This window comes from Gopherus evgoodei, chromosome 4 (genome assembly GCF_007399415.2).
Source record: "Gopherus evgoodei ecotype Sinaloan lineage chromosome 4, rGopEvg1_v1.p, whole genome shotgun sequence".
NCBI lineage: Eukaryota > Metazoa > Chordata > Testudines > Testudinidae > Gopherus > Gopherus evgoodei.
Window position 1 is genome coordinate 130,388,369 of NC_044325.1, and position 72,089 is coordinate 130,460,457.

The 72,089-nt window shown below is 46.6% G+C and overlaps 1 protein-coding gene across 2 annotated transcripts; it reads right to left on the reverse strand.

Annotated features, from left to right (window-relative positions):
• Positions 1 to 8,640: 8,640 nt before the first annotated feature.
• Positions 8,641 to 30,065, reverse strand: LOC115650728 (tubulin alpha-8 chain). 2 transcript variants are annotated; one of them, XM_030561067.1, is made up of 5 exons: positions 29,959 to 30,065; positions 18,736 to 18,958; positions 12,623 to 12,771; positions 10,270 to 10,950; positions 8,641 to 9,087 (listed from the first exon to the last, which is right to left on the reverse strand). In XM_030561067.1, the coding sequence occupies exons 1-5, from the start codon at positions 29,959 to 29,961 to the stop codon at positions 8,794 to 8,796; spliced, it is 1,350 nt and encodes a 449-aa protein (XP_030416927.1). In that variant the 5' UTR covers positions 29,962 to 30,065; the 3' UTR covers positions 8,641 to 8,793. The 2 variants fall into 2 exon arrangements, with proteins under 2 accessions (XP_030416927.1, XP_030416928.1); XM_030561068.1 differs by lacking the exon at positions 29,959 to 30,065 and adding an exon at positions 29,841 to 29,937.
• Positions 30,066 to 72,089: the final 42,024 nt, after the last annotated feature.

The window sequence follows — 72,089 nt, forward strand, 5'->3', positions numbered from 1 at the left end:
CTTGGAGAGCTTCCCTGTAGCTTCCTCTCCTCAGTGGTGGATTACTGCACAAGCCAATGGGGGCCCGTGCTCAGATGCAGCCCCAGCAGAATCGCCAGAACTCCATCCCCTGTCCCCCCCACCCCCCATACTCCTTCTCTCCCCACAACCTTCCAGGGCCCCGCTGCCATGCTTCTCCTCTTCCCACTGAGGCCCTGACTCCTGGCCACACCAGAAGCCAGAGCCTGGATGCAGTAGGGTGAGTATGTTCCTCTCACGTGGAGCTGGCTCAGCTGCTCACCCAACCCCCTTGCCAGCAACCCTGCCCCTCCCCATGCATGGACCTGGGCCGAGTCTCTCTCACTGACCTGCACCACACAGATGTGGCCCAAGCCCCTCTCCCCAGCCCAGGACTGGCCTTAGGGAAAACAGTCCCCCCCATCCCCTCCGCACCCTGCCCGCTCCTACACCCCTAACCCCTGCAGTTCCCCCTTTGCCCCTAATCTCTGCCCCCTTACACCCTAACCCCTGCACCACCCTCATGCACCCACGTGGGGAAACTGACTTGGATACATGGAGCAGCTGGCATTGCTGCTTGCTCCCCCTTCAAATGCTGCTCCTCCTCATGGATCCCTAGGGCAGGGGTTCTCAAATCAGGGGGTCAGAAGGTTAATACATGGGGGGTAGTGAGCTGTCACCCTCCATGCAAAACCGTGCTTTGCCTCCAGCATTTATAATGGTGTTAAATATATACAAAAGTGTTTTTAATGCATAAGGGGGATTGCAATCAGAAGCTTGCTGTGTGAAATGGGTCACCACTACAAAAGTCTGAGAACCCCTGCCCTAGGCAGATGTGAGAGGGGGAGTGAGGAGCAACATCAGGGCTCCCTTCATCCAGGTCACTTTCCCCACCTGGGCTGCATAAGGAGAGAGAAGAAAGCAGCAGCTCCTAATACTCACCTCACAGCACAGGTGGGGGCAGTGATCTGAGTGCACAGAGTGCTTGCTGTTGCTCCTCACTCCCCTTCACCCCCCTAAGGGGGCATAGGGGAACCTTGGGGGCGAACATCTCTGTGTCACCACTTGCTCACCTCATGTTCCTCTGCAGGGAGGAATTATAGAAGATTAGAAGAGATCTCAGGAGGTCACGTAGTCCAATCCCCTGCCCCATGTTGGACCAACCCCAACTAAATCATCCTAGCCAGGGCTTTGTCAAAAAAGCCAGGGCTTAAAAACCTCAAAGGACAGCGATTCCACCACCTCCCTAGGTGACCCATTCCAGTGCTTCACCACCCTACAGATTGATATGTAGAAGTCTGCATCTTTTAAGTCGAGGGCAGTATACCAGTCCCTTGGATCCAGTGATGGGATGATTGATCCCAAGGAAATCATGTGGAACTTCAACCTCTTGAGATATCAGTTGAGTCGATGTAGGTATAAGACCTCCCTTGCCTTTAGGAATCAAAAAAATAACTGGAGTAAAGCCCCTTTCCCCTTAGATGAATTGGCACCTCCACCACTCACATGCTGAGGAGGGACTGAATTTCTTGCTCTAGCAGAAGCTTGTGAGAAGGGTCCCTGAAGAGGTATGAGGAAAGTGTTTTGGGTGGGGGGGGGAAAGGTTTTTGAAATAAACTGGAGGGCATAACAAGGCTCCACTGTGTTTAGAACCCAGTGGTCGGAAGTGACCCCTTTCCAGGCCTTGAGAAAATGGGGGAGAGAGTTGGAAAAAATAGGGATAAACGAATCCAAATTGTGAGGAATAGGTATTTCGAGGCACCAGCGTGGTGCAGGGCCGATTAAGCATGTCCTGCAGAGGAGGAGGAAGGTAGAAGTGGCCTGCACCCAGAGCCCTTGTTCCTGTCTCCCCTGTGGTCAAATCAGTTCTGGTGGGAGTAGAAACAGCCATATTGCTGTGGCCTATATTGCCTCCTAGGCTGAGACTGTGACTGTAAGCCCGGGGACTTCAATGTTGCCCTGACGTCTTTAAAGCCATGGAGCCTGGCACCTGTTTGCTCTGAAAACAGCAAAGGACCCTCAAATGAGGGAACTCAGCTGCCTGCAACCATGAGCTCTTACGCATCGTCACAGAAGCGGCCATAGATCTGGCCACCAAATCCACAGCGTCAAGGACCGCCGGCAAGGAGGCTCTGCCCACTGTCGTGCCTTCATCCATGAGGATGGAGTACTCCTGCCGGCTGTCCTGGGGAAGTGTCTGTCTTTGAATCTGTTCATTACTTCCCACAAGTTATAATCATAGGCTGCTGGTTCACTATGCTCAACTGGAGACCCCCCTCCATCGAATAGGCCTTCCTCCCAAGAAGGTTCATTTTCCTTGGCTCCTTTGGTCTGGGGTTAGACCCCATTTGGCCTTGGCAGTCACCACAACAAGGGATCCCGGAGGACCTGGGAGAATAGGAACTCTCAGCCTTTTGCAGGAACAAAGTACTTTCTTTGCTGTGGGTGAAATGGAGGCAGGAGTCTGACAAATGGCCTTGATAGGTCCCAAAATGGCATTGTGTAAGAGCAGGGCCACCTTCGCAAGAGCTGCGGACAACAGAATCTCCAGGAACCCAGGTGCCTGTTCCCTGACTACCTATGCCTGCAACCCAAGGTTAGAGGCCACCCACTTTAACTTTTGGTGGGCCCTTAAGTTGTTCTGTGGTGGGGAGGACCCCATAAGCACGAGCTTGTCCTCTAGGGACGAGGAGGAAGAGGTGTGTGCTGCCATAGCGTCCAGTCCAGCGTCTTTCCGAGGCACATGAACTTGGGTACTGGTACCGGCCACAGTAACAGGGCCACTGCTTGGGCACTGGCATCAGTGCTGGGATCTGCACTGGCCTCAGCACCGGGACTGGGGATCGGCTCCGGAGTTTCCTTGTGGCACAGAGGGTGAACAACAGTCTCTGAGCGCATCAAGTTGGAGTGCTGTGAGTTGCTCCTTTGACCTGGTGGAAGCCCCCGTGGGTTCCAAAAGGGCTGTTGTAGGGGTGCTGCACCCCACAGCCCCATGGCCTGGGTGCTTTGGGTCATCCCTGCTCCTAGCACTCTCAATGGCAGAATCATCTGTGGGGATTGACACGGAGCCTCTCTTCAGTGCCAGCATCTTGAATAGTCGGATTCTGGGCCCAAACTTGATTAAGATGGCAATGCAGAGACGGAGGATCACAGTGACCACAGTGGGACGGATCCTCCCAGTTCTCGAGATTGGTGCTGTGGAGACATCTCTGGCAAGGCCATGTAGGAGGGCTTCCCCCTGGAGGTTGGTCTTGAAACCAGCTTAAAAGTGGTCAACCTCAGTGCCGCTGGGTGCCGCGTCCTGTCTCCCACCTGGGCTCAGTACTGATAAAGTCATCAGATCCTTGGTGGCCATGTAGGCTTCAGGGGTCGAAGGCACCGTAAACTGGTCCATCCAGTGCCAACCAGCTAGTTAGTCGAGCGCTACTGGAGACTGCGACATTGGCGCCAGTGCCTCTGCCAGTGCTTGCCACAATGCCAGGGAGGGAGAGTGGTCCGACACGGGTCTCACTCTATCCCTATCTGCTTGCTTGTCTCTCTTCAGTGCCAACAAGGGAGTCGTCTCCTGGTGAACTCGGTGTTGCTTCTTCAGTATCAGTGAGGACTGGTGCTGAGAGCTCTTAGCCACTAGCAGAGCACTTTGCACTGACACCAAAGTACTCAACGCCAAGTCCAATTTTGGCTCTGAGGACTTCCAGCCTTGCTGCTCTGTCCTCCTGTGTGCGGGGCTTAAATTCTTGGCAGACGTTGCAGCATTCTTTCCTATGACCTTCTCCCAATCACTTCAGACAACTCATATGAGGAGTCTCAGTCCTACACTATAACTACTTAAAACTACTGAACTTACTAAACTATTTACAATGAAAAAACAGTAGAAACCCCTAAAACACTTTGCTCAAGGCAAAGAGGGCAAGTTCCAAGAACCACACAGGCGGTAAGAAAGAATTGAGGAGCACGGGCTCGGCATGGGCCCCTGATACCGGCGCTATGAGCACGCTGCAGCAGGGGGAGCCAGTGCCAAACCAACGGATACCACCAGGGGGAATATCTCCGACAGCCGTGCTTGCACACCTAAATCAGAATGGACATGTGCAAGCACTCAAAGAAGAAAGAGTGCTTTTTAAGAAAATGTTAGCTAGCATGATTTGAAAAATCCCTTCACATTTACATCCTTTGGAGATCAAAGGTGTACTTTGAAAAAGTGAGCAAATATTTTAATGAACATATTTTAAAATCCTGGATGTAGAGAGGGTGCATTATATTTAACAAGTTAGCTGGCTGTGATGAACCCTAGGCCCATGTGAATTTTACTTGCAAAATGAAAATGGGTTTGATTTGGTAAGTGTAGCCATGACATACATGGGATGTGACTGTGATCACAGCGGGTCAGTGCAGATATTAATGTCCTTTAATTTAGCAAGTGCCTCTAGATCAGTAATTTGAATTTCTGCAGAAAAGACCATGGGTGATAAGGCCTGAAATCGGGGAGAAAGGATTCCTGTGTGTGACAAAATAGAAGCATCCATCCATTTCACTGTGGCTACTGGAGACCAAAGGAGCTTCCATTTGTCCATCTAAATACTTCAAAAAAGATTCAAATCAGATGGTCAATCTGATGACAGTCACAGAACACGCAAAATAGGCTGGCTCAGTGAAGTCCATCTCCTGTGCTTTTAGCATACAGCACTACCACTTCAGGTCCAGGAGCATAGGAAGGGGCAAGTCAATCTTTGCCAGCCTAATCACGTTCCTCTCTAGCACTTCGTATTATACCCAGAGCAAATCTGAATCCCTGCAGATGAGTCAGTCTTGTTAAAACTCAAATCAGTATTAATGGATTTCTCACTCCAGACCAAACTGCAATTGCTATTTGCTAGTTGTGTAGAACTGCCCAAACTAAACATTCAATTCAGATTTTGAGGCAACAGGAACAATGGCAATAATTCTAACTACAAGTGAAGCATGAAATACTATAATGTTCCTCTATTGGATTTGGGCATGTTTCCTGTACAGAAGGAACTTTACAGAATCCTGATTTATTTGTGTAATACAGCACAGAGCCCTTGTTGAACCAGGCATACCATGCCAGTCCCATTGCCAGGTATTGCAACCTCAGCGTTTAACGCACTGTGGAGGCTGTGACACGCTGGCATCCCCTTATTCTTAATTGTCATATAATTAGAATATGTTTTGCACAAAGCATGCCTTGTGAGCTATGATTCTAAAAGTCTTGATCTGCTAGACAACAGCACGTTGGACTGTATGTGCTATCACTGTATGTGAAATTATGAAGTTTGGCTAGGTATGTGTTACTGAAACATGTTGTGAGGCTGAAAACACCCACAGCAGCCTTTCAGGTGCAACAGTAAAAAGGCCAAACAATGCTAACAGTTTATTAAGGAAAGACACAAAAGCACAAGGATTACCCCAGGAACTGTGTACAATAGAAACCTCTCAAAGAGATAGCACTACACAGTGGGAACTGTTTGACCCAGGTCACAATAAAAGAGCTCTCCAGCAAGTGGGAGGAAAATATAAAAGGGGGAAATGACATTATGATGGTACCTCGCTCTCCCACCACCACATGTGGAAACACCTGAGGATCAAAGACTGAACTGGGGGAAGTGATGGTCTCAGGCTAAAGGGCTTTCTAAACTGTACATAAAAACCTGGGAAACCCAAGCTGCAAAGCAAAGGCAGCTTGTGCCTTAAGAATCTGCCAGACTGTTTATCACTCAGGTTGAGAATTTGCTAATTCATATCTTACTTATCTAGTAAATTAAGCTCAGTTTGCATTTGTTTATTTACTAAGCAAATTTGCTTTGATCTGTTTGCCATTACTTATAATCACTTAAAATCTATCTTTTGTGTTAAACTTGTTTCTGCTTTATCTAAACCAGTGAGTTACAGTGAAGTATGTAGGAATCATAAATCAGGGGCAAAAGGCTGTTGCATATTCCCCTTCATGTTGGAGGGAGGGGACAAGTTTTATGAGCTTACACTGTACATTTCCCTGTGCAGCACAAGATGGTTTAATTCTGGGTTTATACTCCAGAGAGGGTGTGTGCCTGAGGAGCTGGCAGTAGCCTTTCCATGCAGGGGCTGGTCAGAGAGCCTGCTTGTAACTGCAGCTGGGTGTGCCTCTACCTGTATGTATGCTGGTGAAAGTGCAGGCTCAAGGGCTCTGCAGCTTGTCACAACAGTACAGTGTGAGAGGGAGCCCAGGCTAGTGGGTTGGGGGGGGTTCCAGTGGTACCCTAGGCCCAGGTGGCACCCTCAGGGGAACCCATCACAGAGGCTTCCTTGGATCACAGGAGAATGAGCTTTGTATAGATCTCTTGTCCAGGGAAGTGATTGGTTGTAGTTCAGGCCCAGGCACCAGTCAGAAAAGGATGCAACTGAAGTTAGGGTTATTGTGATTTTGTTTCAAGGATCCAAGGAGAAGAGTGGTGGGGTCTCCTGCCCAGGGTAACAATGTCTGGTCAGGCACCCACACCCCGAGAAAGGGGCCTGTATCCAAGTGGAAGTGATAACAGGAAAGGATCTGAGCTAGGTCAGAGCTAGATTCACCCTTGCTGTGGGTGAAGTCACTCTTCCCAGACCCACAAGAACCGTTACACATCCCAGGGTAGAAATCAAATACAGGACAGACTGAGAGTGTCAATGTCCTCCTAAAAGCTGAGAACAACTCTTAACTGCAATCTGAGCATCACAGGAACCCAGCTGAGACAGGCTGCCTAGCATAGAAAAGAGAGACTGTTTCAACACATCCTTAGCTATATCTCCTTCCTGAATGCCCCAAACAAACAGTGAGTCAATACTGGCTATAGGCAGTTCCCCAGCAAAGCAGATGGCAGGCTCCTTGTGCAGCTGCAGCCCCTTGCTGGACCTCTCTCCCCTGCCAGTGTTTTAGATGTGGCAGTGGAAGCAAGGTGCCTGAGTTCAAGCCTGCTGGGGACCCTGGGTATGTACTATGGCTGCTAGCCTATGTGGATGTCTGTGCTTCCAGATCTACCCTATTTACCCATTAAAGCTAGCACATAGAGACCTCCCCTTACCCTACACACCTATCTTCACCTGCAAAGTAGACATATCCTAAATTACACCAGCGGAAGGCAGCATTATGCCTAGATCCAGGAATAGGGCTCAAGTGTCCTTGCCATGTGACAATCTGAAGAATCAGTCTACTTACACCTTATGAATGTTTTGAGTAGAGCAGTGCTTAATTTGTAATGAGAGAGATACTAGAGCCGAAGCATTTTTACTTTAATAACTGCCATAGCAAGCCCAGAGACGCCAGGCTCTGAACTGCCAAGCCCAGAGGGGTCAGGGCTCATCCCTTGCACAAATGAAGCACTATAGTGTGACTGTCTACACTGCAGTTAGATCTCCACAACTGGCCCATGCGAACTGACTTGGGCTTAGGAGCTGTTTAATTGTGATGCAAGTGTTCAGGCTCAGGCTGCAGCCTAAGCTCTGGGACACTCCCCACCTCACAAGGCCCAGGACCCCAAGCTACAACCAAAGTCCAAACATCTACATCTCAGTTGATCAGCCCCTTAGCATGAGCCTTGACAGCCTGCAATAGCTAGTATAGGCCAGCCCCACATTTTTAATTGCAGGGAAGACACACCTGTGTATGTCAGACTGCATCTGCCATGATGAACACAGGGCTTGTCTTCCTTGTTATTTTACTTCTGCGCTGCCTTCAGAGCAGGGTGGCTGGAAAGCAGCAGCTGCTAACTGGGAGCCCAGCTGTGAAGGCAAAGCCACCACTCACAGCAGTACAGAAGTAAGGATGGCATAGTATGGTATTGCTATCCTTAATTCTGTGCTGCTGCCTTCAGAGCTGGGCACCCAGCCAACAGCTGCTCTAGCTGCCCAGCTCTGAAGGCACTGCAGAAGGATGGAAATACTGCAAACCCCCGCCCCCCCCCTTCAAAAAAAAACAAACAACTTGCACACCACTCCCTGCAATTTCTTTTTGGGGCAGGACCCATCCATTTGAAAAACACTGGTTTCCCTCATGAAATCTATATCAGTGGTTCTCAAACTTTTGTACTGATGACCCCTTTCACATAGTAAGCCTCTGAGTGCGACCCCCACCCCTTATCAAATATATAAAAATAGTTTTTAATTTTAACTCCATTATAAATGCTGGAGGCAAAGCAAGGTTTGGGATGGAGACTGACACCTTGTGACCCTCTGAGGGGTCCCGACCCCTAGTTTGAGAACCCCTGATCTACACAGTATAGGGGAAAAAAAAAAAAAAAAAAAACCACCAGATTTCACAGTCCATGACACATTTTTCATGGCCGTGAATTTGGTAGGGTGCTCCTATATGGTTTAATTAAGAGACTATTCTGTAAGCTATAAAGCTCCAATCTACGTGGTTTTTCACAGTGACGTTTCATCTTAGAGAATATGAATGGAAATGTACAAAAGGCAAATATGGGCCATTTGCCCCTGAACTGGCACCATTTCTAATAAAGGAATGGAAGTTGCTCTGGTAAATTGTATAAGGCACTTGGACTGTCTTTCATACTTAAAACTTGCTCGCCACTCAGATACAGATATTAATATTTAGAACTTTTGGCTATTCATTTACACATGGTGGAATGAGTCAGTTGTTGCAAAGTTAAAGGATAGCAAATGGTCCTGATTAAAAAGGTTTATTCCAAGCAGTTTGGTATGGAATACTAAAAATCAATGGATTTACATTCATCAGAGGTTTCCCATTTACATTGAGGAAAAAGTAGTAAAATGGGAAAACTTAGCATTTTGCTTCTGTGAAATTTAATATTCTTCGCCTTCATCCTCTCCATCAATTGAGTCTGTGCCCACTTCTTCATAATCCTTTTCAAGTGCAGCCAAGTCTTCCCGAGCCTCTGAGAATTCTCCTTCCTCCATCCCTTCTCCCACATACCAGTGAACAAAGGCACGTTTGGCATACATCAAGTCAAACTTGTGGTCCAGACGGGCCCATGCTTCAGCAATGGCTGTGGTGTTGCTGAGCATGCAGACTGCACGCTGAACTTTGGCTAGATCACCACCAGGAACAACGGTTGGGGGCTGATAATTTATACCAACCTGGAAAAGAGGAGAACACACTTAGTTTTCCTGTAGGGTTTGGGGATGGCTGTGATTAGTTACTGACCACATAGTAAATTTTAATCATAGAATCTCAGGGTTGGAAGGGACCTCAGGAGGTCATCTAGTCCAAGCCCCTGCTCAAAGCAGGACCAATCCCCAACTAAATCATCCCAGCAAGGGCTTTGTCAAGCCTGACCTTAAAGAATGCTTTAAGGAGGGAGATTCCACTACCTCCCTAGGTAACTCATTCCAGTGCTTCACCACTCTCCTACTGAAAAAGTTTTTCCTAATATAGAACCTAAAACTCCCCCACTGTAACTTGAGACCATTATTCCTTGTTCTATCATATGGTACCACTGAGAACAGTCTAAATCCATCCTCTTTGGAACCTGCTTTCAGGTAGTTGAAAGGAGCTATCAAATCCTCCCTCATTAGTATCTTCTGCAGACTAAATCATCCCAGTTCCCTCAGCCTCTCCTCATAAGTCATGTGCTCCAGCCCCCTAAGCATTTAGTTGCCCTCCGCTGAACTCTTTCCAGTTTTCCACATCCTTCTTGTAGCATGAGGCCCAAAACTGGATACAGTACTCCAGATGAGGCCTCGCCAGTGCCGAATGAAGGGAAATGATCACGGCCCTCGATCTGTTGGCAATGCCCTTACTTATACAGCCCAAAATGCCACTAGCCTTCTTGGCAAAAAGGGCACACTGACTCTCATCCAGCTTCTCGTTCACCGTAACACCTAGGTGCTTTTCTTCAGAACTGCTGCCTAGCCTTTCTGTCCCTAGTCTGTAGCAGTGCATGGGATTGTTCCTTCCTAAGTGCAGAACTCTGCACTTATCCTTGCTGAACCTCAGATTTCTTTTGGCCCAATCCTCTAATTTGTCTAGGTCCTTCTGTATCCTATCCCTATCCTCCAGCGTATCTATCATTCCTCCCAGTTTAGGGTCATCTGCAAAGTTGCTTAGGGTGCAATCCATGCCATCCTCCAGATCATAAATTTTATTTCATATAACTGTTTGTGTGCAGAGTTCTTTAGACAACTGCAAGCTCCTATCCCTAAGGTATTTATAAAGCCCACTAGATACCTACATGACAGTTTTAATACATTTCAATAAGACATTGATATACAACGAGTAAAAAGCCATTGTATAAATTATTTAGCAGCTCAGAAACTTGCCTTAAAACCAGTAGGACACCAGTCAACAAATTGGATTGTGCGCTTGGTTTTGATAGCGGCAATAGCAGCATTGACATCCTTGGGAACAACATCACCACGGTACAACATACAACAGGCCATATACTTGCCATGGCGAGGATCACACTTCACCATCTGATTGGATGGCTCAAAGCAAGCATTGGTGATCTCAGACACAGAGAGCTGCTCATGGTAGGCTTTCTCTGCTGAAATAATTGGGGAGTAGGTTACCAATGGGAAGTGAATACGAGGGTAAGGCACCAGATTAGTCTGAAATTCAGTCAGATCCACATTTAAGGCACCATCAAATCGGAGGGAGGCAGTAATGGAAGACACTATCTGACCAATGAGACGATTGAGGTTGGTGTAGGTAGGGCGTTCAATGTCCAGGTTCCTACGGCAAATGTCGTAGATGGCCTCATTGTCAACCATAAAGGCACAGTCAGAATGCTCAAGAGTGGTATGGGTAGTCAAAATGGAGTTGTATGGCTCAACAACTGCTGTGGAGACCTGGGGTGCAGGATAGATTGCAAATTCTAACTTGGATTTTTTTCCATAGTCAACTGAGAGGCGCTCCATCAGCAGTGAAGTAAAGCCTGAGCCAGTGCCTCCCCCAAAACTGTGGAAAATCAGGAAGCCCTGCAGACCAGTGCACTGGTCAGCCTGAAAGAAAGAAAAAATATTTTACAATGGACAGGTCTGAACATTTAGAATACACTCCCCCCCACCCCCCCGCCCCTTCAAGGAGCTCACACGTCTGCTCAGCTCTTATGAATTCAAAGATGGGTGAAAACCCTTCAAACTCCAGGGGAAAAAAAATATATTATTGATCCATCAGGGTATTAGTCAGGACAACCATTGTCCCCAGAAGCCAAAACCAGACAAACCTGCTTATAGCATTCGTGGACATCCATTTACTGAGAGTCCTCGTAGTACAGATCTACCTCACTCTACTTTAGTGGCACCATATTTCCCAAGACTCATTTACGCCCTTTTTCATTTCAGTGAGAGATACAGCTGGATTTGTCAGCTTCTTAGTGTCATTTAAGCAAATTGCCATTCACCCTGCATGCCAACAGTGTCTAGAATCAGCCAAAAAAATCAATCCACTTTTATATTTACTATTTATAAACAAGTGTATTTGATGTTCTGGAGAAGATATAGAACTGACTACTAGCCTAAGTTCCAGTGTGATTTAAGCCCTGCATATTCTCAGAAAATGTCTTAAGAAGGTTGTTGAATCCAGTGCAGTGAATTGCAACATACTGGACTATTCAAGGAAGTTCTAGTTCAGATCTTTCCCTGAGCTGTTAAAGATTAACACTGCACTTTCTCCTCAAAGGTGCAGGGTCACATACTGGGTCAGCAGTGACTCCCAGGACCCACTGACAAGTGTTGACAGTTTGCAAGAGGAAAAAAGGAACAAGATAATTTATTGAGTTAGTGTTGTGTGCACTCTCATAGACTTGTTTAGAAAAACTTCCCTGGCACTTCATCCCTAATTTAGATTGAATATTTAGAGCAAGGACTCCAGGGGCTCAAAAAGCAGCTGAGGATACTGTAGGGAGAGACTTTCACCACATATGGCATATTACCAAACCAGAAGGAAATTCTATGCACTGGCAAAAGCATTCTGTATCCATAATATAGACTATGCAAAGCACATATTAACTACCCCTAAAAGGAGCTAGAAAATAAACCTGGACTTCACCTCAGCTAGTTCACCACATGGTGTGTAGACTGAGGGAGCCTGAGAACTCACAACATGGTCACAGTTTCTCTCCCCCCTTGTATCTTTGTTCATATGAAAAAAATTGAAAACAATGAAGTTAGAAGGAAACACATTGGAACATGAAGATCAGACTTCAGCCCACAAAAGCAAGCATTCAGGTGTGGAGGCTAAAACGCTGCAGTGGCTGCAGCTAAGGACTGATCCTTCTCATTACTAATAGTGCAAACCAGAGTGCTATGTGGATAGGCCTCAGCCCTGGCCTTTGTGAATTTGTCAAACTTGAAACAAACTTTTTGGTTTGATATAAACATGCTTTTTAGGCAAGTTGAGGGTGCTGGTTCAATTGCAGTCCAAGAAGAGAGTCACAATGCAATCTTAGATTTTCCTGATTGAAGTAGTCCATTTTCACATGACTGAAGTGAACAGCAGAATTTTACAGCTGCTGGAGACCTCCATAGCTTTTTCATCTATACATGACCCAACAGACTATAGAGCTGAATTCTGAGCCCTCACACATCTGAGCACTTAGATTAATTTCCAAACCACGATGTAGAAAGCTCTTTAAAAAGGTACAATCTTCAGTGCAGAAAAACTGGAACTTACCAGCTTCCTGATACGCTCCAGAACAAGGTCAATTATCTCTTTCCCAACTGTGTAATGACCTCGAGCATAATTATTAGCAGCATCCTCCTTGCCAGAGATCAGTTGTTCAGGGTGGAAAAGCTGCTTGTATGTCCCATTTCGTACTTCGTCTGGAAAGGGGATATTGTGCACGAATTTACAGTAAGTTAATTTTGGTTTAGACAAAAAAAGTTTTCAAGCTCACGTGCCTCAAATAAGGCACTTAAACCCACCTCTAGACAGTTCAACAAAAATGGCTTCACTTTACAGACGCCATTGCTAGAAGATATCCAGGATGCTTACTAGGTTCAGTGGATGTTTAACATCCAAGACAACCAAGTCACTTATTTAGGTAAGAAATTTGAAATTTTTGGCCTTAATACCATTCTGGTACCAGCAAATATTAAACTATACAAACAACTTATGTTTCATAAATACTTTGCTTTAAAGCAGCAACTCTCCATATTTTATAAACTCAGATTTCTAAAGCCAAAAAGGTAGAACAATATGATCATTTAGGCTGATCGCCTGCATAACACAGGCCAGAGACTCTCTTCTACGATTCCTGCAATGGAGGAAGTTCTTTTCCTACTACATAAGCATACATCAAATGTCTAATTCAATCAAGTTACTGGGCTATATTTGGAAAAAACTTCCAATTTCTACTGAAGGATATAGAGAAGAAGAATGGATTTTTAATTATATTCAGGCACCTAAAGGTGCAGAAAGCACCCCAAAAGTACCTAAATGCACAGTGAAGCCAGAAGAGAATTAAGCATGCCCAGCTGCTTTTGAAGATCACTCCAGGTGCTATACCTTTAAGAAAACTGGCCTAAATGATAATTTACCACTTCCTAAAATAATTCTTTCAAAAGGTTGGTTACCAAATGGCTATAAATCTGCATCTTATTCTAATATTCTGTTCCTAGATTAACCTCAGCCATTTAACCATGTGCCTTTGTTACTTTGAAGAATATCTTCTTCCTGTGCAGTTTACTTATCAACCAGGAGCAAGTCATTTCAACTTTGTCCCACTCTTCCTCCCAAAGTTTTCATAGCTCTTTTGAGCTCTTTCCAATTTTTGTACATTGTTTTTAAAATAGGGATCCTACAACTGGACAAAATATTTCAGTAGTTGTCTCACCCATGCTCGCTCTCAATATATCACCTCTATTTCTACTCAATATTCTCTGTCCAGGATGCAGTCCTCAGTCTTTTTTTAAACTAGATGTAAGACCTTGCCTTTGGCAGTATGTAACTGACGTTCAAGATGTGGACTATTCTGCTGTTGGCGAGCACATATCCAGTGCACAAGCAACAGAGAATGTTCTAGTAAGGAGTATATTTGGATTGATGCATGCACCCTTCCTTCGTGCACTTCACAAGGGCATGATGGGCAGAATCACCCCAACATCAGTTCTTTCACAAGAGCCAATGACATCAGGACTCCAAAAGTAGGTGGGATGGCATGTGGGTCATGGGTGCTAGCCCATTATTTAAGAACACAGACTAACATGATCTTCCATAATCCTTGGCTGCTTGCACCAATGTGTAGTGCTTTGCTAAAATGTGTAGACAACCAGGTCACTGCTTTTCAAATATCCTGGACTGGCAAGTTTGCTAGAGAGGATACAGAGGTGGACTGGTCTCTGGTGGAGTGGACTTGTACATTGACAGGTTCTTCCCCTGTTGCAGTGGGCTATCCATTTTGATATCTTGTGTAGATACAGCCCATCCTTTGATTCTCTCTTCGTAAGCCAGAAACCGGGGAGACTTCTGGAAGGATTTCGTCCTGTCCACATAGAATATGGCTCTGTGCATGTTCAGTAGGTGCAGCCTATACTCCTCTCTGCCAGCATGAGATTTGGGGAAGAACACAGGTAGGTGTGTGACTTCACTGATGTGGATTCTGACACTTTAGGAAGAAATTTAGGATGCAGGGATTCTAGGGCCAGAAAACTTCTGCAAAGTAGTTTTTAGAGTAGATTTCTAGAAAAACATCTAATCTTGATTTAAGGATTGTCAATGAGGGAGAATCCATCATGACCCTTGGGGTACATAGTAATTAATGATTGGAACAGTCACTGTTAAAAGTTTGCCTTATTTCCAGACTGAATTTGTCTAGTTTCAACTTCCAGCCATTGAATCGTTACAACTTTCTCTGCTGGATTGAAGAGGCCATTAAATATTTGCTCCCCATTTAGATACTTACAGACTAATCAAATTACCCCTTAACTTTCTCTTTGCTCAGCTAAATAGGTTGAGTTTCTGAGTCTCCAACTATAGGAATGTTTTCAATCCTTAGCAGCTGTCAAATGCAGAAATAAAGTAACCTTTCTACTCCTGTTCAAGATGCCCATGGTTGTACATCCCAGCAACACATTAGCCCTTTGGTCACAGTATTACACTGGGACCTCATGTTCAGCTGATTATCCACAATGACCTCAAAATTCTTTCAGTCACTGCTTCCCAGGATAAAGTCCCCCATTCTGCAAGGATGGACCATGTTCTTTCTTCATAGATGGATACATTTAGCCATAGTAAAAACACACTGTTTGCTTGCACCCTAGATCACTCTGAATCAATTTATTATTCGTTACTCTCTCAAATTTTGGATCACCTGCAAACGTTGTCAGTGATATTTTCTTTCAGGTCATTGATACAGATGTTAAATAGCTTCCCTCCTCCCTCCCATGGGCTATGAACAGTGGTACAAGTGCCAACAGTTACAAGTTACCATACAACTTTCTAAGCAAGCACATTTATTCTTAAGGTAAAAGCATTACAGAGAAAAACAGATTTAAGCATACTGTAAAAACATATTAGGAGGTGCCCATCCATCTTACAGGGTCCTATCGGGACCAAGTCCTTCTAGCCCTTCTGTAAGAGTTGGGGCCCCCCCTTGGACACAAGGTCCTCTCTATTTGCTAACAGAAAGGTGGTCCTAAGATTAAGCTTTTTATATCAAAAGTGTTTTCTGTGTCTGTTGGTCTCTGGACAACCCATGAACCAGTATATGCAAGTCTTCCCAGGGGATATACCTCTCTGGATGGGTTTATAACCCAAGTGATTCAACTTAGTCACTTTTACTGTCTTGTGTTCCTAGAGGTACTATGGTAATGCTCCATCAAGAGTTGCATAAAATCCCTGATCCACAGCAATTCGTTAGCTTAATACAATATGGTCTTCAAAGATACTTCATGGTATTACAATCTCCCTCATGCCCTTGAAAGTGAACTGGGTCTGAATGGAGATTATGAATCTTGCCAGGGTCCTTCCACTAATCTAGAGACTGGAGGACTACCAGAGGGACAGCCAGCCAGTAGACCTAGGACTGCCATGCCTAAAGTCTCTGGAAGCAGAGAGTCTTGTGTGCAGGGCAAAGAACGTAGGTGCTGCCATAAAACCCAGCAGCTCAAGGCATGATCTTACGTACATCAGGGTTTGGGACTATAGGTGGGGCTAGAGATCATGCACCATCCAGAACCTGTCAAGTGGTAGTTAGGCAATTACTCCATGCAGAAGCTATATGGTCCCAATGAATTTTATGGGCCACACAGGTGTTAATGGGAATTTATTCTCATTCACCAGCAGGCCTAGATGTGCAAACAGCTGGAGAACGGACAGGATGTTGACCCAGACCTGAGATTTAGTGGCCATGACCAGCCACTTGCTTAAGCATGAGAACATCTGGATGTCTGTCCTTCCAAGGTAGGCCACTACTGCAAGGCACTTAGTAAACACGAGCAGCACCACTGAGAGCCCAAAAGGCAAAACTTGGTATTGGTAGTGATTGCTGTGCAACACAAACCTTGGGAAATGCTGGTGCCCCAGACATATGATGTGAAAGTACATATCCCTGAGGTCAAGAGTTCTCCTGATATAGGGATGGGACGATTATGTGAGGGAGACTATCCTGAACTTTCATTTCTTGACATAGGTGTTCAGGCACTTGAGGCTGTTATTTGTCTGAGGCTCCCTGTCTTCTTGGGGATGAAATACCTTAAATAGAACTTCTCTCCTCTCTACTGAAGAAGTACCTCCTCTATAGTGCCCACTGCAAAAAGGGGCTGCATTTCTTTCTAAGTAGGCTCTTTGGAACGGGTCCCTAAGGAGGGACAGGGAAAGGATAGGAACTGAATAGCACAGCTTCTTTGGACCACCTCCCATACCCTACACTGAAGTGATGGACCAGGGTTGATGGAAATGAACCTGATGGCTGCCAAAAGGAAGGGAAGGCAATGATCCTATAATGAATGATATTCTGTCCTCAGGCAGAGTCAAATCTGCTGCCTGGTCGATGTCAAAGCAGGTTGGTGCAACTGAGAGATATTCACAGGGATATCTACTTTGCAGGATGGGTAGTTAAAGCCAAGGGACTTCCTATGGTACCAGCGCACATGGCTGATCATCGGCAACCTTGGGGAAGATCTTCTCTCACCCCTCCCCCCCCCCCGCAGCATCCCATAGACCTAACCAAACTGACTATGTAACTACAATGCTGAAATGGAAGTTAAATACTTTTGGTGCCGATCTCTTCATGTACCATAGGCAGCAGAGAAGAAACTGGGTGTTGCAGACTGGTTCAACCCTTTATACCCTTGTGAGCAGATAAGAGGAAGAACACTTGGACTTCCCCAAAAGACACTGCTAGCTAGAAAACTCTGCGATGTGAGCGCACTGAATGAGCAATCACCAGCTGTGGAATATTTATCCAGCTTAACACTTGAACTGGATTGTCCTAGTTACTGTTCAGTCCTACATGTCAGGAGGTCCTGTGTGTGCCTACTGGAGAACATCCTGCCAATCTCACTAGCCAAGGACTAAAAAGCTTCCTTTGGAAGCCAAGGCCTTCCATCATCTGGAAAAAAAATCTGTACTCATGGTTTACTGACGTAAAAAACTCCCCTTCTGCCAAACCACAAAGTGCAGGGTACGTTCAGCACAGCACTTGCTATCCCATTTGGCTTTAGCAATTCTAAAATGTATGGTAATGAGGTATCACAGAGTTTAATTAAAGCCAGGCAGAAAGTAATATTGGGTTTTATAATTAACTCTGCATGAAGTTGTCTGCTGTTTTTGCATATATTCTGCTTTTAACCCAAAAGTTAAGCCTAAAAACAAACAAAAACAGAAGAACCCCTGACAAAGCAGCATGAGATTTGAAGAGACAGTTACCTTACTTATTGGTGCAGATCAGTATAACTATTTACCCAACAGGATCTGTAACTTAGTAAGCTGCTATTTAAGGGAAAACTATTTTTTCAAAAAAAGGAAAAAAACAGGCACCAAATGAAATGGACTTGCTAAGAGGTATCTGTGAAGTTTAGAATGCACTGGTTTAAAACACATCTTTGCCAGACTTTTTTGTATTAGCACTGCAAGGCACGTACAAGAGCCATAGATTGAAAAGTGAAAGTGAAAAACAGAGCAAGACAGCAAAAGAGGGGTGGGCCTAGGGCAGTGACAAAGTGCATAAGTAATTTTATAAAAGAGGCTGGAAGAAGTCAAGAGAATAGTAGCTGGAAGATGTTAGCTGAGCTAAAAGGAGGATGCTGACAGGGGAGGAAAGGGGACTGAGAAAGAATTGCAGAAGTGAGACACTAGCAAGTATCATAAGTAGTCAACTCTGTCCTGTTGGTTTCCACAAGTGTGGTTACTGTTAGAAGAAAATAAAATGCAAAGCCATGGAGCACATAGAATATTTTTAATGCGCAATAGCAAGGTGCTTAAAGAACTCTCAGGATGTATAGTACCCAGCAAGCCTAAAAACCAAGCTGGTGCCTGTAGAAACTTTGCTGATATATTGTTTCATAGGTAAAAAGTGTTTAATGTCTTTTTTTATTAAAATTGAGGTGCCTTGTCTAGAGACAATGAAAAAGCAGAAAATCTTATGCATTGCTTGGCAGAAGAGTAATGATTACATACTTGGGGTAAGCTTTGTACAGAGAAATTTAAAGCATTTAGAATATTTACGGCATCAGAACAGAAAGAAGGGAAATGGGACCCTCAGACCAACATTCCAGCCTGTCAGTTGTGCCAGTTCCCATGGCATGTCTCTTACAAATTAATACAACACTGCTAACTGTATTTACCTATCACCGCAGGTTCCAGATCCACAAACACAGCACGGGGGACATGCTTTCCTGCACCAGTCTCGCTGAAGAAGGTATTAAATGAATCATCACCACCACCAATTGTTTTGTCACTTGGCATGGTGCCATTGGGCTGAATGCCATGCTCCAGGCAGTAGAGTTCCCAGCATGCATTGCCAATCTGCACACCAGCTTGGCCAACGTGGACTGAGATGCACTCACGCTGTACAGAGAAAAAAGAAGAAGAAAATTAAGGTTTCTGGCAGGAACAGTGGCTTTCTTGACTAGCAAAATAACCAGCACAGACTGCTTGGAACTACCATGCTGCAGAATTATTAAAACTGCACCCATAACATTGGCCTCATTGTATTAGGGTTAGTGACAACTGGAACAGATAACTTAACACAAAACCTTCCTTCAGTTAACTATTTTCATCTAGAAAAACCCTTTGGACATTGTCAAGTAACATTTTATAGGCTCATTCTTCATCTCCTCTCAGAGACCTAAATGTAAAAGTTTCACCTCCTTCCCCAGCAAATTCTGTCCTCCCTATTTGAAAAATAGGGATTTTTCCATTGAGTAATTAAAAGGTTAATTGGCCAGCACCAGCCTGTGTCTCATTGGTATTATCCATGCCAACCCCAGCTCCAGAAGTTATCAGGTGCAGCACCACCACCGGAGGGAGCACAATATTTTAAGGAAACTGAGGCGATTTCATTTTCTCTCTTTTAAATTTGTATATATAAGGTCAAAAAACAAGCCTTCCCTATCCCATTAGTCTTAAAAGTACATAAAACAGATCCTAACCGTCACCCCTTCACCATTTCATTTAGCGTACACTCTGAACAAGTTTAAGTCGGGCATCCTACAAGGAAAGGAAGAGTTTGTAAAATGATTCCCCCTAGTGTTGAATTCATAAAAAAATGTGGATCTTTAGTTTCTTAAACAAAGCTATAGGTGCATGCATTGCTTTGTGTGTATATCTTAGTGTAAGTACGATTATTTTCTTTTCCTAGTCAGCACCGAAAGATTTCCTACCACTGTCTGAGACCTGGTCTACACTATGCATTTAAACCGAATTTATCAGCGTTAAACCGATTTAACCCTGCACCCATCCACACAATAAGGCCCTTTATATCAATATAAAGGGCTCTTTAAACTGATTTCTGTACTCCTCCCCGACAAGAAGTAGCGCTGAAATCGGTATTGCCATGTCGGATTAGGGTAGTGTGGCCTCAAATCGATGGTATTGGCCTCTGGGCAGTATCCCACAGTGCACCATTGTGACCACCCTGGAAAGCAATCTGAACTCTGAAGCACTGGCCAGGTAGACAGGAAAATTTTATTTCTTGTTTGCCCAACGTGGAGCTCTGATCAGCATGGGTGGTCATGCAGTCCCAAATCCAAAAAGAGCTCCAGCATGGACCGTACGGGAGATACTGGATCTCATCGCTGTATGGGGAGACAAATCTGTTCTATCACAACTCCGTTACAGAAGACGAAATGAGAAAGCATTTGAAAAACTCTCCAGGCTATGATAGACAGAGGCCACAGCACAGTGCTGTGACACAAGCGTAACAGAAAGCCAAAGAATCAAATGGATGCTCATGGAGGGAGGGAGGGGGTACTGAGGACGCCAGCTATCCCACAGTCCCTGCAGTTTCCTAAATGTAAAAGTCCCTGCAGAGACCTAAATGTAAAAGTTTCACCTCCTTCCCCAGCAAATTCTGTCCTCTCCTTATTTGAGAAATAGGGATTTTTCCACTGAGTAATTAAAAGGTTAATTGGCCAGCACCAGCCTGTGTCTCATTGGTTTTATCCGTGCCAACCCAGCTCCAGAAGTTATCAGGTGCAGCACCACCACCGGAGGGAGCACAATATTTTAAGGAAACTGAGGCGATTTCCCTCAGTTAGAGTGTACCCTAAATGAAGGAAGTTGCATTCTTGGCTGAGTTCCCTATGCCTGTAGGGTCAAACATGTTGTCCAGGGTATCTCTCGTCAATTTACTCCCCCTTTCCCCCCCCGTGAAAGGTCCTTATGCATGAGGTGATTCAATTCAAAATCCTCTGCAAGGACACCGGGTGACCCTTCATCCGATCCACTGTAGCAACTGAAGAGTTAGGTCGATATTCGGAAAGGCTTGGTACGTTCTAAGTAGAAAGCCAAAGCTCTCCAGATGTGCAGGGTATGAAGATGCCTCTCCTCACTGGTCTTGTGCGGTTTGGGACAGGATAAGGAAGATGTCCTGGTCATATGGAAGGTGGAGATCACCTTTGGCAGGAAGGCTGGGTGAGGCTGCAACTGAAACTTATCTTTGTAGAACACCATGTACAGAGGTTCTGAGATCAAGACATTAATTTCAGAGACCTGTCTTGCTGATGTCACTGCCACCAGAAACATGACCTTCCGTGACAGGTGGGAGAGGGAGCAGGAACCCAGTGGATCAAGGGATGGGCTGGTGAGCCTAGAGAGGACCAAGTTAAGATCCCACTGCAGGACAGGAGTCTGTACCTGCAGGAAGAGTCTCGACCCCTCAAGAATCTGACTGTCATGTCGTGGGGAAAAAACACCATCTGTCCTTAGATCAGCAGGTGAAAAGCAGAATGGCCACTAGATGAACTCTAATGGAAGAGTGTGCCAGGCCCTGGTTCCTCAAATGGAGCAGGTAGTCCCGGACAGCCTGTATGGAAGAATGCAAGGGACAGATGCCATGCTTGGATGCCCAGTGGGAAAACGCTGTCCACTTGGCCAGGTATGTCAGTCTGGTTAAGGTCTTCCTACTCCCCAGGAGGACCTGTTAGGCTCTTTCCGAACAAGTCCGTTCCTCCAGGTTCAGCCATGCAGCATCCACACCAAGAGGTGGAGGGGCTCGAGATGCGAGGTAGGAGCCGGCCATGGTCCTGTGATAGCAAATCTGGGTGGTTGGGCAGGGGCCGCTGACAAGCCCATGAGCGTGCCAAACCAATGTTGGTGAGGCCACGCCAGGGCGATCACGACAATCTTCATTTTGTCTCTCTTGATCTTGTCCAGGTCCTGCCGATAAGTGGAATCGGATAGAACGTGTACATCAGGCTCCCTGACCATGAGAGGAGTAAGGCATGGGAGAGGAGATCTTGCCGAGAGCACAATCAGTGGCATTTCCTGTTCTGTCTGGTAGCAAACAAATCCGCTTGGGGAGTTCCCCACCTTTGAAAGATCATGCATGCTACCTCTGAATGGAATGACCACTCATGGTAAGAGGAGAAGTCCATGCTGAGCTGGTCTGCCAGCATATTCTTGACACTGGGAAGGTGGCAAGCTTCTAGGTGGATTTTGTGGCTGATGCAGAAGTCCCATAGACGGACTGCCTCTTGACAGAGTCAACGAGCATGCTCCACCTTGCCTGTTGATGTAGAGCATCGAGGCTGTGTTGTCAGTCAGGACTCTTTCCACCTTGCCCAACAGGTGCGGCAGGAAGACTCTGCATGCCAGCTGGACTGCTTGGAGCTCTGGGTAGCAGAGTCAGGCAAGTGATGGGCTGGCCTGCCCTGGATGATAAGTGGGGGGTCATGGCCCACCAAGGCCCACCCATGGCTATGCCCTTGGCACAGTGTCTCTTTTCTGATTTAAAATAAAAAAAAAGATGTTGCCATCCCAGCTCTTTATTCATGGCCTGCCATACCATTTCCACACCCAGACGTGGCCCTCAGAACAAAAAGTTTGCCCATCCCAGCTTAAAGCATAGAGCATGCCCTGACCCCCAACTGGGTCCCATTCAGGACTAATAAAAAGTTTGAGAACTACTATGGGTAACTAAGAAAACTACTAACTACATATAACTATTTTACAGAATTTCAAAGTTCACAACAGAGAAGGAATCAATGCTAGCTGAAGCAGCAGAGGTTCCAGCACTGTCACTGGCAGCAAAAAGGAAGTGAAGGGGTTGGGGGAGGGGAGAAGCTGGCAGCATCCTTTATACCATGCCATGTGGGCACTACTCCAGAGGGTCCCAGAGCTGGTCCCCTACTGATGCTGCTGAGGAAAACACTTCCATCACGGGTGCATGTGGTAAGCGCACACACCTAATATGGAATGGACATGAGCAAGCACTAAGAAAAATCATGGCTTCTGGCTGCTCTCTGAACTTAGAGACAGTATGACAACACACTCCCTCCTCCAACCACCACACTCCCTCCCACCCTATACACTCTCACTCCCCCAAAAACACACTGTTGCTGTCTCTCCCACACTCTGTCACACTCTTCCTTCCACCCACCCCCTTTCAGTTGAAAAGCATCTGGAATCCTAATAGGATCCCTAGTAGGATGGAATGATGGGACTGAGAAACCTGCATCATGTGATGCTGTACCTGTCCCATGTGTAGGGCCCTACCAAATTCACAGCCATGAAAAATGCATCATGGACCACTGAAATCTAGTCTTGTGTGTACTTTTATCCTATACTGTACAGATTTCACAGCGGAGACCAGCGTTTTTCAAACTGGGATCCTGACCCAAAAGAGGGCTGCAGGGACAAGGGATGCAAGGTTATTGTATTGCCACCTTTACTTTTGTGCTCCCTTCAGAGCTGGCTGGCCAGAAAGCAGTCGCTGCTGGCCAAGGGCCCAGCTCTGAAGGCAGCAGCGCAGAAGTAAGGGTGGCAATACCACAACCCCCCTACAATAATCTTGCATCCCCTCCACAGCCTCCTTTTGGGCCAGGACCTCTACAGTTACAACACTCAAATTTCAGATTTAAATATCAGAAATCATGAAATTTACAATTTTAAAAATCATGACTGTGAAACTGACCAAAATGAACTATGAATTTGGTAGAGCCCTACCCATGAGGCATTGCAAACCCTTCCCAAAGCACCCTGTGGCCAGGTGCACAGTGGGATAGCTACCCACAATGTACTTCTGTGTTGATGCAAGAGCTGCTAGCGTGGATGTGCTCTGCTGACACAAGGAACAGCATGGAAATGAAACAGTGATTTAATTAGTGGTGGCTGTATGCTGGCATAACTTGCATCAACAAAACTCTGCAGTGTAGACAAGGCCTTAGGCACCAAAATAAGTGGCCTCAATCTGCTGGATCCTCAGCACTTTAGAAAGTGAAATAAGGCCACTTACTGAGGTGCTTAAATATGGACTTGACAGTGTCCTACTATTAGGTACCCATCACAAACCTCTGTTTTAATATTCACACCCACAGCTTCATTATGTAGAGTTATGGCTATGGTACTCAGTGCTCCTCCATTCTCCTCATGTTCCTCCAGAAACAAGCAAGTGTTGGAAAATCAAGATGACAGTTCCCACATAGACAGCAGAATTAAGGTTTTCATCTCAGCTTTAAGGCATCCACCTATGGAGATGACTGTCTCTTACTCCTCCCTCAGTCTGTTCTAGCCAGCATCAAGGACTCCCCAGATTACTGGTCAGAGAACAATGAGGCTCACTGGACTGTACCGAATAGGAGGACTGTCTGGAGCTGCACTAGGCACAGAATGACAGGTTCGGTTAAGGAAAGGTAAGGTGCTGTTATATTTTGAGTTCCTAGTGCCATCCCCATGGGAATGAATATCTTTGCATCCACAGACGAAAACACTTTACGGAGAGGTCAGTATCATTACCCCCATTTTCCCAATTGGTAACACTGGTCTACAATTTTTGAGAAGTTGTCTGCTTCAGAGATAAAATGTGCTATTTATTATGTATTTTGATGTGCTGAATTCAAATATGATAATTAAAACAACTGATTGGCTGCTGTTTCTAAGATATTTAAGTTTTTACATTTTATGTCTATGTATATTGTGTAGATAGAGTTTTAATCATAAATTGTAAACCTAGGTCTTTTCATGTGTTTATGGTTGCTTTACATGATATTTCACCTGTCCTGTTTATGTAACACTTTAAAAATCAGAAAAAGGGTTATAGAAATAAAATTTATTATGAAACAAAAGGCAAAAACTATTATGTACACAGTTTAGTCCTATTCAGTGTCTACTTGGCGCTTCTTGGCTTGTCTCTTGTATTCATTAAATGGAGCATCTCTTGTCACTGTCCAGCAATAGTCTGCAAGCATTGATGGGCTCTGTTTGCCCTGATAGCCTGCCAGGAGATTCCACTGCTGTAGTCTGGAGCCCAACAGCTCTGCCTTACTCTTGGGTAGTTCCAAATCCCTGACAAGGTCATTCAGTTCACCTTGTGTTATGAGGTGTGGTTCAGAGGAGGAGGATGGGAGAAAATGGGGGTCCTGTGACATTGATGGTTCAGGACCAGAAGTTTCATCCTCTTCCTCATCTGACTCAAGTGAGAATGATTCTGGTGCATCAAGAACCAGCAGTCCTTCTCCGTGGGGTAATGGGTGTATAGCTGATGGAATGTTTGGATAATGCACAGTCCACTTTTTCTTCTTTGACACACCTTTCCCTACTGGAGGCACCATGCAGAAGTAACAATTGCTGGTATGATCTGTTGGCTCGCTCCAAATCATTGGCACTGCAAAAGGCATAGATTTCCTTTTCCTGTTCAACCACTGGCCAAGATTTGTTGCACAAGTGTTGCAGCATATGTGTGGGGCCCACCTCTTGTGCTGATCTCCAATTTTGCAGCCAAAACAAAAGGTGATAGGCTCTCTTAACCACAGTGATTATACTGCACTTTTGTGATGCAAAAGTCACTTCACCACAAACATAGCAGACGTTATCTGCACTCTTCACACAAGTACGAGGCATCTCTGCTCACTTTGGCTAAACAGAAATGTGTCCCTTTGCAAAATCAAACACCGACAAATAAGAGCACGACACTGTATGATTTCTAGAGCTGATATAGGGCAATTTGTTCAGCAGAGTGATGTAAGCTTCGTTATGATTGCATCATCCATGACTTCTAGGAATAACATGATGCAATTCATATCATGGATGACACAATACCAGCTTCAGATTGCATCATTCATTGTTTTGCCTCAAAAGCAAGTACTGTCCAAACCCAGTCATGGATTTATTCATAGATCCAGTCAAAGATGTATTTTAGTCATTTCTGGTTTAAATTGAGATCCCTTCCCTTTATAACTCACTTATCCTCTGCCACTCCCAAGTCAAGGGTCGTATATAGCAACCCAATAGCATATCTTGAAAACTAGAGCCAATCAACAATTTTAAGCATCATTTTCGTTCTCAGTGACCCAGAATTAGTAAAGTTGGACTATGTTTATTTCAGAAGCATTTTGGCTTTAGAACAGTATAACCACTGGCATAGAGTGAAGGGACTCTCTCAAGGTCACCCAAACTAGTAGCAGAGTTCAGAACAGAACTAAGGGTCTGAGTCCCAGTCCAGGGCCCTATCCACAAGACTACACTGCCACCTACTTCGCACACAGCCAGTATCGCCTTAGGTGGTCCTTCTACAATCAGAACCTTACCAAGCAATTCCATGCTTAACATTGACATTTCTTTAAGAACTGCTACCCCTCTACTGTCATTTCTGTTACTCAAGACTTTTTCTTGGACATATTGAGTTAAGCATGCATTTCCTCATTTTTCTGTGTTTGTATTTAAGAATTAAACTCTCCCATTCCAGAAAGGCACAAGAAACACAAGATAGTGTTGAGCCCTAGCAACCATAACTCCATGTTGATTCACCTGCAAAAATCTCCAATCAATTCTTGTTTTTTTGAGAAAGTGGGACAGTTGAAGGGATGGTGGGAAGGGGTGCTATTACTTCTCAGCACTCAGTAAGAAGGGCCATTCCCAAATCAAGGCTTATTGCAGGGTCTCCTCTTCCTTCCAGGGGCAGGAGACAAAGGGTGCTTCATAACCCTTTCCCAAACACTGGGGACTGAGCTCAAGAGTTTGATACCTGCAATCCTGAGGACCACCATGCCTGGGGTGTACTCTGGGAAGATCACCATTCTCTGCTCCCCACCCTCAGCAGCGTGTGTCACCAGACCAGTTGGTTTTTAGCTCCCCTTCTCTCGTCTGAAGAATGTGTGCATGCCTCAGAAGGGTCCTTATGGCAGGGAGAATTGCATGGTTCCCATTTCCCCTGCCATTCATAAGGTTCACAGGTGGTGTCAAAATAGACCAGCACTGGCCCGTAGATCAGCCCAGTCTTCCCCAGGTGCCCTCTCAAAGCATAGAGTGCAAGTGCGACAACCCAGCCCCAAACATTACCTCCTGAACTCTGAGCAAGGCAATATAGGTCAATCAGGCCCTAAAAAGCCAAAATAGCCCACAGATGAGAACACTAACGCACAAAGATTAAGCAAATTGGACGAGGCCATACAGGGAGGCAAAAATAGAACCCAGGTTTCCTGAGTCCTAGGCCAGTGCATTAGCCACAGAACCATCAGTCCTCCAATACCTCTTGCCCATTGAAAAGGGTTCTCTGTTCAAACCCCAGACAGGGGGAAAACAAAAAATTGCACAGGGATCAGTACAGCTTAAAATTCCTGGCTCCTAGATCATTCCCTTCTCCATAGCACCATCTTTTATTCCTTCTGCAGTCCCTGCTTCACACACAGCCATTGCACTGACACTCCATGGCCTTGTCTACACTACAAAATTAAGACTTCTTACTGCGTTCATTTCTGCTGGCGGTGCACATCCTCCCTAGGAGCATTTCCACCAACTTAACTGTATGGGGTATTGTGGGACACTGACAGCTGGAGCCCTCCCTCCCCGCTCCGAGCTCACAGCCAAAAGACAAAGCAAGTAACAGTGTTTATATTGGCTGACACAGTGTCTAACTATATTGACCTAAGCACTACACCTCTTTGTGGAGGTGGCGTTATTAGGCCAGCATAAATGACTTACATTGGCAGGGGCAATGCTGTAGCGTAGACAGACTTAAACTGATGTAGGCTGCCTTGCAGCAACCGAACTCTGTGGGGCAGACCAAGTCTTTAAGACACAGACTTAAGTCTGAATCCCAGCTCTGCCTGTTCTGACCTTGTGCAACCTCTCATTTTAGCTGCAAACTAATAAGACTAGCAAAGAGCACAGAAATATTAACAGGCATCAGCAGATCAAGAGACCTGCATGAGTCTGGGTTCAAGACAAGCAGCTCTACCAACAGGCATAGGGTACTTTGTGGGTACTCATTCACTCAGCCTTCCACTATGAGCCTGCTCTCAGCTGGGATTCCTTCAAGCAAACATCGTGTGCAGTACTGTCAACCTCAAGCACAAAAAAAATTCACGATTTTTAAAACTGTAAGAGTTTGTGTCCCATGAAGGCTCAAACCAGAAAGCAAACAGACACATTCTCAAGCGCCTCATCATGCATTAAAAAAAAAAATCTAAGCCTCACATGTACTGGAGCTTTAAGATAAATATCAAGTCACAAGTCAGAAATAGCATATATGGCCAGCAGCCATCTTCCAGTCCAAGTCCCTGCAAAGCACTGTTCGGCCAAGAACTGCTCACTCCACAAAAATCAAACAAACCAGATAACTTTTTATTTGTTTATTTGGGGAGCTGGACCCTTTGGGGCTGGATTTGCAAAACAGCTCATTTGTGACACTCATGGTTAGATTCTCAGAAGTGCTCAGTGGCCAACATTAAGAGACCAGATTTTTCAGGTGAGCTCATAGGTACCCAAACAGGAGTTGAGCACTTCTGAAAGCTCCAACCTAGATCAGTGACAGGCGGTCCAGGACTAAGATTTGCATGGAACCTCCTTAATTTGCTCTCAATCTATGCAGTGTTATAGGAACTGCTTTTTGGGGGTACTTGTATCTCAGAAACTTCCTGGCCGAATTTGCCTTACACTCATCCTTGAGGTGGCACAGCAATTTTCCAGGCACTCTATCTAGGCATATGCATTTTATAGCACAGAATTTTAATGAACTGGGAAAAGCTTTCTTCTTCCTAGGACTTACCTATCATACTGATGCCTGAATGTACTAGCTGTGCTCAGGTTGGTCTGTAGAAATACATACTTGGACTAAGTGGGGAAAAAGCAGATTCCTGTAGCACGGACACTACTGTCCATTGATTTCACTGCCTGTTATTATGCGATCCATGTAAAGGGACAAACTTCAAGCATCTGCTGAAGTGAAAAGTGTGAGATTCATTTTCAAGAGCAGTAGCTTCAGTGATCTCATATTTGGAATAAAAGCAGCACAGGCTAGACAGTTTAAACATTTGTATAAAACTGCAGTACCTGAATTCTTAGTCTTGGTAGTCTAACTCAGACCTATTCATTTTATAACTAGCTTGAAAACAGACTTTAACAGCACAAGTATGCCTATCAGGAAAAAATCATCATCATCATCTTGGAGTTTTACAGGTTCCCTTAAGATACATGAGCCCTAATACACATCCATAATGTTAAAAATCTAGCATCCAAATTGCCATCTTAGACTTTGTCAAGCTCTTTTGAAGAACCGTATCCTAAGCAAAACACTTTTGTAAAGCTGCATTTTGTTATGCTGCATGTCCTGTGGCAGAAATAAAGGACAGAAAGCTCTCTGAAGAAATCTTACAGGAAAGCGCTCAAGCCAACTCAGCATGAAAAGATTTCTATGTAAAAGTGAAGATATAGCCTCAGAAGTCACCCAAAGTTTCAATGGCACACTGCCGGGAAGTGCAGTTATGTAATCATCACTTGAAATTATCTCTAGCCCAATCAGATCTGTGCAGATTAATTATAGTTTTTTTTAATAAGCCAGCACTTCACCATTTTGTCTGTAGTGAGATGCCGCAGTGGGGATCAGGAAAGGGTGGATGAGGGGCAGCCATGTTCTTTAGAAAGCAACCACCATTTTGAACCACGGCTTCTTTGAAACCTTGTTAGTTCGCGCAGGGGAAGGGTTCAGCATGTGCAGCCACCACTGAAAGCTCCGTCTGCAGGATGCTGGCAGGGAGGTGAGCTACCAAGAGGAGAAATCAGCTTCCCCACATACACTCCTTGTACTAGCCCTAGGATCAAGGCCCCACGGTGCTGGGCCCCGTAGCCATCCCATCGCCAAGCGCTCAATCTCAGGAACGGCGCACTCCTCCACACGCACTTCTCCTCCCTCCCCCCGGCACATCGCTGACTTGCACCTGCGCCCCCGCGAAGAGGGAGCCCGGTCCCCGGCCCAGACACGCCCCGCTAGGCGACCCGGGTCCGCGCTACGCACGTGGCAATAGCGCCGCACAGGCCTCCCGGACTCTGGGGACCTCTGCCAAGCTCCAGGACCCGGCCCCAGCGGCGCTGCCACGCACGACAGCACCCTGCCACCCCCGCGCTCCCCTGACCATGTCTCTGGCTGACGGGCGGGGCGTCCGGTGGCAGCAGACGCGCAACGGGTCTGAGTTGCACCACGAAAGCAGGAGTAGATGCCCCGGGACTCATGTTATATAGGGAGCCCCCCCGGCCTCCACTGCCCCCTCGCTCCCCATTGGCCAGCGCCGGCACCGCGCCTTTCCTCCCCGGAACTCTATTGGGCACCGAGTGCAGGGCTGCCCCTCCTCGTCTGCCATTGGACAGTGAGTACGAATTTGGGCTTGGCAGAGCCAGCCACTGGGCCGTTCGTACCGGGCCGGGCCTGAGCTCTGCTCCCGCCAAAGAGCCGGGGGAGGTGTGAGCGGCGGTGCAGCTCACAGAGCCCCCCCCTTCCCGTCTGTGCTAGAGGCGGAAGGACGCGGGTCGGGGCCCCCTGTTGAGCGGCTTGTTGCGCTGCCTGCAGCCTCCGGCCTGGAGGAGCGGTGCCCCCGACCCGGTGTGCAGGGGCATCTGCGCACTCACTCAGCGTGTAGCCAGCTGCGTCCCTGTGACAGCGCAGCCCCGCCTGGACACCTGCTGACACACCCTCTCCCCACTCCGGGCACTCTGCTAGCAACGGAGTGTGCAGATGGGGGACAATGCGTCCCTGGCAGGGCCCCTCTCGGGAGTGAGCTGGGACCCAGGCTGAAATCACAGATCAGGGTTGAAAGAAGCAACTGACTTCACTAGTTCCAGAGTGGTAGCTGGGTTAGTCTGTATCAGCAAAAAGAATGAGTCTTACAGGGTGACCAGATCACAACACTAAAATATGAGGACACATTGGGGCACCATGAGCCCTGTCCACAGTCCACCCTCACTGTTCCCAGGCTCCTTCTCTACTCTTCTCCAGGTCCTGCCCCCTCCCAGCTTGCACCCCCCCCAGCAGTGCAGCAGTAATTCCAAACCGTAATTGCTTTAAGTGGTGGGACCATGTGGAAAATAGGTCAGAAAACCAGGACCAAGGATTATTCCAGGCCTCTAGTTGTCTGGCCTTTTCTACTGTTTTTTCGATGGCTGCAACATTCTGCTCTATGGCCCAAGTGGTATCATTTATATACACACAGCATTTTTTGTTGTTCAATGAGTGCACCACAACACCCTCCTTCCCCCGCTTTCGGCTTCCAGCACAACTATTAACCTTAAACTTTCATTTTCATTCAATTTTGTATTTCTGATTCTAAATCAAATGGCTCAGCCTTTGGCGTTTTGGTTGAAGGTAATGACAATGCATAGTTAGTATGAACATGAAAGGTGCTATTATTATTACACCCTTTACAACAACAACAACATAATCCTAGGCTAAACAATAATAATAATAAAAGCATTAACATCCTCATTGTAATAATACAGGGTTGTTGTATAACCTTAGTCACAAAACACAATATATCATACTTAGTACATAAAGTAGACACTCTGTAGGTGGTATGAAAAGCATGCTTTTCAATCTGATATATATTTTGGAGCATATGAATTTTCCCTTGTAATTCAGAAATTTTCTGGACCTCTGGTAGGAGTGAAAGCAAATTTCGGAACCAATTAGGTACTAAGGCAATCCGGTTAAAAAGTATCTAAAACTTAAGGGCTGATTGTAAAATTTTATCTGCAAGCCAATAAATAATATTTTTGCCTGCAGCAGTGGTGAGATTAAAATGTATGTCTTGCAATGTGATGGCCTTAACATACACACAGCTATTATTTGCTTGGAAAAGCAGGTGTCCTGTCGGTACTTCCTTGTCCCTTACATTCCCAACAAACATTGTCATGAACAGTGACAACTTCCCTGGGCTTCAGTTTGCGTACACACTGGAGCTGTGGGGGTTCTAATGGCCAGAGTGTCCATTGTCTTCCTGTAAAAGCAGCAAAGAATCCTGTGGCACCTTATAGACTAACAGATGTTTTGGAGCATGAGCTTTCATGGGTGAATACCCACTTCGTTGGATGCATCCACTTCAACGAAGTGGGTATTCACCCACGAAAGCTCATGCTCCAAAACGTCTGTTAGTCTATAAGGTGCCACAGGATTCTTTGCTGCTTTTACAGATCCAGACTGACATGGCTACTCTTCTGATACATTGACTTCCTATCTGTATCCAAATGTCGAGTGTTATTCCAGGAGCACTGACTATAAATCAGTTAGGCATACCAGGTAGTTTAATTTCCCAAATGTCTTAGTGAATTACCCAATACCAGATGCATCCTTCCCACGGACCCAGCAGGATTCGGTATGTGGGAGCCCCCACCCCTCCAGTGGGTCCATATGCTTGGGAGGAGCATTGCAAATGTCTGCACTTCCACCCAGAAAATCTCCAAGTATGTATCCAGGGCCATAGATCAGATCAGGGGACAGCAACCTTACAGAAGTGGTGTGCTGAGTCTTCATTTATTCACTCTAATTTAAGGTTTCGCGTGCCGGCAACACATTTTAACATTTTTAGAAGGTCTCTCTCTATATTATATAAATAACCTATTGTTGTATTTAAAGTAAATAAGGTTTTAAAAATATTTAAGAAGCTTAATTTAAAATAAAATAAAAATGCCTATCTTATCAGTTTAGTGGGATCCTTTTCCTTGCTGAGTTTTCCAATGTGTGCCATAGCAGGGAGTGGTTGAGGCCAGGAGCAGAGCCCCAGGCTGGCTGCCAGTACCCCAGGCCAGCAGTGGGCTGAGCGGGGCCGGAAGTCTGGACACCGGCTGGCAGCGGGGCTGGTGAATGGAACCCCAGACCGACAGCGGGCTGAGCCCCTCAGCCTGCCACTGGCCCTGCTCAGTCCACTGCTGGTCTGGGGTTCTGACAGGGGTAAAAGTAACTTAAATTTCTTACAGATACTGTCGTATTACAACCCGCCTCAGGGGGGAGGAGCTCAGGGGCTGGGATGTGTGGGGGAGAGCTCTCAGAGCAGGGAGGTTGGGGTGCAGGGGGATCAGGGCAGGGGGTGGGGAAGTGGATGGTGCAGGAGTCACGGCTGGGAGCAATGGGGGGGTATAGTAGTCAGGGTTGGGTGGGTGAGGGGTTCAGGGCAGGAGGTTGGGGGGTATAAGGGGAAGTCCCGTGGGGGATGGGGACTTGGGGCTGGCCTGGGACAGTCCCGGTTGCGGCCGGGTTGCCTAGATGGTGGATAGGTCCCTGGCCCACGCTGTTCCTGTTTCTGCCAAGGGAGCTGTGGGCCAGCCGTGTGGGGGCAATGCATCTGCAGGCAAATGGGGGGCAGCGGCAGAAGACCAGGGCTGGCTCCAGGCACCAGCCCAGCAAGCAGGTGCTTGGGGCGGCCAATGGATGGGGGGACACGTCCGGCTCTTCAGCAGCGGGTCCCTAGCTGAGGGAAGGACCAACCGCCAAAGACTGAAGCAGTGGCGGTAGAGCTGCTGCAGATCACGATTGCGGCTTTTTTTTTTTTTTTTTTTTGCTGCTCCGGGCGGCAAAAATGCTGGAGCCGGCCCTGCAAAAGACCCTCTGGCCTGCCACTCCCTTCCCCCAGGGGCCGCAGGGACGGCACGTGCCTGCAGTGCCCTGGTGTCCAGCCACAGTGTCGAGAGAGGGGCAGCAGGGCAGGCTGGGACGCGGACACCTCCACCGTGCCTCCTGCCGGCCCCTTTCACTTGCCTGACTGCTTGCTGCTTTGGCCGCCAGCGCCAGCCTGTAGCCCCCCAGCTGGGAGTGCGCCACACACTGCACCTCAGCATCGGCCGGCTCTGGGTTCCGGCTGGGTTTTGGTTCCAGCTGCTGGCCCCTTGCCAGCTGGAGTCTCAGCCTCTGGCCTGCTCAGCCCACTGCCAGCCTGCAGTTCCATTCACCCAGGCTGGCAGCGGGCTGAGTGGGGCCAGCGGCCGGGACCTTGGCGTGCCATTAAAAATTGGCTCGCGTGCCCCCTTTGGCACACGTGCTATAGGTTGCCGACCCCTGGATCAGATGATACTCCTGAAGTATCTGTAAGGACAGTGGGCCAAGTCTGATACTTAAGATCACTCCGAATGGCCATTAGCTGGTCATTCAAGAAATCCTGAATTTCTGAACATGCCAGATCCCACTGCCATGCTAGCCTCAGTGATATTTAGCACCATTGTTGTCAGCAGTTTCTGGGTCATTGAACTAAGGGCAGAAATAACATGCAGTTCACCAACTCCAGCCTGTACCTGAGTTAACTGTGCTCCAGTAATAAGACCTGTGGCCTTTTCTAATTGTCCTAATTTTTCTTGATGTTGTTGGCCTTTGTAAATATTCCAAATTGCAGCTGTGCTGTTGGCACTATCCCATAAGTGTCTGGTCACATCCCTCTTTCTTCTAGAGGAAATCCAGGCCCTTTGCTGTGCTAACCTAATGGCAGCCCCTTTCGAGCAATTAGGGTATGTGGAGGTGACTTGGAAGCTGGATAAGGGCAGTGTGAATTTTATAGTTCATTGATATCCTAACACATCCCTCTTTGGTGAAGTACCATACCACATCTGTTGACTAAACACTTATGTACTTCTGTGAGGTATTAACATTAATAGCATAGGAAGGGGTATATTGCAATATGGTGCAGGTTAAATTATTAGTTACTGGAATTATTTCAGTACAGGTAAAACTTCCAGTGGCAGAACAAACTCTTTGGGTATACATTTGATTATTCACTAATTGGGTGACCAAACAGTAAGGGCCTCTTTTATCTACAGTACTGCAAATTCCAGGAATGGCCATCCTATCTACCCCATCATAGAACCCATCTATCTTAATTTCTGATTCCTGGGGCTCATTTGTAGTGATATTATATATTTCTATTTCCACTGACCCATTTGTTTTTCACTCAATTGTTCACTCATATGAACTATTCTGAACTTTGAAAAATAACTTTCTGAACAAAATTTTAGTAAATTACTAAGATGTGAAGGCCTGGGCCATTGGGTTTCAGTAGAATATACAATATTATCTGTATTTGGGTAAATTTCAGGGGTGGTGGCAGATGAAGAGGGGATGGTAGGGTTAATGTTTGTAGCAGCAAGGCGTTTTTGGTATTTATGCTCTGGAAGTCAATTAGGGAGGGCAGTACATCTTGATGGTACTTGCCTGAAGACACAGGGTGCAGCCTGTGGAATAAACCCCAAGACCCAATCAATACCACATCCTCAAGCACGGGTCCCACACTTCCCTCCCTGCCAATGTACAATACTCCGTTTCCTCCACCAGGGCCAATTTTTAATGTCCTTTGTTGTCAGGAATTCTTGGACCTTGGGGGTTTCAGTAGTGCGAGTGTTCTTTCTTCTCTTTTGGAAGAGTCGTGGTTTAGCATTATACGGGGGAGAAGTTACTAGCACATCACCCTGAAATGATTTGAGTCTTCTAGCAAAATCAAAATGCATAGTAGTTTGTCAGTGGACAAGGGAGAGATTACTAGCACTTCACCTTGTCCTTTTCTTCTGCTGTCCAGAAGGAACAGCAGCACCAGAAGGAGTGATAGCCCGCTTATCTATCAATCAAATAGCCACCTTGTGGCAGAAGAACCTTTTTGCAGTGCGAAGCATGGGTCCAGGCAGTCAGACCTTGGCACTTCACAGCAGTGTTGGTAGTTAACAGGATTTGGTACGGGCCTTTCCAGTGTGGGCCCAAAGTGGTCTTTCGCTGATGGACCTTTATGTAGACCCTGACTCCTGGTTCCAGCAAATGGCAGAGTTGCTCAGGATCCTTGAGTAGTGCTTCTTTCACCTGTGTATAAAGAGACCTGACACATTTCATTAGTGCCTGGTGTTGGGTGACGTTAAGGGCCTTGCAAACCTGTTGAATGATCCAGTCTGTGAAATGGGTGCCTTGGTCACTGTTGATAGAGAAGGTTAGACAAAACCAGGGAATAAAGTCTTTTAACATCTTTTAGCCACTGTGATGGAATTGGCCCTGGCACAAGGGTAGGCCTCTATCCATCCAGAATACATACAAACACAAACAAAGACATATTTATAAGAGCAACATTTTGGCATATTGATATAATCAATCCGGATATTCACAAAAGATCCCCAAGGGGTGAGGTGTGCAGCTGGTTTAGTTCATATTGGTCTGCCACTGTTGTGGACTAGGCAGATAGGACAGGAGTTACAGTACTGCTGAGCCATTATGGAAAAATTTGGGGCATACCAACGTTGAAGTACTGATGCTATCATCTCCCCTTTGGTCACATGCGCCATTCCATGGGACACGCAAGCAAGATAGGGGAGCAAGACCTTGGGCACCACCAAGCGGCCATCTAGGGAGTGCCGCAAGGCATCAGGATGTAAAGAACAATCACCCCGCCTCCATCAGTCCTTCTCACGCTCGGAGGTCAAATCTTGCATGAGAGCTAAATCTTGGAGGGTGTTAGGCGTGGAGGGGGATTGTGAAATAAAGAAAACAGTATTAAATGAAGCCAGAGACCCAGAAAGGGCCACCTGTTTGCCAGTAACATCCTCCAGAGCATTTCCTCTTATAACATCATCACAAGGTTTCTGGTGAGCAATACAATGCACAATGGCAATAGCAGAAGGAAGCTGAAAAGCAGAGAGAAGAGCATTAACAAAAGGCCTATTACTAATCCTCGCCCCCACCCTCCCGACATGAGAAATTCTCAGTGTTTCCATAGTTGTCCACAACTATGAACCACTCTGAAGGCATATCGGGAGTCTCTGTAGATGGTAACATATTTGTTCTTGGCCAAGGTACAGGGTAAGAGCGACAAGTTCTGCGACTTTGGCTGAGCGTGCTCCTGAGAGGGAGTGGGCTGAGGGGGTACCCTAAAGAGGCCTCAAAGGATAGAGAGATATCTTCTGGACAGCAGGGGTTTGGGAAAACCCAATTTCTCTTTTGTCTTCTTTAACTGTGTTTTGAATTTCTCTTGGGAGTCCTTGAGACTCCTCATTTGAGATTCACGGCGCCATTTCTTCTGGTTCTCCATACCAATCGAAATATGCATCAAACTGACCTTGTCTGACTTCATTGGCCAGAAGTGCACCTTTGTGGTGCACAATTTTGTCAAGGTTGAAACTTCCTGTAGCTGGGCCAGACTCAACCCTGCGGCGCCTCCTACTGGTGACTCCTGGGAATTAGCTCATTCCCACTCTGGAGCGTCCTCTGCAGGCCAGTGATCAGTCTGTCCTCTGGCCCCCAGGTCCCTCCCAGGACCCCAGTGCCCTCTTTCCTGGGGTGCTGCCCCCTAGCAGTAACCCCTCAGTCTTAGGGTCCCCCCTCCCCAGGGAACCCCCACCCTCTATCCCCACCTTGCCTCAGTATATAGCTACTGCCAGTCATGGTCTAGCCCCACGCCCTGGGGCAGACTGCAGTATCAGCCTATTCACCACTAGCAAGGAGGGTTTGGACCTGCTGCCTTGGCCTACCCCTGGGCTGCTCTCTGGAACCCCCAGTACTTTTTAGCCCAATGCTAGGCCGCAGCCTGGGGCTTTCCAGGCTGGAGCTCCCCAGCTCCTCTGCCTTTCCCCAGCCCTGCTTCACTCAGGTACCCTGTGTCCAGCTCCCTGCAGCCAGGCCCATCTCACTCTACAGCTAGAGAGAGACTCTTTAGGCTTCTGGCTTCTCTGCCTTTATAGGGCCAGCTGAGTCTGTTTGGGGCATGGCCCCAGCTGCAGCCACTTCCCCCAATCAGCCCAGCCTAAAAGCTGCTTTCTCCAGCCACAGCCCCCTCCCAAGGCTGTTTTTTAACCCTTCAGGGCAGGAGCAGGGGTCCACCCTGCTACACTTCCCTCTAGGGGAAACTGTAATTTTGGATCATCTCTTGTATACCAATTCCATTTCTTCAGAAACTTGCAAATGAAAGGACTGTAATTTGTGTACATATAGTATGCAGGTGTGCCTTATGGCGAGGTGGTGATCCCTTTTTACCCATCGGCCCCCATTCCCATTTCCCTGGCGAGGCGGAGATCCTCTAGCCCCCAGGACCATCCGAGGATGGGAAAGGATAGGGTCACACAATCCTAGACCCAGGCAGGCCCCTCACCAGTCAGGCCATGCAGAACGAAGCTGCCTTTGTTAGGGACCTCTTTCGACCCTAGTTGCGGTCACAGGGCTTGCATTAGAGACATCTCTGGTGACGAGTGGTGGGCTTCGCAGAGAGCTCTGGGCATCTTCTGTGACCCTCACTCACACTGGCACATACAAACAGAGTCCTACCCAGCCACCCACGTGGCTCTTCCTGGGGGAACCAAAAGGGCATCAGGCTTGTCTGGCAGCAAAAGGTCCAATTCCAGCGTGCAACTCACTCAAAACCAGAGCCTACAGGCAGTCCTCCACCGGAGCTCAAGACAGAGATTTAAAAGGTCTCCTACCTTACAGATGGGCCTGAGTCCGGTGGGGAATGGTCCGCAGTCCTCCGGTCCGGTGGTATGCTGTGGATCTGAGTCACGGCACCAAGAATTGTTGTGGAAAAATTTACCACAGTTGTGTTTGGATCAGAACAGCCCGAGGATCCTTTATTACAAGCATGCAGGGAGAGAAAGCCAGCCCAGCTGCTCGAAAAAGGGAACACAGAAACTTATATAGATCAGAGGCAATATTTAATCACACATACTTCCTTATTAATATTTTTCCTTATTAGGAATACAGCAAAAACAAACTTTTCCTGTTATTCACAGGTTATTCTTTTGTGGTTACATTTCTCAAGATTGACTGTTGCAATTGTGTCACTTGTAATTTTCCTCACTCTCTCCTCCTGCCCTCTGACCACATACACAGTTATCTTGACCAGAATTTAGGCCTACTCCTATTTTTCCTTTACACAGCGCACAGTCAACTTGTGGAACTCCTTATCTGAGGATGTTGTGAAGACTAGGACTATAACAGAGTTTAAAAGAGAACTGGATAAATTCATGTAGGTTAAGTCCACTAATGGCTATTAGCCAGGATGGGTAAGGAATGGTGTCCCTAGCCTCTGTTTGTCAGAGGGTGGTGATGGATGGCAGGAGAGAGATCACTTGATCATTACCTGTTAGGTTCACTCTCTCTGGGGCACCTGGCATTAGCCACTGTTGGTAGACAGGATATTGGGCTGGATGGAGCTTTGGTCTGACCCAGTACGGCCGTTCTTATGTTCTTATACACAGAGAACATGAAAAAATGGGTGTTGCCATACCAACAATAACTAGACTAATCAATTAGGGTGGGCTATTATCAGCAGGAGAAAAAAAAAACATATGTAGTGATAATCAGGATGGCCCATTCCCAACAGTTGACAAGAAGGTATGAGTAACAGTAGGGGAAAAATTAGCATGGGGAAATAGTTTTTACTTTGTGTAATGACTCATCCACTCCCAGTCTTTATTCAAGCCTAATTAATGGCATCTAGTTTGCAAATTAATTCTAATTCTGCAATTTCTTGTTGGAGTCTGTTTTTGAAGTTTTTTTGTTGGAGAATTGCAACTTTTAGGTCTGTTATTGAATGACCAGGGAGACTGAAGTGTTCTCTGACTAGTTTTTGAATGTTATAATTCTTGACATCTGATTTGTGTCCATTTATTCTTTTGCTAGAGACTGTCTGGTTTGGCCAATATACATGGGAGAGGGGCATTGCTGGCACATATCACGTTTGTAGGATGTGCAGGTGAATGAACCCCTGATGGTGTGGCTGATGTGATTAGGTCCTATGATGATATCCCTTGAATAGATATGTGGATAGAGTTGGCAACGGGCTTTGTTGCAAGGATAGGTTCCTCGATTAGTGTTTTTGTTGTGTGGCATGTGTGGTTGCTGGTGAGTGTTTGCTTCAGGGTGGGGGGCTGTCTATAAGCAAGGAATGGCCTGTCTTCCAAAATGTGTGAGTGAGGGATCATCCTTCAGGATCGGTGCTCAAGGGAGGCGGAGAACAGCTTGCCTCGAGGAGAAGGTGCATTGTTTCCTTCAGGGCTGAAGGAAGTGAAACTCCCTCCTTCCAGTGGCAAAATAATTGACACTAAAAGCATGTTAAGCTCCCAGCTCTGCTTTCAACTACAACCTGGCTTCAGGGAACATTAGAGGGAGAAGGTGGGTAAGGGAATATCAGTTAGACCAAGTTCTGTTGGTGAGTGAGAGAGACAAGCTTTCCAAGCTTAAATGGAGCTCATCTTCAGGTCAAGTTCAGGGATCATGCAAGGCTAATTTTTGTTAAGCCTTGACTAAGAGCCCTCCAGGAGAATGGGTCCAGTTGTGCTAAGCAGATAGATTTGCAGGGGATTCCAGCATCAGGACAGCTTGTTTTCAGTAGTAATCCCTTTACTATTATTGTTTAAATATAGAGAGTCCTGCCCAGATAAAAAAATTTGTATCTGCATCCGAGCTGCAAGCTACAGAAATAATCCATGGATATCTGCATCCAGTATCTGCAGATATCCCTGGATTTGCAGAACTTTCTATACAAAGCTGATTAAAAAATTATGATGGAACAGCCTGCCATCAGAAGATATTTTGTTGAAACTGAGACATTTTGCAGGAATGTATCGATGACAGCGAATTTTTCAGTGGGACAGAGTTTTGACTTTCTTTGTTTCAAATGTCAATACATTTAGTTTTGAGAAAATAAAATTATTTTGATTTGACTGTATTTTGATTCATTTTTGTTAATTTTATTATATTTTTTACTATACTTTATATATATTTTAAATTGTTTACAGTGTATATTATAGTACAATGTTTCAACATGAAACATTTCTTTATGCATTACATGAAAGTAGCAGGGCACACATTAATTGGATGTAAAACAGGCTCATCTCAAAATGTAGTTGTTAATGATGAGGTATTGATGAGTGGGGCATGGTCCCCCATGACCAGTATATTGGACCAAAAGGTCCAATGCTATTCAATATTTTTATCAACTAGCTAGATGATTATATAAGTTTTAATTCTTTGCTCCTAAAGTTTGTAGATGACACAAAAGTTGGTAAGGTAGCAAATAATGAGGAGAGCTAGCTGCTGTTAGAGTGATTAGACTCACCTGGCAAAAAGTCATAATGGAACAAAATGTGTTTTAATGCAGCCAAATGCAAGGCAATACTTTTGATAACTAAGAATGCAGGTTATACCTACATAGAGGTATAACTATGCAGGATGGGAAACTGTCTTGGAAAGCAATGACCCAGGGTTACTGTAAGAGTCTGTGTAGATAATTGCCTTAACATAAGCTGTCACTACAATGCAATGCTGTCACCAAAAGGGCTAATAAAAGGCTAATGCAATCCTTGGATGTATGAAAAAGGAGAATATGAAGAAAAAGTACAGAAATGCTCTTGCCTCGATACACAGCATTTGTATTATTACTAGAATACTGCGTCCAGTTCTTGTGTCTACACTTTAGGAAACATGTGGAAATACTGGAGAGACTTCAAAAGAGGGCCATAAAAATGATCCAGAGTGTGGAGAATAAGGGGATTTCTACACAGCATTTTGGGGTGAGTGGGAGTGAATCTCCTAGCCCGGGATTGACAGACTTAAGTTAGCAGGGTTTGTGTTAACACTCTAAAAATAGCTGTATCAACAGTGTTTTGAAGTTGCAGCTTAGGCTAGAGCTGGGCTCTGAAGCCTCTTGAGGGAGGTAGACTCTCCATCCCTTGGCACAGTGGTTCTCAAACTTTTGTACTGGTGACTCCTTTCACATAGCAAGCCACTGAGTGTGACCCCCCTTATAAATTAAAAACACTTCAAAAATATATTTAACACCATTATAAATGCTGGAGGCAAAGCAGGGAGGCTGCCAGCTCATGATCCCCATGTAATAACCTTGTGACTCCCTGACGGGTCTGTAACAATGCTGACTTTGATGGGACCCAACTGAGAGTAGCAATTCAGGATAAATTGCTTAGAGCAGGGTAGTTACGGCCCAAGGCTGGGGTTCCTTTGCACACCAAGGCAAACCAAACAGAAAAGACTCTGGTTTTACCCCACTGGCTATCCAGAAGTCATTAAGCAATTCCTTTAGATACTCCAGTTTCCCAGTAACACCACCAGTGCCACTTGTTATGGGGACGAATAGTTATGAAAACCAATACCCCAGTAAAAGAAAAAAAGTTCTCTTGAGCCCGAAGGACCAAGCCCCAGACCCAGGTCAATATACAAGTGAGATCTTACCCACAAATCACACTCTTGCCAATCCTTTAGAATCTAAACTCTGACCGTTTATTCATAAAAAGAAAGAAATATACTTGAGAGCTAGAATTGGTTAAATGGAATCAATTACATACAGTAATGGCAAAGTTCTTGGTTCAGGCTTGTGGCACTGATGGAATAAACTGCAGGTTCAAATCAAATCTCTGGAGTACATCTAGAGCTGGGAAGGGTCATTCAGTCCTTTGTTCAGAGCTTCAGTTGGTAGTAAGGTCCCTCCAGAAGTAAGAAGTAGGATTGAAGACAAGATGGAAGAGATGTAGCAGCCTTTTATATTCTCTCCATGCTGAAGGACCCCTCTCTGTTCTTACTGTGGAAATCACAGCAGCAAGATGGAGCCTGAAATCACATGGGCAAGTCACATGTCCATGCATGACTTCAGTTCTTTACAGGCTGATGCCATTGTTCACATGTTAATTTGAACATTCCCAAGAAAGCTGAGATGTGGATTGGTGTCTCTCAAAGTCCATTGTCCATTAAGTGTTTGTTGATTGGGCGCTTACTGAGAATAGCCCCGCCTCAAGAAGCCGACCAAATGCTTCACTGAGGCTACTTAGAATCAAAACATATTAAGATACAAGTACACAGGGGTGAAAATAACAGGCCACTTGCTGGTATGGGGGTGGGGGGTGTGACTCTGGCCCCCAGAAGGAGCAGGGCCTCTGGTGGAAGGGGCAGGGCTGGGGATCAGCATCCCCCAGCCAGCCTTTAGCCCATGCGCCTCGGGGCCCCCATGTTGATTTAAAGGGCCGGGAGCTCCAGATGCTGCTGCTGCAGTAGCAGCAGCGGCGTCCAGAGTCCCAGGCCCTTTTAAATCACCAGCCCCAGGGCAGCTGCTCCCTTTGCCCCTCCCCCATCAGCGGCCGGTGGGGGGAAAGCAGCAGGGGTTAAAGCGTTACAGGGTCCTTTGCCGCAGTAGTGTTGTAACGTTTCTGCGCCCTCCCCCTCCAGTCGACGGCCCTGCCAACTGGGTGGGGGGAGCGCAGAAACATTAAAGCACTGCCATGGCAAAGGACCACCCTTAAAACACTGTCGCGGCAGCTCTTTAATATCCCTGCCCCTTTTGCCTTCCCTGTCGGCGGCTCTGTCAGTATGGATCCTACCGGCAGGGCCGCCGACGGGGGGGAAGGGGCAGCAATGTTAAAGCTCTGCTGCAACAGTGCTTTAAGGATGGTCCTTTGCCATGGCAGCGCTTTAACATTGCTAGCCCTTCCCCCCCTCACCTTTGGCAGCCCTGCCGGTACGGACCCTACCGACAGGGCCTCTTACAGGGGAGGCAAAAGGGGCAGGGATACGCTGCAGTGCTTTAATGTGGGCCAGTGTAGGTTCTTACCAGTATGGAGTACCAGCCCATGCCGGCTCACTTTCACCCCTGCAAGTACATAGCCAATATTCATAACTTCAACTACAAAAATGATACACACATGCAGATAGCATAATAATAAGCAAATCATAACCTTTCCAGAGACACCTTACACGACAACCTTTTTACAATATTTGCTGCAAATATAACAGTGGTTGCAACAATGATATGGTCACAGTTTATGTCAACAACGTCACAGGGCTCCAACCCCCAGTTTGAGAACTCCTGCCTTGGAGTCTTCAAGCCAAATTTAGATATCTTTCCAAAAGACATGTTTTAAACCAATTTCTGGGAGAAATTCTACAGCCTGTGTACATGGTGTTGGGATGAGTGTGTGACAGGATCTCTGGGGTGCAACCTGGGACTGTGGGACCACTGTGCCCCCTTAAATCTCTCCAGCCTGGGCTGTCTTTCACAATGCCTTGCTAGTGACCAGCACCAAGACCCTCCAGGTGCCATGATCACTCAGCCCAACCGCATGTGGAAGCCCATACCCAGCTAGATTGCATGAATGCTCCCAGAGCCACTCATGAGTCACATAGGGAAAGGCATCAGCCAAATCCCCACAGCTCCTTGCATGAGCAGTGCAAATTTATTAATTGGTTCACCACTTCATCAATGGAAAGTGGATGTACATCAGCCTTTGCAAAATCTGAGCAGATTTACCAAACATTTCAATCAAACTCACTGGTAAAGAAACAGTCAAACGAATGTATTGACTACAAAAGATAGATTGTAGGTGATATTAAGTGATAGGCAAAAAGTCAGAGTTACCAGACTAAAGTAAAATAAAATATAAGCATGCAGTCTAAACTCTCAACTCTATTAGACTGGGCAACATCTAGCTTAAGCAGTTTCTCACCCCACTGGATATTTCAGTCCTTAATATACAGATTTTACCCTTGAAACCTGGGCCAGTCCCCTCAGTTGGAGTCTTCAGAGTGTCCTTCTTGCTTGCAGCATAGGTGGGTGAAGGAGAAAGGCCCCACATGGGCCTGCTCTGTTCTATTTTATATTCTCAGTCCATGTGCTTGTAGAACACAAGTCCAGGCATGTCTGAGTGGGATTGTGAAGTCTCCAGGCAAGGTTGAGCAATTCCCCTGGTGTGGTCTCATGCAGGTGAGTCATTGAATTTTAGCTCCCTTCTGAACAATGGCAGTTGATGAGTTGTTTCACACCCTGCCCGGGCACTGGTTACTTTCCTTGCTGTTGCCACTGGGGAGCTAATATCTGGCTGAATCCCCAACTTAGAGTATGTTTTAGTGATGACCATACAACCCAATTCTCATAACTTCATATGCATTAATGATACACATATATGGATAGAGAAATGACTTTCAGCAGATCATAACCTTCCCCCTGATACCTTAAAAGGCATGATTTATATGTTAGAGCATAATCATATATAAATGAGGAATATGAGGGTTACAGGGCGCTCCCCCAAGATACAGAATGTCACAGGGTGGTTGTGGTGGTCCATTCTGGAATCTGTAACTCTCTGGATTCCCCTATTCATTTCTTTCCTTCAAAGGTTTGGGGAAAATGTGTTTGCTGGCACTGCCCTCAACATGCTCATAACACATGCAACTCTGCATTAAAACAGACTAGAATCAAGTCTCATGCTTCAGCAGACTACCTGCAAAGATCAGGACATAATTTTTTCCCCATAATGCACAATTGGTTAGATGTATTCTGGATCATTTTCCCCATCTTCCTCTTAAGCAATAGCACTTGGCCATAGCTAGAGATGGGACACCAGATGGAGTGGACCAGTGCTCTGAGGAGGTACAGAGAATTCTCTCTTAGATGAGAAGTCAGTGTGTCTTGCTCTCATGCTCAGGGTCACACTGGTTGCCAGATTTGGGGATTTGAAGGAATTGTACTCCAGGTCAGACTGGCAGGGACCTTAAGGTTTTTCCAGCTTCCTCTGGAGTGTGGGGCATGAATCATCTGCTGGGATCATCTGGGTATATTCCAGCAAATTATTTCCCTGCCGTTGCAGGGAACGTGAGCATCCATGGCACCTCTGTTTCTCCTGGTCTCTGCCTGTGATCACAATAGTGTAATCTCCTGAAGATTGAAACGTTTTAGTCTAAGCCAAGACATTGGGCTCAGTACAGGGGTAACTGGGTGAAACGTAATGGCCTGTGATATACAGGAGGTCAGACTATATGATCTGGCCTTAGATGCCATGAAATCTAATAACCCTTCCTCTTGTGATCTTACTAGTCCTTTGGACACTCAGGGAGCTCCAAAGTAGATAAGATCTGAATTGCTAATTAAACGCTCCCACCCCTAAAAAAACTTTAGAACTACCCCACCACCCACCTGCCATGAATTTCCATTCCTTCCTCAGACAAGAGTTAAAAATACCATAGGAAAGGTTTGTTTTCATATAGCTGCCTTCTTTACATTTCTGAGGTCAGCCATCACCTGAACAATACAAATAAACTAAAACTTTTATTCCTTTGAGGGAATAATATGCCAGTTTATTACCTTGAATAATTACCTAGATACTTCAATTTAAACACACTGGATTGGATCAAATAGTAAAACAAGTTTATTAACTACAAAGAAATAGATTGAGTATAAGTAATGAGGCATAAAAATCAGAAATGGTTACAAGAAAAATAAAAAGATAAAACATATACTAGTATCTACTTAAGAAACTAGCTTAGTTGCAAAGCAAAGTCTCTCACCACATCCTTTCAGCAAGGTTACTGACCAAACTTTTCAGGTCAGGACCCTTCCCCCAATGTTCAATCTGAAGAGATTCTTCAGAGAAGAACCCATGTAACCCCTAATGCAGATAGAGGTAAAAAACAGTTTTCAGCCTCCCTGCACAGGTATTATGGCAGAGAATGTTTCATAGAATATCAGGGTTGGAAGGGACCTTGGGAGGTTATCTAGTCTACCCTTCTGCTTAAAGCAGGACCAATCCCCAGACAGATTTTTGTCCCTGATCCCTAAATGGCCCCCCTAAAGGATTGAACTTACAACACTGAGCAGGCCAGTAAGCTCAAACCACTGAGCTATCCCTTCCCCCCTTGAGTAGTTTTGTATCATGTGCAAATTTTGCCACCTCACTGTTTACCCCTTTTTCCAGATCATTTATGAATATGTTAAATAGCTCCTGTACAAATCCCTGAAGGACACCACTATTTACCTTTTTCCATTCTAAAAACTCACCATTTATTCCTACCATTTGTTTCCTACCTTTTACCCAGTTACCAATCCATGAGAGAACCTTCCCTCTTATCCCATGACTGCTTATTTTGCTTAAGAGCCTTTGGTGAGGGACCTTGTAAAAATCTAATACACTAGATCTCAAAGAATTCTAGTAGATTGGTGAGGCATGACTTCCCTTTACAAAAATCATATTGACTATTTCCCAACAAATTACATTCATCTATGTGTCTGACAATTTTGTTCTTTACGACAGTTTCAACCAATTTGCCTGGTACTGAAGTGAGGCTTACTGGCCTGTAGTTGCCAGGGTCACCTCTGGAGCCCATTTTAAAAATTGGCGTCACATAGCTATCTTCCAGTCATTTGGTACAGAAGCCGATTTAAATATAGGTTACAGATAACAGTTAGTAGTCCTGCAGTTTCACATCTGAGTTCCTTCAGAACTCTTGGGTGAATACCATCAGTCTTGGAGAGTTATTACTGTTTAGTTTTATCAATTTGTTCCAAAAACCTCCTCTAATGACACCTCAGTTTGGGACAGTTCCTCAGATCTGTCACCCAAAAAGACTAGCTCAGGTTTGGGAATCTCGCTTACATCCTCAACAGTAAAGACTGATGCAAAGAATTCATTTAGTTTCTCCATAATGGCCTTATTGTCTTTGAGTGCTCCTTTAGCATCTTGATTGTCCAGTGGCTCCACTGGTTGTTAGTAGCAGGCTTTCTGCTTCTGATGTATTTAAAAAAAAATTTGCTATTACTTTTGGAGTCTTTGGCTAGCTATTCTTCAAATTCTTTTTTGGTCTTTCCAATTATATTTTTTACACTTATTTGCCAGTGTTTATGCTCTTTTCTATTTTCCTCATTAGGATTTAGCTTCAACTTTTTAAAAGGATGCCTTTTTGCCTCTGACTGCTTCTTTTATTTTGTTGTTTAACCACGGTGGCTCTTTTTTGGTTCTTTTACTATGTTTTTTAAATTGGGCTATACATTTAAATTGAGTCTCTATTATGGTGTCTTTAAAAAGTTTCCACGCATCTTTCAGGGATTTTACTTTTGATACTGTACCTTTTAATTTCTGTTTCACTAACCTTCTCGTTTTCGTGTAGTTCCCCTTTCTGAAATTAAATGCTACAGTGTTGGGCCACTGTGAAGTTTTCCCTGCCACAGAGAAGTTAAATTTAATTATGTTATGGTCACGATTACCAAGTGGTCCAGCTATATTCACCTCTTGGACCTCGTCCTGTGCTCCACTTAGGACTAAATCAAGAATTGCCTCTCCGCTTGTGGGTTCCAAGGCTAGCTGCTCCAAGAAGCAGTCATTTAAGGTTTCAAGAAATTTTATCTCAGCATCCCTTCCTGAGGTGATATGTACCTAGTCAATATGGTGATAGTTGAATCCCCCATGATTATTATTGAGTTTTTTATTTTAATAGCCTGAACATTTCAGAATCACTAATACCATCCTGGTCAGGTGGTCTGTAATATAGCCCTTCTGCTATATTCTTACTTTTCAAGCATGTAATTACTATCCATAGAGATTCTATAGTACAATTTAGTTCATTTAAGATTTTTACTTTATTTGATTCTACGCTCGCTTTCACATATAGTGCCACAACCCCCACCAGCATAATCTGTTCTGTCCTTCCGATATATTTTGTACCCTGGTCTTACTGTGTCCCATTGATTATCCTCAGTCCACCAGGTTTCTGTGATACTTATTTTATAGACAAGGCTTTCTTCGGACAACTAAACAGAAGTTTCCAGATCACAGGCCCTGGTTCTCATGGGGGGACTTCAATTACCGGGACCTCTGCTGGGAGAGCAATGCAGCAGTGCACAGACACTCTAGGAAGATTTTGGAGAGTGTTGGGGACAATTTCCTGGTGCAAGTTCTGGAGGAGCCAACCAGGGGCTGTGCTCCTCTTGATCTGCTGCTCACAAACAGGGAAGAATTGGTAGGGGAAGTAGAAGTGGATGGCAACCTGGGTAGCAGTGACCATGAGATGGAGGAGTTCAGGATCCTGACAGAAGGAAGAAAGGAGAGCAACAGAATATGGACCCTGGACTTCAGAAAAAACAGACTTTGATTCCCTCAGGGAACTGATGGGCAGGATCTCCTGGGAAGCTAACTGAGGAGGAAAATTGTCTAGGAGAGCTGGCTGTATTTTAAAAGAAACCTTATTGAGGGCGCAGGAACAAACCATCTCAGTGTGCAGAAAGAATAGCAAATATGGCAGGGGACCAGCTTGGCTTAACAGAGAAATCTTCAGTGAACTTAAACACAAAAAGGAAGCATACAAGAAGTGGAAACTTGGACAGTGACTCAGGAGGAGTATAAAAATATAGCTCGAGAATGCAGGTGTGTAATCAGGAAGGCCAAAGCACAATTAGAGTTGCAGCTAGCAATGGATGTGAAAGGTAACATGAAGGGTTTCTACAGATATGTTAAGAAGAAGGTTAGGAAAAGTGTGGGACCCTTACTGAAAGGGGAAGGCAACCTAGTGACAGATGATGAGGAAAAAGCTGATATACTCAATGCTCTGTTTTGCCTCGGCCTTCACAAACGAGGTCAGCTCCCAGACTGCTGCACTGGGCAGCACAGTATGGGGAGGAGGTGGGCAGCCCTCAGTGGTGAAAGAACAGGTTAAGGACTATTTAGAAAATCTGTACATGCACAAGTCCATGGAGTTGGATGCAAGGGTGCAGAGGGAGTTGGCTGATGTGATTGCAGGGCCATTGACTATTATCTTTGAAAACCCACAGTAACTGGGGGAGGTCCCGGACGATTGGAAAAAGGGAAATATAGTGCCTATCTTTTAAAAAGGGAAGGAGGAGAATCTGGGGAGCCCCTCACCTCAGTCCCTGGAAAAATCATAGAGCAGGTCTTCAAGGAATCCATTTTGAAGCATCTGGAGGAGAGGAAGGTGATCAGGAATACTCAACATGTATTCACCAAAGGAAAATCCATGCCTGACCAACCTGATTACCTTCTATGAAGAGATAACTGGCTCTGTGGATATTAGGAAAGCAGTGGATGTGATATACCTTGACCTTAGCAAAGCTTTTGATATGCTCCCCCACAGTATTCTTGCCAGCAAGTTAAAAAAAGAATGGATTGGATGAATGGACTATAAGGTGGCTAGAAAGCTGGCTAGTTCATCGGACTCAACAGGTAGTGATCAATGGCTCAATGTCTAGTTGGCAGCTGGTATCAAGCAGAGTGCCCCAGGGGCAGTCCTGAGGCCAGTTTTGTTCAACATTTTCATTAATGATCTGGATGATGGGATGGATTGCACCCTCAGCAAGTTCGGGGAGGACACTAAGTTGCGGGGAGAGGTAGATATGCTGGAGGGTAGGGATAGGGTCCAGAGTGACCTAGACAAATTGGAGGATTGGGCCAAAAGAAATCTGATGAGGTTCAACACAGACAAGTGCAGAGTCCTGCACTTAGGATGGAAGAATCCCATGCACAGGCTGGGAACCAATTGGCTAAGAGGCAGTTTTGCAGAAAAGGACCTGGGGATTATAGTGAACGAGAAGCTTGATGAGAGTCAATAGCATGCCCTTGCTGCCAAGAAGGATAACAGCATATTGGGCTGCATTAATAAGAGCATGGCCAGCAGATCGAGGGATGTGATTATTCCCCTCTATTTGGCACTGGTGAGGCCACATCTGGAATATTACATCCAGCTTTGGGCCGCCCACATCCTTTCTGTAGTGGGGAAGTTGGAGAGAGTCCAACGGAGGGCAATGAAAGTGATTATGGGGCTGGGGCACATGACTTATGAGGAGAGGCTGAGGGAACTGGAGTTATTTAGTCTGCAGAGGAGAAGAGTGAGGGGAGATTTGATAGCAGTCTTCAACTACCTGAAGGGGGACGGGGGGGGGTTCCAAAGAGGATGGAGCTCAGCTGTTCTCAGTGGTGGCAGATGACAGAACAAGGAGTAATGGTCTCAATTTGCAGTGTGGCAGGTCTAGGTTGGATATTAGGAAAAACTATTTCACTAGAACGGTGGTGAAGCACTGGAATGGGTTACCTAGGGAGGCGGTGGAATCTTCTTCCTTAGAGGTTTTTAAAGTTCGGCTTGACAAAGCCCTGGCTCTGATGATTTAGTTGGTGTTGGTCCTGCTTTGAGCCCGGAGTTGGCCCAGATGACCTCCTGAGGTCTCTTCCAAGCCTAATCTTCTGTGATTCTTCTATGATTCTATGACTCTACAAGGACATGTTACCAGGCCACATGATGCTGGGACTCCATCTTGGGATGTCAGTATTTTTTCCAAAAACTGGTCTGGGAACCAAGCTTTGAAACAAAGGGTTCCCGCCGTATGCAAAAGCTATATAAGGCAAGGAGTGACATCTGAGGTTCTTCACTCCCCACACAAGAAGACTCCTGGAAAAACCTGAAGAACAAAGACTGATCTGGGGGAAGTGCTGGTCCCAGGCTAAAGGGTTTTCTAGCCTGTAAATGAAGACCTGAGAAAACCAAGCTGTAAAGCTAATGCAGCTTATGCCTTAAGAATCTGCAGTCTGCTTGTATCATTTCTCAGGGTGAGAATCTGCTAATTCATATCCAATCTATTTAGTATATTAAGCTTAATTTGCATTTTGTTTATTTGCTAGGTAATCTGCTTCTATCTGTTTGCTATCCCTTATAAACTACAAGAGACCGAGTGGTTAATACTTGTTTTTGTTTTAATATAAACCAGTGATCTTTGACTGGAGTGCTTGAGGAAAATCTCGGCTTGGTTACCACAAGTGCACATTGTTCTCTTCACTCTGAGGGAGAGGTGGACCAGGTTAAATTCATATACAGGCCAGATTTGAACAGGCCAGGACAATACTTCTCTGGGGTCCTATACTGGAAAGTTAGTGATTAGAGAACCTGTGTGCAACTTCAGCTGGATGTGTCCCTACTGGTCCCTATGAATGCTGGTAAAAGTGCAGGCTTGGAGGGCTTTGCAACTTGTCACAGAAGTTCACTGTGAGAGGGAGCCCAGGCTGTTAGGGCAGGGAGATCAGTGGTACCCAGTTCCAGGTGGCACCCTGGGGAACACCTCTCAGAGGTGACAGGGTGCCTAGGTGTAGGCATTGCAGTGCCTAAATACCTTTATGAATTTAGCCCTTAGTTACTATAGAGGGTTGATCTTGATCTTTCTGCAACTCTGCAAGTGACATCAGTGGGCATCTGCTGTCAACTGAGGGAAGTATGGAGCCCTAGCCTGGGGCCATGGGCCATACTTAAATATGGAATCTGACCCACCCCACAGAATGAGTTTGACACCTTAGATTAGAGAGTGGGGGCTGAAGGAGAGAAGTTTCTATATGTGAGCACACACATGTGCATCCCTGATGGCCTTCAATACAAAGTCAAATTCAATAGGATTTGTTGTAGAGTAGATCACTGTAGCTCTGACTGGTGTGTGGTCATTGGTGAAGGCAGCTTTTGGGGAATTTTTGGTGGAAGGGGAAGGAGTAGCCATGAGTGCATCCCAGAAGACTATATACAAGGCTGAATTCTCCTGAATGATGGGACTCTTTTGGATTAACTCTTCTAGAGCTCTGTGTACCTTGAAAGCACATCTCTTTTACAAAAAAGAAGTTGGTTCACTAAGAGATATTACCTCACCCACCCTGTCTTTTTAGAAAATAAAAGTGGAAATTTCCCAGAATAATTAGACTCTAGGAGCTGGGGCTTTAAAACACCAAACATGAGACTTGCAATAAAATTGCAACACAGAGATCCAATGCGGCCTAACCTGTTGTTCAATGTTATCCTGAAGGACAGTGCTTCCCAAAGTCTGATCTGGCTGGTCACATGAAGCTGACTTTCCTTTTTCCAGCTGAGAAAAGCAGAACAGATGGAGGAGGAGAAGAGGAAAAGGAGTGTGGGGACATTCAAAAATGTCAAAACTCTTAGTGCATTAAAGGGAGCTAAAAATATATCACTATTTTCCTGCCATGACTAACATTGAGTGATTATTATAGCTGTTGAAGTAAAACTATGTGATCAGTAATGAGAGGGGAGGGATCAACAAGACAATCAATTACAATGTGGTCCCTCATATGAAAGCATCTGAGAACAACCCATCATCTAAGAGAATCCAGCCTTGTCTTTCTAATATTCTGAGATCAGCATGGCTACAACACAGCAAACATTTTTTAAAAAGTAAGTTTCTAACCCTCCTGGGTACAAATAAAAGCCTGGACACTTTGACCTAACAGCTCAGAATCCAGATGGCAAATAAAAGTAACCACTTCTATTATTTTGTAAAAATCTCATGTTTTTAAGCTACTTATGATTTTTGAATACTTGGGATTGGCTGTACTACTTAAGACCATTCCAAGGCCCCTTTTCCTCCTTAGCTGATTCACTCCTGCATTGTCTGTAGGGCAGAATCACATTGTAGAATTCCACTGATCTTCAGGGATGTTATATGGCAGAAGCTAATCTTAGAAGACATGGCAAGAGCTGGAATATGGAGAAATAGAAACACAGGGGGAAACATTCACAGCTCCTTTGTTCTTTTGAATTGTTTTGTGGGTGCAATGCCTTGCTGTATCCTTGGTTTAATTATTAACCAGCAAAACAGGCCAAACAAGGGAGACTGGGGAATTATAGCACACCCTGGCTCAGCTTAAATACAGCTTAGGTAAAACACCCACAGAGTACCAATTGCCCTGAAATGGCTGCCCTGGTTTGTCTTAACTGCACTTAGCAAATGGATTTTTGATGTGCAATTCTGCTCCAAGTAATGACATCCCTACTCATCCGTATTCAGCAGGACTGCTCCAGCTCCCTGGAAAATCAGTCAGATCTGCTGATATTAGTGAAAAATATTGGGTTTTATTGCTATTTTCCCTAATAATTCTGCAGAACTAATAGTTCTGCAACAGGCATCTGGAAACTGAGATCCAATTGCAGGGCCATATTTTGCCTCAGTAATACCTGTATGGTGCCATTAACACAATGGGGTTGCATAGATGTCACTTGGGCAGAATTTGGCTTGAAGAGTGCTTGGTTTGGATGCACAAAAGAAGGTAGCCATTATGGTGCTGACTTGTTTTTCCTGATGGGTGCTCCACCCCTGCTCAGTGCCAAAGACCCACTCCCACTTGGCCTCTTCCCTTGAGGCCCTGCCCTCACTTTGCCTCTTCCTGCCCCTGCTCTTCCCCCTCCTGAGGCCTCCCTGCCAGCCCACCACTTGCTCCTCTCTGCCTAGGGTTGCCAACTGTTTAATCACACAAACCCAAATACTCTTGCCCCGATCTCTGCTCCATCCCTTCCCCAAGGCCCCAATCCTTCTCCAAGGCCTGCCCCCATTCACTCCAGCCCCCCCTCCTTCCATCACTTGCTGTCCCTCACCCTCTCACTTTCACTGGGCTGGGGCAGGGGGAGGGATGTGGACTCTTGGTTGGAAGGGTGAGGCCGAGAGGTTCATAGTGTAGGAGGTGGCTCCAGGCTGAGCCTGGGGCAGGGGTGCAGGAAGGTGTGCAGGAGGGGGTGTGGGCTCTGGGAGGGAGTTTGGGTGCTGGGTGTGTGCTTTGGGCAGGGGCAGGAGGGTGAGGTGGGTGACGCTTACCTCGGGCAGCTGCTGAAAGCTACTGACACATCCCTCTGGCAGTGGCTCTGTCATAAACAGATAGTTAAGGGTTAATGCCTCTTTTACCTGTAAAGGGTTAAGAAGCTCAGTGAATCTGGCTGACACCTGACCAATAAGGGGACAAGATACTTTCAAATGTTGGTGGAGGGAAGTCTGTTTGTGCTCTCTCTTTTGGGTGTTGTTCGCTGTTGGGACTAAGAGGGACCAGACGTCAATCCAGGCTCAAAATCTTTCTGAATCAGTCTTTCATGTTTCAAAAAATTGTAACAGCCAGGCAAGGCAGATTAGTTTTATTTTTGTTTTCTCAACTTGTAAGTGTCCTTTTTTTGCTGAGAGGATTTTACCTCTGTTTGCTGTAACTTTGAACCTAAGGCTAGAGGGGGTTCCTCTGGGCTATATGAATTTGATTACCCTGTAAAGTATTTTCCATCCTGATTTTACAGAGATGTTCTTTACCTTTAAGAACTTGATTGATTTTTCCCTTGTTTTAAGATCCAAGGGGATTGGATCTGGGCTCACCAGGGATTGGTGAAGTCCCTCAAGGCCACCCAGGGAGAGGAGAGTTTTAGGGGAACAGGAAGTGCTCCAGACACTGAAATTTCTGGATTGTGGCAGAGTTACTGGATCTAAGCTAGTAATTAAGCTTAGAAGTGTACAAATGTGGGGACCTGCATGGACCTTAAAGTTCAGAGTGGGGAAGGAACCTTGACAGGCTCCTAGGTGGGGAGGGGGAGGTGGGTCTCCGTGCACTGCCCCTGTCCACAGGCACCACCCCCACAGCTCCCCTTGGCCACAGTTCCTGGCCAAGGGAAGCTGTGGAGTCAGCGCTCAAGGCGGGGGCAGTATGTGGAGACCCCACTGCCCCTTCACCCCCAGGGGCCACAGGGTCATGCTGGCCGCTTCTGGGAGTGGCATGAGGCCTGGAAGGTAGGAAGCCTGCCTTAGCCCTGATGTGCCGGTGGACTTTTAGCACCTAAAATCTCCTGGTTTGGCTGGAAGCTAGAGCTTGATTCTGAGGGACTCTTGGCAAAACTGGCAGGGGTGGGCAACCCTCTCTGCCCCTGGTCCCTCCACCAAGCACTTCCTGCCAGGCTGAACAGCTGATCTGCAGCCAGTCCCAGGGCCATGAAACCACTATGACTGGTGGGTGCTGAGCATCCCTTCCTTTTTTTCCCTCCAATGGGTGGAGGAGCCTGGGAGCACCCATGGAGTTGGTGCCTATGGTGCTCAGCATCACTGCACCTAAATTTTTACCACTTAAAAATCACTGATTCACAGAGCCTGAGTTAGGTGCCTAAGTAGCTATACTATGAATAGGGGGAGAGAGGCACCTTAGACACAGTAGCCTAGCCAGGTGGAGGGAACAGGGAGAGTGATCCAAGAAAAAAAAAAAAAAAAAAAAGAAAAAGAAAAAGGAGGCACCACCTACTGCAGTGCTTTTACTCACATGGCAGTGCTCCAGGTCTTTGGCAGCGGACCCTTCATTCACTGAAGGCGTCTTCAGCAGCACTGAAGGACCTGCCACCGAAATGCTACCAAAGACCCACAGAGCAAGTGAAGGTCCCACCACCAAAGTGCTGCCAAGGACCCAGAGCGCTGCCAGGTGAGAAAAGCACAGCAGTGGGTGGTGCCCCCCTTTTTTTGATTGCTCCCCCTGTTCCCTCTGGGTGAGTAAAAATTAAAAAGGCACCAAGAAATTGACAAGGCACCACTTGTGCTCAGTGGGGGACTGGCTGCTGCCCTGCTCCCTCACAGCTACACTACTGCTTAGATACTGATTCACAGAAGCCAGCATGCTTGGCACAGAGCTGCCTAAACTAGCTACTGGAAGATGCTGACAAAAGGGGTGTGCCCCACCCCTCACAAAAATAGGGACCTGCCTCTTTTAGTGATCCACAACTGGAAACCCTCTTTGGAGTGAGGTACCTATGTAGTGTTTTGCAAGAAGCCAAGGGAAGGAGGACTCCCCTCCTAACTTTTAGCCCAGTTGTTAGAGTACCCTTTGTTCAAGTCCCTCCCTCTGCCTGATGGGGAGAATGGATATGCACATGGCTCTGCCACTTCTCAAAAGAGTGCTGTAACCACTGAGCTATGGAATGTCTGATGTGAGGCTCTTCTATTGAAGCCATTCTTCTGTGGGTAAATAATGAAAGATTCATTGGAGCAGCAAGACTGGATCCTGGCTCTCCCAAAGCCTGAGTGAGTGCTATAGATTATTCATTCACATGCTTGCTCACTCTTCCTGGCCCAAATGACACATGCATGTGTGTGTGAGAGAGAGAGACAGAATGAATGAGAGAGAGCTTGAAAAGTTCACAAAATCTCATTTTAAAAATTATAATACACACAAAAAAATAAAATAAAGCAAAACACATATCTTAAGCCAGGGGTCTCAAACACGTGGCCTGCATACAGCCCGTGGGGCTATTTCCTGCAGCCTGTCAAGTGGCCTGCACCTGCCCCACTGGCCTACCTCCAGGCCAGTGGTGGGCAAATACACCCATGGGATTGCCCCCTCGAGCCCCGTGCCGCTCCATGAAGTGGCTGGCATCACGTCCCTGCGGCCGGAGCAGGTGGGGAGGGGAGAAGCAGAGGGCTCCGTGTGTTGCCCTGGCTTCTAGGCACCACCCCCCCCGACAGCTCCCCCAAGGGCTGCAGGGACATGGTTCCAGCTACTTCCTGGAGCAGAGTGAGGTTGGAGTCAGCAGCCTGCCCTGGCGTGCACTGCTGCCATCCTGGAACCTGAAGCCCTCCTGCACCACCCTCCCCATCCCCTGCCTGAACCCCAACTCCCTGCCCTGAGCCCCCTGCTGCATCCCACACCCTGAGCCCCCACCCTCTGCTGCACCCCAACTCCCTGCCACACCCCTCATGCACCCTATGGGGGCAGGGAGGGGGTGGAGTGGGGGCAGCAAGGGGGTGTGTGTATATATATATATGAATGAGAGAGAGAGAGAGAGAGAGAGAGAGAGAGAGAGAGAGAGAGAGAGAGAGAGAGATGCAGCCCTCAGGCCAATGAGCTAGCCCTCATGGTCATTTGAGTTTGAGACCCCCGTTTTAAGCAAAACATTAACCATGGATCAATAAAGCATCATCCTCACAACATTCACTTAAAATACTGTTAACACACAGTCAACTGAAAGTGCCCTGATTACACTTTTATAATTTGACATGTAATCAATCCACAGCTGGGCCACAATCAGTGTGCAGAGCAATCCTAGCACATCATGCCACTCTACCCTGGCCATTCTGTTCTGGTGCTATTTAAAAATGGCCAGTTTAGCCTGATCCAACAAAAGGTTAGCTGGGCAGGAAGCTCGCTGAAAGCAAACACTCTCTCACTCCAAGAACAAACATGGGCTTGGAGAAAACAGTCCCAAACTTCTGAAAAGCTTCTGCTTCAAAAAGGAAAAAAGGGCTGAGAGCAATGTAGGAAAAACTAAAACACCATGTCTGAAGCCAAAAGGAAGTACACTGTGCAGACACCTTGGGAGTATTACAGTGTACAAAATGATTAGTTGCTATGCAGGACTCTCCACTGCAAGTCATGGGGATGCTTAGGAAGAGGAGGATTGTATGTCTTCCAAGCGGGGGACATGGAGTCACACAGGGACAAAGGCACCCTCCAGGCTGTATCAGAGAGGGTGGCATAATGCTGCACCTTGACACATATACTATGTATTGGATTAAGATTCACTTACTCAGCAGATGGATCTATGACAGGTTCCCCCTGGGGTGCCACCTGGAACTGGGGTACCACTGTGTCCCCTGACTAACTGGCCCAGGCTCCCTCACTGTGCTGCTGTGACCAACCTTTCAAGCCTTCTCCCAGGCTCCAGTCTTCACTTTTACCAGCACACCTACAGGTAGGGACACACCCAGCTGAAGTTACATACAGATACTGATCAGCTCTGCATGGGAAGGTTTCAGCTAAGAAACTTCCCAGCTACTCAGGTAAACATCTCCCCCCTAGGGTATAAACCCAAAAGTATACCATTGTGCATTGCACAGAGAAGGGTCATGAAGTTCACTCCCTCCCTCAATATGGAGAGGAATATAGAACTTTGATTTCCACACACTGGTTTAGACAAAGCAAAAACAAGTTTATTAACTACAAGATACACATTTTAGGTGATTATAAGGCATAGCAAACAGATCAAAGCAAATTACCTAGCAAACAAACAAAATATGCAAACTAAGCTTAATATACTAAAGGGATTGGATATGAAAAGCAAATTCTCACCCTAAGTGATGATACAAGCAGGCTGCAGGTTCTTAAGGGGCAAACTGCACTGGCTTACAGCTTAGAAACCCCAGTTGTTCCAGTCACAGGCTAAAAATTCCTTTAGTCTGGGTCCAGCTTCTCAGTCCCTCAGATGTTCTCAAGAATCTTTTTGGGTGTGGAGTCAGTGAAGAACCTTGATGATGTTACTCCCCTGCCTTATATAGCTTTTGCATATGGTGGAAACCCTTTTTTTCAAAGCTTGATTCCCATGCCCATCAGTGGAAAAACACTGGTATCCTAAGATGGAGTCCAGCATCAGGTGACCTGGTCACCTTCCCTGTAGTGTCAAAGCAGCCATGAGTTAGAGGCTGTTTTTTTCCACTGAAACTTTCTTCGCTCAGGGGTGTAAGTGGCAGAGTAGACAAGGCCTGAGAGTCTTTTGCCTAGTGGGCATTCCTCAGGTGTAAACATATGTAATATTCCTCATTTCAGATACAAAAGTGATACACATACAAATGGGATAATCATTCAGTAAATCAACCTTTCAATGATCTTGCATGACCAATATTGCATAAAATTGGTCAGAATTATGCCATAATCATATCATATAATCTCTATGAAGAATATGGGGTGCAGTGTTACAGCATCTCAAATATTAACTAAGGCAAAACACTCATCAAGTAGTAAACAGTTACTTACAAGTGAGAGGCTCATTAGGCTGATATCACCACAATTGCCTTCAGCACCAGACAATGCAGCTTCAACTTTTGTTACACAAAAGAAAAAAAAAATTTATAACTTTGTTATCTTTTCTTATACATGTCTTAATCTGATTTCTATTTTAACTCTACTCCCCTGTCAACACAGGCTTAGTGTTAGTTCAAAATCAGTCTTTTCTAGCTTTTTAGTTACTTTGTGTTTTGGTTCTCACAAACATGATTACTCTGCCATTTCTTACACCTACACAGTTCTATTTATGCTTATGCTGTTAAATGTTATCAGAACAGACTCTTAAAACCCACAGCAGGCTTCTGTCAGGTCTAATTATGCCTTGGCTTCCAAAAATCATTGTTCTTTTTTTTTTTGCGCAACAGAAAGAGTGCTGTCACCAAACCTAGAGTGACCAGATAGCAACTGAAAAAACAGGATAGGGTGGGGAGTAATAGGTGCCTATATAAGAAAGTCCCAAAAAACAGGATTGTCCCTATAAAAAACAGGACATCTGGTCACCCTAACCAAACCCTTCAAGGACAACAATCTTCGTGGTTGCACAAGTATCTCATTTACAGAAGGGGAGACAGCTAGTGAGGAGAACACAGGATTCTCTCTGGAAGAACAATCCCTGCAAAAAACTTCCTGCAAATTCTGAGCAGCTTTTAGAGGAAGCACTGCCTGGAATTCAGGGAGGACCTCATCTAGGATGAGCAGACTGTCAGCTTTTTTATTTTTCGCTCCACCAGCAGACCCCTCCCTCCATATGTCCGATGTTTTCTTCATCTCATCTGGTCACCCTAACCTCATCCAGAAAATGCAGACCAACCAGATACTGGTCTGAACAGCAAGAGCTGTTGCTGACTTCCAGCTTGACTAACTAGGAACAATCAAGTGGGACAGCTTGGTCAACCCCACCTGAGTAAAGGCAGAAATCAGGCTCCTGGAGGAGACTGCTTCAGCAGGGAAAAGTGTGTTAAATAGTGGCTCTTCCAAGAGCCATAAACTGTAAAATGCCTGGTCCAGTCATGCACCTCACAGAAGTTGCCAGGTGTTAAATTATAAAATGGAGGCAAATCTAGACTCTAATCAACCAGGTGCCAACAAACATAGGTGAGAGTCAAAGCCCATCCCCTCAGCACAGTGAGGGAGAGAGAAGGCAAGGGACTTTCAGGCTGATGGAGAGTCAGAGTATGGCACTCTCTGAAAAGACTGGATGCATAAAGTATTCACCCTGCTGAAATCAATGAGCCTCTGACCCTTTTATGTGTCAGGAATAGCAAAGCATGGCACAACCAGTGATAACTATTAAAAGAATAGTTTATGCCTCTGACTCTGGTTCAAGAGGCCTGGGGGAGAGTCTAGACACAGTAGCCAGTGCCACAACATTGAGACCACAAGATTGTTGGCAATCAAAACTTGTCCCCGAAAACAGAATCGAAGAAAGAACTAGCACCATTTCTGCAGGTGGCCTTGCATGTTCTCCTCAGCCCACTCCCAGTTCCTTAACATGTATTGTTCAGCTCCAAAAGAGATCCCCAACACCTTGGTCCTGGAGACATGCAATTGCAATTGGTGTCACAATAAAGGGGGACTGCTACACTGCCAAGAGCCTAGTAAGATCAAATTGCTCTTAACACATTTAATGGATGCAGAAGATGCCTGTTCACACCCTTGTAAACAAGTACGAAGTGTCTGCACATCACTGTCAGATGATATGATGAGAACTGAAATATCAGCAGCATAGGCCAACAGACAAACCAGAAAAGCATTGGCACAGAAAGGCAAGTCAAATGGATTCTGAAGAGGTGCAGGAATGGCTCCAAATTAAGAGTATACAGCATCCCAGACAGAGGACTCCCCTAAGGAATGCCTCTGTGAGCTGGGAAGCTGTGGAAAAGACACCTATTAATCTTTAGGGGGCTAAAAAGATTATGGTACAATAAAGAAATATTAAGAGAACACTGGCCCAATCCCAAAAGTTTCCAATAATTTAAGAAAATAACTATGGTTAACTCAATCCAAGGCCTTCTCCTGGTTCATAGAAAGAAGCCCCACATCCAGATTACAAAGTTTGCCAACAGTAAAAACCATCACAAATTAAAAGCAAATTATCAAAAATACAGAGGCTAAGAATGCAATGTTTGATCAGGCTGTGTCAAGGAGTCCAGACACTCCTTCAGCCAGTTAGCTAAGAGCCTGGATAAAATCCTATAATCAGAACACAGAAGGGAACTAGGCCTCCAATTCACAGAGTCAGATAGATCCCTCTTTTTTTGTGCAGCAGGGTGATCATTGCCACAGGCAGATTAAGATTTATTGAGGCCCGGGACACAAAACATTTGGGCCTCCCACATGCCCCTCACCATGGAGGTCCGCCCACTGCTCCTCTTTCCTGGGCTGACTCCAGGGTTTTTGCTGCCCCGAGCAGGAAAAAAAGCTGCAATCATGACTGGCATCTGCTCCACCACACCACTTTCTTCTTTGGCAGCAATTCAGCAGCCGGTCCTTCCCTCTGAGAGGGACCTGCTGAAATATTGCTGAAGAGCCAGACTTGCTGCCCCTCACAGTCAGCTGCCCCAAGCACCTGCTTCTTCCCCCCACCCCACTCCACGGTCCCATCCCCTGGCCAGGTTGGAAGCTGGGCCATGGTAAGAGCCACCCGGGGAGCCCCAGACCTTCCACCTGCCCTGAGTGGTGCATCCCTGGGGGTGGGGACACAGACCAGGGGCTGCTGTCAGGAACCCTGGCACCCTGCCCAGGGCAGTTGAAGGGTCTAGGGCTCCCTACAGCAGCCCAGGCTCCCTGGGTGGCTCTTACCATGGCCCAGCTCTGGCTTTTGGCCTGATCAGGAGGCAGAGCCCATGGGGAAGAGGAGGAGCAGGGGGTAGGGACAAAGTTCCAGGGGCTCCCTTACTTCTACACAGGTTCTAGAGCTCCTGTGGGGAGCCTCAAATTGGCCAGGGCCCCTGGGCACAAGCCCTGTGGGCCTGTGCGTTAATCTGCCACTGATCATTACCCTGCAGCAACTGAGAGGTTGCTCTTTCTCCTGGATACACTCCAACACCACTAGAAACAAGACAGAACCACTAAGATGCTAGAAACGCTTGTAAAATGTAGATGGCAACCCAACAATACCTGGGGCTTTGCCTGTAGGGAGCTGCTGGACTGCAACAGAGTTCCTGCAATTACAGGAGGCATCTAGGCACTGCTGTTCCTCACCAGTAAGATGGGGTAACCTCTGGTGCAGCTCCTCCAATTCCAGCACATCTGAGGCTTCAGGTGATTAGAGAGTACTGTAAGAAGAAATAGCTGCTTTCTGGATCTCAGTAGGATCAACTATCAAACAACCATCCAGCAGCCAGAGACAAAAATCTTCCGATAGTCTATAGACTTTTTTTGGAACCCTAAAAAGAGCCTGGTGGGAGCACCAGTTTCATGCAGCTGAGTAAAGCAGGCCTGAACCAGGCCTAGCACCTTCTCTTCCAACACACACCTGAGGTCCAGTACTTCCCAGTTAAGGTTTGGTGAATCTGTACTGGGTTTTCTACATCAAGGCTGCCATGAAGACCCAAAATGTTTTGTTCCAGGACACTCATGGTGTGATGCAAGGACCATGTGGCAGCTTCAAGGTGAGACTTCCTCACCTTACTCAAAAAACTCAGACAGAAAATCTGTCTCTAAAGCAGGGTCAGCCTTAAGGAAAATGGCCCCCTGGGCTCCCCATTCCCCCATCGGCTTTCCACCACCACCCCTGTCACCTCTGGGTCCCGCTGCCTCCCCTCTGTGCTTAATTTGTATTGAAAGAGATACCAGAGCTCAGCCCTAGCACAATTTAAACTGCCAGCCTGATAGCAGGCGCTGCTGATCAAGCAGTCAGCTCTGCAGGCAACACCACTGCCAGTATATGGTGTATTGCCACCCTTCTACACTGGTGCTGTGGCTTATGGTACCTGGTGCTCTGCCTGCAGCTCAAGGCTGGCTTTCCACTGTCAAACAGGAGCTGCATCTTGCCCTCTGGCCACTCCTGGCTCACCAGGGGTGCCATTTCAGATTTTGCTGGTGGGCAATTCCAGGAGCTACTTAAGCACCTGAAAACTCTAGGCTTTTTTGCAGATTATCACAAGATGGCTGATGTTTGTATGGTGGGTCCTGCACTTTTTTTGGCAGGGAGGGGCTAAGACACCATCCCTTGCACCTGCTCTTGAGCACCAAGGGCCCCACTACTGGCCCAAGAAGGTGGTAGAGAAGGGAAGTGGGGGAGGGGGTCTGGGTTTGCTCCTCACTCTGAGTTCCAGCCCCTTGCAGTCCCTGTGGGTTTCTTACCCTCTTCCTCCTTGGGTAGGGTTATCCTCAGTCCTTAGACACCAGGGCAGGGTCTCCCTTACTTCAGTTCTCTGGTCTTTCAACTCTCCCAACACACCTCCAAGCTCCAGTCTTCTCTCCTTCCTTGTCCTCCCTGACTGCCTGAAGCAGGGGGTTTTATTAGGTTCGTGACAGGGCCTTAATTGACTACAGGTGTTCCAATTAACCTGTAGCAACCCTCCCTAATATACAGGGAACCATGCCTTAATTAGCCTAGGGCTTATATATTTCCCCTCTACCACTGCTCCCTAGCCCTCCTGCATTACAAGATAATAACTTCTATAAAATTGACCTAATTTTGTAGTGTAGACACACCCTTTCAGTGTAGACCATGTCTCACCCTCAAATGCAGTACATGTGGGTGGAAAATGGGTATGGCTGCGGAGACAGGGTCTGGTTTGAATAATTGGCAAGCATGGCTTTTCCTCAGCTGATTCATATGCTGGAGCAGGGTGCTGGCTCAGCCTAATGGCTCTTGGGAATAGGCCTGGAGGAGTCCTGGGAATTTGCCAGCTCTCCAGAGAGCTGCAACACACTCTCATCCTCCCTTTATCATTGCCTTCAACTCACATTTCCGGCCCTGCCACTTGAGCTCTTCTGTTTTGCCTTTTCCGTTATGTGTGGTTGCCAACAACCTCCTGTGCAGTTCTGAGGGCTGTCCTGGCTAGAGCTTCTTCATCTGCTCACCAGGCTGCACTAACTCAGTCCTCCAGCTTAGGTGCCTTTCCTCACCCTTCCACCTCAGAGCTGTGCAGCTAGTACTACAACCCATGTTGTCATAGAATATCAGGGTTGGAAGGGACCTCAGGAAGTCATCTAGTCCAACCCCCTGCTCAAAGCAGGACCAATCCTTAACTAAATCATTCCAGCCAGGGCTTTGTCAAGCCTGACCTTAAAAACCTCTAAGGAAGGAGATTCCACCACCTCCCTAGGTAACCCATTCCAGTGCTTCACCACCCTCCTAGTGAAAAAGTTTTTCCTAATATCTAGCCTAAACCTCCCCCACTGCAACTTGAGGCCATTACTCCTTGTTCTGTCATCTGGTACCACTGAGAACAGTCTAGATCCATCCTCTTTGGAATCCCCTTTCAGGTACTTGAAAGCAGCTATCAAATGCCCCATCATTCTTCGTTTCTGCAGACTAAACAATCCCAGTTCCCTTGGCCTCTCCTCATATGTCATGTGCTCCAGCCCCCTAATAATTTTTGTTGCCCTCCGCTGGACTCTTTCCAATTTGTTCACATTCTTCTTGTAGTGTGGGGCCCAAAACTGGACACAGTACTCCAGATGAGGCCTCACCAGTGTTGAGGAATGATCACATCCCTCGATCTGTTTGCAATGCCCCTACTTTTACAGCCCAAAATGCCATTAGCCTTCTTGGCAATGAGGACATACTGCTGACTCCTATCGAGCTTCTGGTCCACTGTAACCCCTAAGTCCTTTTCTGCAGAATTGCTGCCTAGCCATTTGGTCTTTAGTCTGTATCCCAATGCATTGGATTCTTCCATCCTAAGTTCAGGACACTGCACTTGTCTTTCTTGAACCTCATCAGATTTCTTTTGGCCCAGTCCTCTAATTTGTCTAGGTCCCTCTGTAGCCTATCCCTACCCTCCAGTGTATCTACCTCTCCTCCCAGTTTAGTGTCATTTGCAAACTTGCTAAGGGTGCAGTCCATGCCATCCTCCAGATCATTAATGAAAATATTGAACAAAACCGGCCCCAGGACCAACTCTTAGGGCACTCCGCTTGATACCAGCTGCCAAGTAGACATGGAGCCATTGATCACTATCCATTGAGCCAAGGACTTGTGCTCGTCCAGGTTTTCTAAATAGTCCTGAACCACTTCTTTCTCCACAGAGGGCTGGTCACCTCCTATCCATACTGTGCTGCCCAGTGCAGTAGTCTGGGAGCTGACCTTGTTCGTGAAGACAGAGGCAAAAAAAACATTGAGTACGTTAGTTTTTTCCACATCCTCTGTCATTAGGTTGCTTTCCTCATTCAGTAAGGGGCCCACAGTTTCCTTGACCACTTTCTTGTTGCTAACATACCTGAAGAAACCCTTCTTGTTACTCTTAACATCTCTTGCTTGCTGCAACTCCAAGTGTGATTTGGCCTTCCTGATTTCACTCCTGCATGCCTGAGCAGTATTTTTATACTCCTTCCTGGTCATTTGTCCAATCTTCCACTTCTTGTAAGCTTCTTTTTTGTGTTTAAGATCAGCAAGGATTTCACTGTCTTGGTAAGCTACACAAGTGTATGCCTCATAAGCATGTACATACCTGCACCGCCTCACTCACTATCAATGGCTAAACATTTAAAATGCAAGTACAGAATCACATCTGTGAAAATATGATTATGATATGGATATGACATAACTGAGATGTACTTTATGCAACATCTATCTTGTAAGGTTTCATTGGAAAGGTTATGATTTCCTGAATGTGATTATCCAATCTGTATGCCTGTATCATTTCTCAGGGGGTTAGTGTTAGTCTGTATCCACAAAAACAGCAAGGAGTCCGGTTGCACCTTAAAGACTAACATATTTATGCCCAAATAAATCTGTAAGTCTTTACGGCGCCACCAGACTCCTCATTGTTTTTGTATCATTTCTTTATCTGCAGTTAGGAATATTGACTATGTATCTGTATTTCAAATGGGTTACTTTGGGTGTCACCCCCCCCCAACTATCCCTTCAGGTAGAACAAGAAAGCCAGACAGTGCTAATGGCCCATTAGCAAAGACAATCATCTGTAAAAGAGCTTAGTCTTCCTGTGGATGCTCGAGGCAGCCTATGAGCAATGGCTGCCACAGCCCTGCAGAGAGACACAGGTCCAAGTCACCCCTCGACACCTCTCCTCCCCTTTTGGAATGCCAGTGTTTTTCCCCTGGAAAACAAAGGGTTCCTGCCTTACATAAGAGCTATATAAGGCAGGGAAGTGACATCATCGTGGCTCTCCTCTGCCTCCCCACCCAAAGAGACACTTAAAAATACCTGGAAGCAAGAACTGAAGCGGGGGAGGTGGGGGGGGAAGGGTTGAGCCCAAGCTGGAAGGGCATCTAGCTTATGAGTAGTAATATCTGAGGTCTCAAGCTGGAGACCAGTGCAACTACTTTTCAAGACTTTTTGTAATCTGCCTGCAACAATATCTAGGGTGAGAAATTACTATTTGTAACCACAAAAAGAACAGGTGTACTTGTGGCACCTTAGAGACTAACAAATTTATTTGAGCATAAACTTTCGTGGGCTACAGCCCACTTCATCAGATGCATACAGTGGAAAATACAGTAGGAAGATATATATACACACAGAGAACATGGAACAATGGACGTTACCATACACAATATAAGGAGAGTGATCAGTTAAGGTAAGCTATTATCAACAGGAGAGAAAAAGAACTGTTTGTAGTGATAATGAAAATGGCCCATTTCCAGCAACACTGGCCCTCCAGTATCACATATTCCTCCACCGCCCCGCTCAACACCACAGGGTTGGGCTACTTGGGATGAGAGCAGGAGCGGTGCCAGGATTTTTGGCGCCCTAGATGGGGGTCCTTCCGCGCTCCCGGTCTTCGGGGCACTTCAGCGGCGGGTCCTGGAGCGAGTGAAGGACCTGACCCAGAATTGCCGCCGAAGACCCGGAGCGCGGAAGGGCCCCTCCTGCCACAGAATTGCCACTGAGGGCCACAAAATGCCGCCCTCCCAAATCCTGGCGCCCTAAGCAACCTCCTAGGTCGCTTAAATGGAAGTGCCAGCCCTGGACGGCCATGTTGACCATGTTGCCGCGTTGGCTTCCAGCTCTATGCTGTATCAGGAAATGGAAAGGTTGTAGGGATAGGAACCATCTAGTCACTCATGCATTCTTCTCCTTGTTTGTGTGCATCCATTGGAGTGGGGCGTGGTCTGTCACAAGGGTGAACCACCGCCCAAGCAAGTAGTACCGTAGAATCTCCATGCCCATTTAATCGCTAGGCATTTCCTTTCTGCTATGGCATACTGTTGCTCCCTGGGCAGGAGCTTTCGGATAAGGTAAAGGATCGTTTTCCTCATCCCCCATCTGTGAAAGGATGGCCGCAAGTCCTGCGTCTGAGGCATCTGTTTGTAGGATGAATTCCTTTTTGAAATCTGGGGCTATGAACACTGGAGGCTGCAAAGGGCTGTCCTTAGGTCTGTGAAAGCTTCTTCTGTTGCCTTGGTCCACTTAACTATCTCTGGGTCCCAAGCTCTTATCAGGTCCATCAGAGGCGCTGCCCTTCTGGCAAAGTGAAGGATGAACCGACGATAGTACCCTACTATCCCTAAGAATGTTCTGACTTGCTTCTTGCAGATCAGGCGGGGCCATTCCTGTATTGCCTTCACTTTGTTCCACTGGGGCTTCACCAGGCCCCTTCCAACTACATACCCAAGGTATTTGGCCTCAACTAACCCTATTGCACATTTGGATGGATTAGCGGTGAGGCCAGCCTGTCTAAGAGCATCTAGTACTGCTTCCACTTTCTCCAGGTGCATCTCCCAGTCAGGGCTATGGATTACCACATCATCTAAATAGGCGGCAGCATACTTGGCATGGGGTCGAAGTAATCTGTCCATCAATTGTTGGAATGTTGTGGGGGCCCCATGGAGCTCCAAAGGGAGACAGTATATTGGAAGAGGCCATTGGGTGTAGAGAAAGCGTTTTTTTCCTTGGTGTCCTCAGCCAGGGGGATCTGCCAGTAGCCTTTTGTCAAATCCAAGATGGTCAAGTATTGGGCCTTGCCTAACTGATCCACCAGCTTATCAATACGTGGTATCGGGTAGGCATCAAATCAAGATACCTCATTTAACTTCCGAAAGTCATTACAAAACCTCAGGGTGCCATCAGACTTGGGGACCAAGACAACAGGGCTGGACCACTGACTGTGTGATTCCGCAGTCACTCCAAGTTCCAGCATCTTCCTTACTTCCGCCCTAATTTCTTCTCTTTTTGCCTCTGGTATGTGATATGGTTTTATTGTCACCCTTGCTCCGGGACAGGTGATGATGTGGTGTTGGATCAGCATTGTACAGCCTGGTTGTGTGGAGAACACGTCTTGGATCATTTCAACGACCTGTTGGTTGTTCTGGGGTTAATTCAGGGGATATCTTTACCTGCACTTGTGGGCCATCTGCCTGGAATGGAGCCGAGAGGACGGTCAGGCATGTCTCCCGATCGAGCCAGGGTTTCAGTAAGTTGATGTGGTATATTTGCTCTCACCTTCAGCGGTCTGGCTGCTTCACGTTATAGTTCAGCTCCCCAACAGCCTCCACGATCTCATAGGGTCCATGCCAACTGGCCAGGAGCTTGCTTTCTGTTGTTGGTACCAGCATGTAGTGATGTGGGACTCAACCCTGCGGCACCTCCTGCTGGTCTCCTGGGGAATTAGCGTTCCAGCCATTGAAGCGCCCTCTGCAGGCCAAGGTCCCGCTTGTCACTGACCTCATGTCTCTCCTGGGCCCCGGTGGCCCTCTTCCTTGGGTGCTGTCCCCTGGCAGTATCCCCACTCTCTGGGCTTCCCTCCCAGGGGAATCCCCACCCTCTATCCCCACCTTGCCTCAGCATTCACTGCCAGTCCTCATCTAGCCCCCGCACTCTGGGGCAGACTGCAGTACATATCACTCATCATCGGCAAGGGGGGGTTGAACCCGCTGCCTCCACCTACCCCCAGGCTGCACCTCTGTAACTCTAGTACCTTTTCAGGCCTTTGGCTAGGCCTGCAGCCTGGGGGGTTTCCAGGCGGAGCTCCCTGGCTCCCTTGCCCTATTCCCCAGCACTGCTCTACTCCAGTACCTTACTCAAGTCCCAAGCAGCCAGGCCCTTCTCTCTCTGCGCCTAGAGAGAGACTATCTGTGCTCCTGGCCCACAGCCTCTTTATAGGACCAGCTGCGGCCTGACTGGGGCGTAGCCCAGTTGTGGCTACTTCCCCAGTCAGCCCAGGTTTTCCCCTACCACAGCCCTCTCCCAGGGCTGATTTACGCCCTTCAGGGCAGGAGTGGGTGGCCACCCCGCTACACAGCACCACCACCTGTTCTCCTGAAATTTCCATGTTTTTGCCCGACGATTGTAGTAGGTTCATTGGGCCTCTTGTGCTTTCAACAAATGATCTCATACTATGGGGGGTTACTTGGGCTATTCATTCTCTCATCTGGGCCACATGTGCAATGACGTTCTTCCCTGTGTTGGGTTGTTCCTCCCATTCTTCCTTCGCGATGTCTAATATGCCACGTGGGTGTCATCCATACAGTAGCTCGAAGGGGGAGAATCCAGTAGATATTTGGGAAACTTCTCGTATTGCAAACATCAGGTATTGTAGGAGGGTATCCCAGTCTTTTCCATCTTGGGCCACCATCTTTCGGATCATGCTCTTGAGAGTGCAGTTAAATCGCTCAACCAGACCATCTGTTTGGGTATGATAGACTGAAGTCTGCAAGACTTGAATGCGAAGCAGGGTACATAAATGTTTCATTACTCTCGACATGAAGGGAGTCCGTTGATCTGTCAGGATATCCTTAGGGATGCCTACCCTAGCAAAAACCTGTACCAGTTCTTTTGCGATCACTTTGGACGAGGGGTTTCTTAAAGGAATGGCTTCGGGGTACCATGTAGCATAGTTCAGAATGACGAGTATGCTTCGGTGACCCCAGGCCGTTCTTTCTAATGGGCCCACTAGATCCCTTGCTATCCTTTCAAAAGGAACTTCAGTTATAGGCAAGGGTACCAATGGGGCTCTTAACTGAGGTTGGGAGCTATGCAGCTGGCACGCTTGGCAAGAGGTGCAATAGCGCTGGACTTCTGCCCGTACCCCCGGCCAGTAGAACCTCCTTAGAACTCTATCCAGGGTCTTATCTGCTCCTAAATATCCCCCAAACAGATGACAGTGAGCTAACTCTAATAAGGCCCTTGTGTGCTTCCATGGCAACAAGAGCTGTTCTACTACCTCCTCCAGTATTGGCACTACCAGTACAACAGATCCTGCTTGATTATATAGTATGGCCCTGGGCCTGTGGTCTTCCCTTCTACTGGCACGCCATTTACCTGTACTACCTCCTCCCTCACATTTGCATAAAGGGGGTCATCGGCTTGGTCCTGCCCAAAATATTCATGTGTGGGACTGATCTGACCTGATTCTATTGGATTGGACTTCCCTCCTTCTGTTGAGGTGCTTCTGCTTTTTCTGGGGGCCATCTCTAGATCTCCCCAACCAAGGCAGCTCTCTGGTTTGCTGCCAAAATCCTGGTTCCTAATCTTTTGTCTGCCCTCCTTTCCCATCTGGATTTCCGGGACTTCCCCGGGGGTGAAAATAACTCTGGGGAAAACCCAGCAAATACTGTGGTAGGGCCATCCATGGGTGCCTTGAACTCTGCTTGGGGTTTACTTCCCTCCCCTAACTCGATGTAGGGGAGTAGGCTCTCGAACCCAGGAAAGTCCCTGCCAATTAAGACCGGGTAGGGGAGCTTGGGGACCACCCCTGCAGTCATCTTGGTAGTGTTTCCCTGGATCGCAATCTGTATTGGAATTGTGGGGTAGAAATTTACTGTGCCATGGACACATGTCGCTCTTGGCCTGGCTCAGTTGGTCTTGCTCCACTAACTTGCCTGAGACCAACATGACAGCACTCCCAGAGTTCACCAAAGTTATGGTCTGGATGCCATTCATCTTTACCGACCTGGTGTAATCATGTGGGGCTGTCGCAGCCCCCACCAGGCTGATTAGGCCACATTGATCTCCGGGATCCCCCAGGTTGCATTGCATGGGCTCCTCCCTGTTGGGGCTGCTATATGCCCCAACTCCTCACATTCATAACAGTGATATCTCATCCCAGAGACTACCCTCTGTCTTGTGCCCTCTGACGCGCTCCCCCAGCCCTCTCCCCGCGGACTCCCAAGTCCCTTTGGGGCCTCAGGACGCTCTTTGGTGCCTGTTCTTCCTGCTATGGCTTTCCTGGAGTTCTCGATGATCCAGGGCCTCAGGCTTGGAACTGGTTTCCTGAAACACCATGTTTCACCTCCCAGGGTTTCGAACAGTTCACAGGCTGCCAGTTGTCTCTCTACAAGAGTGACCAGTTTGTCATAGATGGAGGAGTCATTCTGGCCTACCCAGGCTCAGAGGCCTGAGGGTAGTCCCCTCATATAGTGGTCCAGCACCAGGAGCTCCATCATCTTCTCTGAGCTGAGAGCCTCCGGGCGTAACCACTTCCGGGTTAGGTGGATTAGGTCAAACAGTTGTGACCGCGGTGTCTTGTCTTCACAGTACTGCCATTCATGGAACCTCTGGGCTTGCAAGGTCATCGTTACCCCTGCCCTGGAAAGGATCTCCTCCTTCAGTCGGGGGTAATCTGCCGCCTCCTCTGCGATCATATCATAGTAGGCCTTCTGGCCCTTCCCGCACAAAAATAGGGCAAGGATGCCCGACCACTAGTCTTGGGGCCAGGCCTCCCGCAGGGCTGTCCTCTTGAAGGCCAGGAGGTATGCCTCCACATCATCCTCCTGGGTCATTTTCTGAAGACAGTAGCTGGTCCATATGGTCCACGTCCCATCATACCCGTGGCTCAGCTCTGTAAGGGTCTTCACTTGA

What these genes read in the sequence shown, in the direction of transcription:
- LOC115650728 (XM_030561067.1), bottom strand. An exon ending in TGGAGCGTATCAGGAAGCTG is followed by an intron (nt 10,951 to 12,622) that starts GTAAGTTCCAGT and finishes TCTTTCTTTCAG; the next exon opens with GCTGACCAGTGCACTGGTCT. An exon ending in GGTGTCCTACTGGTTTTAAG is followed by an intron (nt 9,088 to 10,269) that starts GCAAGTTTCTGA and finishes CCTCTTTTCCAG; the next exon opens with GTTGGTATAAATTATCAGCC.